This window comes from Salmo salar, unplaced genomic scaffold (genome assembly GCF_905237065.1).
Source record: "Salmo salar unplaced genomic scaffold, Ssal_v3.1, whole genome shotgun sequence".
Taxonomy (NCBI): Eukaryota; Metazoa; Chordata; class Actinopteri; order Salmoniformes; family Salmonidae; genus Salmo; species Salmo salar.
In genome coordinates this window covers 14377-86465 of record NW_025550942.1, presented here as the reverse complement: position 1 = coordinate 86465, position 72089 = coordinate 14377, and the positions used below count along the sequence as shown (strand labels likewise).

General features: G+C 46.1%; 2 protein-coding genes across 2 annotated transcripts; both read left to right on the top strand.

Moving 5' to 3' along the window:
• The first annotated feature begins 31666 nt into the window (after window positions 1–31666).
• LOC123740639 (uncharacterized) lies at window positions 31667–43853 on the top strand. The gene is made up of 7 exons (XM_045714151.1): window positions 31667–31761; window positions 32557–33121; window positions 35802–35886; window positions 38693–38850; window positions 41027–41161; window positions 42980–43135; window positions 43297–43853. Exons 1-7 carry the CDS (start codon window positions 31667–31669, stop codon window positions 43447–43449), a joined length of 1347 nt encoding a protein of 448 aa, XP_045570107.1. The 3' UTR covers window positions 43450–43853.
• A 13215-nt stretch (window positions 43854–57068) lies between these two features.
• LOC106602123 (ras-related protein Rab-33B) lies at window positions 57069–62720 on the top strand. Its single transcript, XM_045714150.1, has 3 exons — window positions 57069–57492; window positions 59961–60139; window positions 62320–62720. Exons 1-3 carry the CDS (start codon window positions 57274–57276, stop codon window positions 62696–62698), a joined length of 777 nt encoding a protein of 258 aa, XP_045570106.1. The 5' UTR covers window positions 57069–57273; the 3' UTR covers window positions 62699–62720.
• Window positions 62721–72089: the final 9369 nt, after the last annotated feature.

Sequence of the window (72089 nt, the reverse complement as noted above, 5' to 3'; positions counted from 1 at the left end):
CCACTCTCTCTCCCCTCTCTCTCTCCATCCCTCCCCACTCTTTCCCTCTCCCTCTCTCCCTCCCTCTCTCCATCCCTCCCACTCTCTCTCCCCCTCTCTCTCTCCATCCCTCCCCACTCTTTCTCTCTCCCTCCCTCCGCCCTCTCTCCCTCCCTCCCCTCTCTCCTCTCTAGAGACTTGTTTTTGTCTGCGTTCGTTGGTTTGTTCGTCTGGCTGTGTGTAACTGTGAAAACATCAAAACAAAACAGATTGCGGTCTTCTTTTGTGGCGGTATTTAGCGCAGGCGCTGTGTGGTCGCCCCACAGTCCTGTTGCTAAGCAACCGGCCTGCTCTCTCTTTCTGAGCCGAGCTTCTCTTCATTTCCTGTTCACTGGTAGCTGTTGCACACATGCCACACACACAGCACACACACACCACTCCCCGACGGCTGAAAGGAGAAGTAGATTATTGTCAGTCAGTCAGTTAGTCAGTCAGTCAGGCAGTTAAGGGAGTAGTGGCAACAACATAACATCATCCTGTCTGTGTTATTATCAAATATATATAAATGGATTAAAAACACGTATAGCAGAAGGATTAGCTAGGCATTGAATGTATTCAAGCACCACAAGTGACTTCATTTGAAATAGAAACTAACAACCGTTGTCGGCCATCTTGGATCCCCTCGGACATGGGGTTTTTCTCCTTTGTTTTTGTACATGTGTTTATTGATTTGTTTTAAATTTTAATTTCTTCCCGAATTGGTCTGAAATGAAATGTTATTTTGACAGTTAACTTTACCTTCAACGCAATTCATACTATCTCTGTTCTCTTCTCTGTTGCTGTAGTCTAGTAGGCCTACATACAACAAGCTGTTGATGAATCAGGCAATCTGAGCTCTGTTTAGTTGATTCCATGTGTTGCAACCATGAACTGTTTGACTGTGAAGAGAAATACATACAGGCCTCCAACCCTAACGAGATGGAGAGGTTTACAAATGAGCTTGTGGTGGTGGCTAGTACAATTACTCTATTACCAGTGTTTCCCCCTTTCCCCCCCAACGGTGAGATGTTGGATGGAGAAAGAGGTAGGTTTGTCCCCAGGCTTCTCTAAACGTCAGTGTAATGAGAACATGAGGATTCTGTCATGTCAACAAACCAGCCAAAAAGCCTTCTACTAGTCTTAACTAACCCCGTGTTTAGTTCACTTCCTCGCCATAGCAACCACACAAATGTTGTTGATTATATTCTGTCAAATATACACATTGTTTTTGTGTATGTAAGTGAGTTGAAAGACCTCTCTCCAAAGCACAGCTACGGTTGGTAAAACGCCCATGAAATTGTTTTGATAAATGTTTTTATTTGATATTTTGAGAATGTAGGCTGTCCTCTGTGGTTCTGTAGTGTTGTGAGAAAGACCGGCTCCAGGTCAGAGTATCCCTTAAAGGGAGATCTAGGGTCAGTTTCCCATCCTTAAACCCGAACCTTCACTGTTGGGAGAGGACAAACACAAAACTGATCTTAGATCAGTGTCTAAGGGGCGTAACTTCGTCCTACTCAGAGGGGCTGCCGTCGAGTGTGAAGGGTGAGAATTAAACACTTCCTGGTCAGTGTTATGGATCCTAAAGGTCACGTAAGGTCGCGACCCTTGACTTTTGGTCCTCTTTGTCAAAGTGAAGGATTTCCCTTCCAACAAAAAAAAGAAGCTTCCTCCAAATATCATTGGCTGTATCCCCAATGGCACCTTATTCCCTATGGGCCCTGGTTGAAAGTAGTGCACTAGATAGGGAATAGGGTGGTATTTGTGGAGCAGACATTATTTCCGGGACCAAGTCAAACGTAGACGTAATTTTTCGATATCATTTATTGTCGTTAACTGTTGTCCTTTCTCTTTTGTCTTTTTCCTTTCACTTTGAGTTTTTCACTGGTGCTGATGTACATGTGATGACGATGAGGAAAAATATATCGAATAAATAATGGCTATTTGTAAATATGTTTTTACATCAGATAATACTGTCTCTACTCTGTAAAGAAATGACCGTTTGTTTGTTTTTATTAAAAATAGAGGAGTATTTTTATTTCCGTAATTTTTTTCCACTCTTAACCCATCAGAGCTATGCCATTGCACTTCTGACGATGTCTTACTACTAATTTCTATTGTAAACTTCTTCTAATGTTGATTTTGAAGTTATTTTTTTCTAGTTTGAGATTTTGACTCTGTACCTAAAGCAGTGATGATTTCTTTTTATCCTGTACAGAATTCTGAAAATGTTAACACAAGACAATTACAAAAAATAAAACAAAACACTTGTTTTTCTAAAAGATACAAATAAAGAGAGAATGTTCTCGCTGATCATATTAAATATGTCTTCAGTCTGGTGGTTTATGTGTGAGAGTACAACATTTACATGTGAGTCATTTAGCAGACGTTAACCAGAGAGGCTTACAGTAGTGAGTGGATACATTGTTGTACTTTTTCCCATACTGGTCCCCGTGGGAATGGAACCCACAACCCTGGTGTTGCAGGTGCCGCGCTCTACCAACTGAGCCACACGGGACCCCTGTCCTCTGTGGTTCTGTAGTGTTGTGTGAGTGTTTGTCTTGTAGGAATCCTTTGTTCATTGCTCGCACGCATAACACAAACACTATCTGTTACGACCAACTGAACTACCAGAGATTCAATGCAAACTTTCATTTTGTTCCATATTCACCTACTCTAAAATGAATGAATGTGTTTGAGGTTGATGATGTACACATACAAATGCTTAGTCATGCTTTTCCCCGGAAGTCATTTACATCATTTAAATGACATCTGCTAAAGAGCAGCGCTGCCTTAATTCAGTCTGAAGATTATAATAATCATGACTCATACTCGCTGTCCTCCTGGAGGGATAGAGAGAAACCATACTGATGCGCCTTCTCTACCAATCATTCTCTTTCTCGCTCCCTTTTTTTTCCATCTGTATAGCCCCTCTCTTTACGGTATACCCCCTCTCTCTCTCTCTTACTCTCTCTCTTTACGGTATACCCCCTCTCTCTCTCTTTCTCTCTCTTTACAGTATAGCCCCTCTCTCTCTTTCTCTGTCTTGACGTTGATGAATAGAAAATCATGGAGATGACAACATCATTACTCATCCTCAGGACAGACGGACACACCACCTAGAATAGAGGAGAGGAAGATAAGGGGGAGGAGAGGGGTGTAGTCACATATAGGGGGAGGGACAGAGGAGACTGCTTTGACTGCATGTGGTACAAGAACGTAAGATGAGAGGGGGAGAAAATATATGGAATTGATATATTATATATTACTATATATTATATATGTTATTACTATATTATTATATTACTATATATTGTATATCATTATATATTAAGAGAGGGGGAGGAGAAAATAATAGTTGGAGGGAAGAAAGAGAGAAAAAAGAGGAAGAGCTCTTCGGGAGAGGGAAAAGAGGGAGTGTGAGAGAAGAGGGACAGTAGAGGAAGAGAGAGCGTGTGTGTGTGTGTGTAGAGTCCTGTCTGTAGTCTGTATAAGTAGCAGTGTGATTAATGCAGAAGCCTCAGTGTGAGCTGTAGAGGAGGATGAGGCCACCAGATAACACTACGGAACACGGGAGATGTGACTAGCCCTCTGCACAGCACAATAAATAACACACAGTATCGCTTTCAGTTTTTTCAAGCACACACACATAGGCTACTCAATCAGCTGCGCATACACACATTTCTTCTCTCGCTCTTTGTTTTTTTTTGTCAGTCTTTCTCTCTTTTCCACTCAAACAAACTCTCCTCGTTAAGTAGCTTGCTTTGTGTTCACGCACTTAGTACAGTCTGGTAGTTTCTCCCGTCAGTTCACGGGTGCAGGGGTAAGGTTTTTCTGGTTTTGTATTGCTATGGCGCCCTCTTGTGTGTAGTTATTGAAAATGTCAGGTAGGCAAACCGTTTTGTCTGTCTGAACCGGTCGGCATATTGATATACAGACTATTTAACAAATATCAAATGTGTTGATTGTTTGCTACATTTTTTGGGACGGTGAATTATTATTAAAAAAAATAATTTACATCCTACATCAAAATAGACCTACTTGATAATGGTTTGTTGAGCATGTTTGAATGGTTAGTATTAGGAAAGTAGGCCGATTTAGGATGGAATAACAGCTTGTGTTGTGTTGCACTGAGTGCGGGTACATTAGTCTACTTGCCCGGGACCCTACCCATTTAAACATGCACAACAAATCCTCACCAGCTACTAGAGCTATATGGCTGCTGCACATAATCAGACAACAACCCAAACATTTACAGTTGCATTGTTGACATGACCAATATTAGTGTGTATTTAGCTCTCTGAAATGCACGCTCGAAAGCGTCCTCGTACGAACACGCACCGGCCTCGTTCGACCCTGAGGAGAAGCTAGTCTGTCATTTTGGGTTGTGACCCCTCAACCCCCTGGGTTGTCTCCCCTTCCCTTTCTGTCTGCCACCACGTGAGAGAGGAGAGTGACTCCGGAGAGAACAAGGCGGAGAGAGAGAATCATTTAGCTAAACCACTCTCTGTTTACATGTGCTGAATACGAGGCAACATGCCGACAATAACCCTACCGCAGAAAGAGAACACACTCTTCAAAAGAATTGTGGTGACTTGATTGTTGTTGTATTTTGTTGTTGCAACTGTAGCTATCAGTTTTTATAAAGTGCCACCGGTACCGTCATAGTCCTTGCCCGGTGCTTGGTTCCTCCATCCGCACGAATACAAACTGCAGTCGTCCCGCCTGTTTAGTAAACCGGCCGGCTGCAATCTCAGACTGAATAAAGACAGTTCGTGGATGGTGGTGTTCAGTCTGTTATCAGCGCTCTCCATGGAGACTAGCTAGCTACACTAGTTAGTTATACAGTAGTTAGTTATACAGTAGTTAGTTATACAGTAGCTAGTTATACACTAGTTAGTTATACAGTAGTTAGTTATACAGTAGTTAGTTAAACAGTAGTTAGTTATACAGTAGCTAGCTACAGTAGTTAGTTATACACTAGTTCATTATACAGTAGTTAGTTATACAGTAGTTATACAGTAGTTAGTTATACAGTAGCTAGTTATACAGTAGTTAGGCATACAGTAGTTAGTTATACAGTAGCTAGTTATACAGTAGTTAGGCATACAGTAGTTAGTTATACAGTAGTTAGTTATACAGTAGTTAGTTATACAGTAGCTAGTTATACAGTAGCTAGTTATACAGTAGTTAGTTATACAGTAGTTAGGCATACAGTAGTTAGGCATACAGTAGCTAGTTATACAGTAGCTAGTTATACAGTAGTTAGTTATACAGTAGTTAGGCATACAGTAGTTAGTTATACAGTAATTAGTTATACAGTAGTTAGGCAAGGCAGTTTAAACAATTGCTATCTAGCAGCCCTAACGCGTTAGTTAACTAACTACCAGGAAGCCAAGGTCTAGTAAACAGCTTGTCGTTAGAGTCATGAAATGTTCCCCAAGACCCGTTTCTTCATTCAACAACTGTTTGGTAACGTTTGTATTGGTTTGATTTGTTCTATTACTTTTGGATGACAAGTGGAATCAGTAGTGTCCCGGTAAAACGTCACATTTTACGACACCTATCCGGTGTATGTGACAATAAAACATATAACGTTAAATGAACTAATATCAGGGGTACATTAGTTTACTAGCTAGTTAGCTACAGTTACTTAGGACCATAACTGTCAACTTCAAATGGGCTATAGTTAGTTAGCTAGTAGCAAGTTGTCTTAGCTACTGTAACTACGTTAGCTAGTTAGTTAACTGTAGATATCTAGCTAACCAAGTAAAACTAAATCTGAGCTGTTTTATCTAGATGACTAGTTATATTTCTCTAAATAGTCACATAGGCTTTCCATACAAACAATAAAGCATTGTCCTGTGTCAGCAAGTCTAGCTAGTCAGCTACTTGTGCTAGCATAGCTGGATAGACTGATAGACTGTTTGGTGGTTGCTAGCTAACCTAGCTGTGTTTGTAAAGTTGTACCAACTAGTGTTGTTACTAGTTAGAGAATCTATCTATCTTGCAGAATGACAGCTGAGAGTTAGCTGTTCATCTAGCTAGCCTGGCCTGTCCTGAACTCAACTCTAACTGGGAAAACTTTCAAAGCAGAAATTAGCTTATGTTTTTGACACACCAGTCTTCGTTGTGATGCATATGATCTGTTTTATGGGACACATGTAATCCCTGTCACTAACTGATGTAGGGTACTACATATTGATCAGCCCTTGCCAATAGCATGCTATAGCATGTATGTATGGTGTGGTCAGTTTGGCTTCCTCACTCTTGATCCTGGAAGAGGGGTTACGTTTGCTTTTCAGCTGCTTACCTTCTAGCAACTGCTTTTGTTTTTAGGGAACTCAGTCAGGGCCTCAATTTACTGTTGCCAGGTAGAATAGTAGAAAACACAAGGTGACGTTTCAAAACGTCGTTGTGCATCAGCAGTTTCTCTTGTAATGTCAGTCACTGGTAGTCAGTCAATTAGCCCTTGTAAGCAAAACAAATGTAGGTTGCTAAATGTGTTTAGTGGCCAGCTAGCTGAACTTGTTATCATGGTTGAATTACCGGCCAGGGGGGTCCCCATTGATTTTATTAGTCAGTCTCACTATGATATCATATTTAAAACCACAAACATTTCTCTTCACCCTGTGGCAAAATGTGTAATACTGTGTGAAATTAGTAAAAGATTGCAAAATCTTCTCTCTGCCCCATGGCAAAATGTGTAGGATCGCAGCAAACTTGCTTTAAAACAGCAACATTTTCTCTCATGGCAAAATGTGTAGATTTGTGCCAAATTAACTTTAAAACATAAATAATTTCTCTCCACTTCAAGAGGCTGGGGGTTGGATGTGGGTACTAGTACCAATGAACAACTACCTTCATGATGGGTTAAGGTTTTTTGTGCCCCACATCAAGTTGCCCCCCCTGCACTACTGTGAAACACACAGAAGTCAAAGAAGTACTTCCTGGTCTGAGCCTGGTGGCTTCCTGCTGTGCGTAACACCTGTCTGGTGTCACCAGGGGATTCAACTCATCACCATGTGCTAGAGATGTCTGGCTAACCCACCGTACATAGCGTGGGTTCTGATTCTATTTCTTTGGCCAAACCCTCCCGGAGAGCTACTGGGTCGGCACAGTGCAGGTCTTTGTTACAGCCCAGCACTGTACTAAAAACACACCTGATGCATCTAGGCCTATTCATGGTGCTGATCAGCAGCTGATTAGCTGAATTAGGTGTGTGTATTATAATAGGGCTGGAGAAAATCCTCAAGACTTAGAGAGAGAGAGAGAACTGTATGGAGGGAGAACACTAGGACTGTATGGAGGGAGAACACTAGGACTGTATGGAGGGAGAACACTAGGACTGTATGGAGGGAGAACACTAGGACTGTATGGAGGGAGAACACTAGGACTGTATGGAGGGTGAAGACTAGGACTGTATGGAGGGAGAACACTAGAACTGTATGGAGGGTGAAGACTAGGACTGTATGGAGGGTGAACACTAGGACTGTATGGAGGGAGAACACTAGGACTGTATGGAGGGTGAAGACAAGGACTGTATGGAGGGGAGAACACTAGAACTGTATGGAGGGTGAAGACTAGGACTGTATGGAGGGAGAACACTAGGACTGTATGGAGGGAGAACACTAGGACTGTATGGAGGGAGAACACTAGGACTGTATGGAGGGAGAACACTAGGACTGTATGGAGGGAGAACACTAGGACTGTATGGAGGGTGAAGACTAGGACTGTATGGAGGGAGAACACTAGAACTGTATGGAGGGTGAAGACTAGGACTGTATGGAGGGAGAACACTAGGACTGTATGGAGGGAGAACACTAGGACTGTATGGAGGGAGAACACTAGGACTGTATGGAGGGTGAAGACTAGGACTGTATGGAGGGAGAACACTAGGACTGTATGGAGGGTGAAGACTAGGACTGTATGGAGGGTGAACACTAGGACTGTATGGAGGGAGAACACTAGGACTGTATGGAGGGTGAAGACAAGGACTGTATGGAGGGAGAACACTAGAACTGTATGGAGGGTGAAGACTAGGACTGTATGGAGGGAGAACACTAGGACTGTATGGAGGGTGAACACTAGGACTGTATGGAGGGAGAACACTAGGACTGTATGGAGGGAGAACACTAGGACTGTATGGAGGGAGAACACTAGGACTGTATGGAGGGAGAACACTAGGACTGTATGGAGGGTGAAGACTAGGACTGTATGGAGGGAGAACACTAGAACTGTATGGAGGGTGAAGACTAGGACTGTATGGAGGGTGAACACTAGGACTGTATGGAGGGAGAACACTAGGACTGTATGGAGGGTGAAGACTAGGACTGTATGGAGGGAGAACACTAGAACTGTATGGAGGGTGAAGACTAGGACTGTATGGAGGGAGAACACTAGGACTGTATGGAGGGTGAACACTAGGACTGTATGGAGGGAGAACACTAGGACTGTATGGAGGGAGAACACTAGGACTGTATGGAGGGTGAAGACTAGGACTGTATGGAGGGAGAACACTAGAACTGTATGGAGGGTGAAGACTAGGACTGTATGGAGGGTGAACACTAGGACTGTATGGAGGGTGAAGACAAGGACTGTATGGAGGGTGAACACTAGGACTGTATGGAGGGAGAACACTAGGACTGTATGGAGGGTGAAGACTAGGACTGTATGGAGGGAGAAACACTAGGACTGTATGGAGGGTGAAGACTAGGACTGTATGGAGGGTGAAGACTAGAACTGTATGGAGGGAGAACACTAGGACTGTATGGAGGGTGAAGACTAGGACTGTATGGAGGAGAACACATAGGACTGTATGGGAGGGTGAAGACTAGGACTGTATGGAGGGAGAAGACTAGAACTGTATGGAGGGTGAAGACTAGGACTGTATGGAGGGTGAACACTAGGACTGTATGGAGGGAGAACACTAGGACTGTATGGAGGGTGAAGACTAGGACTGTATGGAGGGAGAACACTAGAACTGTATGGAGGGTGAAGACTAGGACTGTATGGAGGGGAGAACACTAGGACTGTATGGAGGGAGCACTAGGACTGTATGGAGGGAGAACACTAGGACTGTATGGAGGGAGAACACTAGGACTGTATGGAGGGTGAAGACTAGGACTGTATGGAGGGAGAACACTAGGACTGTATGGAGGGTGAAGACTAGGACTGTGGAGGGTGAACACTAGGACTGTATGGAGGGAGAACACAAGGACTGTATGGAGGGTGAAGACTAGGACTGTATGGAGGGAGAACACTAGAACTGTATGGAGGGTGAAGACTAGGACTGTATGGAGGGGAGAACACTAGGACTGTATGGAGGGTGAAGACTAGGGACTGTATGGAGGGAGAACACTAGAACTGTATGGAGGGTGAAGACTAGGACTGTATGGAGGGAGAAGACTAGGACTGTATGGAGGGAGAAGACTAGGACTGTATGGAGGGAGAAACACTAGGACTGTATGGAGGGTGAAGACTAGGACTGTATGGAGGGAGAACACTAGAACTGTATGGAGGGGTGAAGACTAGGACTGTATGGAGGGTGAAACACTAGGACTGTATGGAGGGTGAAGACTAGGACTGTATGGAGGGAGAACACTAGGACTGTATGGAGGGAGAACACTAGGACTGTATGGAGGGAGAACACTAGGACTGTATGGAGGGTGAAGACTAGGACTGTATGGAGGGTGAAGACTAGGACTGTATGGAGGGTGAAGACTAGGACTGTATGGAGGGAGAACACTAGGACTGTATGGAGGGAGAACACTAGGACTGTATGGAGGGAGAACACTAGGACTGTATGGAGGGTGAAGACTAGGACTGTATGGAGGGTGAGAGAAGGACTGTATGGAGGGTGAAGACTAGGACTGTGTGGAGGGTGAAGACTAGGACTGTATGGAGGGTGAGAGGAGGACTGTATGGAGGGAGAAACACTAGGACTGTATGGAGGGTGAAACACTAGGACTGTATGGAGGTAGAAGACTAGGACTGTATGGAGGGAGAAGACTAGGACTGTATGGAGGGAGAACACTAGGACTGTATGGAGGGTGAAGACTAGGACTGTATGGAGGGTGAAGACTAGGACTGTATGGAGGGTGAGAGAAGGACTGTATGGAGGGTGAAGACTAGGACTGTGTGGAGGGTGAAGACTAGGACTGTATGGAGGGAGAACACTAGGACTGTATAGAGGGTGAAGACTAGGACTGTATGGAGGGTGAAGACTATGACTGTATGGAGGGAGAACACTAGGACTGTATGGAGGGAGAACACTAGGACTGTATGGAGGGAGAACACTAGGACTGTATGGAGGGAGAACACTAGGACTGTATGGAGGGTGAAGACTAGGACTGTATGGAGGGAGAACACTAGAACTGTATGGAGGGTGAAGACTAGGACTGTATGGAGGGTGAACACTAGGACTGTATGGAGGGAGAAACACTAGGACTGTATGGAGGGTGAAGACTAGGACTGTATGGAGGGAGAACACTAGAACTGTATGGAGGGTGAAGACTAGGACTGTATGGAGGGAGAACACTAGGACTGTATGGAGGGAGAACACTAGGACTGTATGGAGGGAGAACACTAGGACTGTATGGAGGGAGAACACTAGGACTGTATGGAGGGTGAAGACTAGGACTGTATGGAGGGAGAACACTAGAACTGTATGGAGGGTGAAGACTAGGACTGTATGGAGGGTGAACACTAGGACTGTATGGAGGGAGAACACTAGGACTGTATGGAGGGTGAGGACTAGGACTGTATGGAGGGAGAACACTAGAACTGTATGGAGGGTGAAGACTAGGACTGTATGGAGGGAGAACACTAGGACTGTATGGAGGGTGAAGACTAGGACTGTATGGAGGGAGAACACTAGAACTGTATGGAGGGTGAAGACTAGGACTGTATGGAGGGAGAAGACTAGGACTGTATGGAGGGAGAAGACTAGGACTGTATGGAGGGAGAAACACTAGGACTGTATGGAGGGTGAAGACTAGGACTGTATGGAGGGAGAACACTATAACTGTATGGAGGGTGAAGACTAGGACTGTATGGAGGGAGAAACACTAGGACTGTATGGAGGGTGAAGACTAGGACTGTATGGAGGGAGAAACACTAGGACTGTATGGAGGGGAGAAACACTAGGACTGTATGGAGGGAGAACACTAGGACTGTATGGAGGGTGAAGACTAGGACTGTATGGAGGGTGAAGACTAGGACTGTATGGAGGGTGAAGACTAGGACTGTATGGAGGGAGAACACTAGGACTGTATGGAGGGAGAACACTAGGACTGTATGGAGGGAGAACACTAGGACTGTATGGAGGGTGAAGACTAGGACTGTATGGAGGGTGAGAGGAGGACTGTATGGAGGGTGAAGACTAGGACTGTGTGGAGGGTGAAGACTAGGACTGTATGGAGGGTGAGAGGAGGACTGTATGGAGGGAGAACACTAGGACTGTATGGAGGGTGAACACTAGGACTGTATGGAGGTAGAAGACTAGGACTGTATGGAGGGAGAAGACTAGGACTGTATGGAGGGAGAACACTAGGACTGTATGGAGGGTGAAGACTAGGACTGTGTGGAGGGTGAAGACTAGGACTGTATGGAGGGAGAACACTAGGACTGTATGGAGGGTGAAGACTAGGACTGTATGGAGGGTGAAGACTATGACTGTATGGAGGGGAGAACACTAGGACTGTATGGAGGGAGAAACACTAGGACTGTATGGAGGGAGAACACTAGAACTGTATGGAGGGTGAAGACTAGGACTGTATGGAGGGAGAAGACTAGGACTGTATGGAGGGAGAAGACTAGGACTGTATGGAGGGAGAACACTAGGACTGTATGGAGGGTGAAGACTAGGACTGTATGGAGGGAGAACACTAGAACTGTATGGAGGGTGAAGACTAGGACTGTATGGAGGGAGAACACTAGGACTGTATGGAGGGTGAAGACTAGGACTGTATGGAGGGTGAAGACTAGGACTGTATGGAGGGAGAAGACTAGGACTGTATGGAGGGAGAACACTAGGACTGTATGGAGGGTGAAGACTAGGACTGTATGGAGGGAGAACACTAGAACTGTATGGAGGGTGAAGACTAGGACTGTATGGAGGGAGAACACTAGGACTGTATGGAGGGTGAAGACTAGGACTGTATGGAGGGTGAAGACTAGGACTGTATGGAGGGTGAGAGGAGGACTGTATGGAGGGTGAAGACTAGGACAGTGTGGAGGGTGAAGACTAGGACTGTATGGAGGGTGAAGACTAGGACTGTATGGAGGGTGAAGACTAGGACTGTATGGAGGGTGAAGACTAGGACTGTATGGAGGGTGAAGACTAGGACTGTATGGAGGGTGAAGACTAGGACTGTATGGAGGGGAGAACACTAGGACTGTATGGAGGGAGAACACTAGGACTGTATGGAGGGAGAACACTAGGACTGTATGGAGGGTGAAGACTAGGACTGTATGGAGGGTGAAGACTAGGACTGTATGGAGGGTGAAGACTAGGACTGTATGGAGGGAGAACACTAGGACTGTATGGAGGGAGAACACTAGGACTGTATGGAGGGAGAACACTAGGACTGTATGGAGGGTGAAGACTAGGACTGTATGGAGGGTGAGAGGAGGACTGTATGGAGGGAGAACACTAGGACTGTATGGAGGGTGAACACTAGGACTGTATGGAGGTAGAAGACTAGGACTGTATGGAGGGAGAAGACTAGGACTGTATGGAGGGAGAACACTAGGACTGTATGGAGGGTGAAGACTAGGACTGTATGGAGGGTGAAGACTAGGACTGTATGGAGGGTGAGAGGAGGACTGTATGGAGGGTGAAGACTAGGACTGTGTGGAGGGTGAAGACTAGGACTGTATGGAGGGAGAACACTAGGACTGTATGGAGGGTGAAGACTAGGACTGTATGGAGGGTGAAGACTATGACTGTATGGAGGGAGAACACTAGGACTGTATGGAGGGAGAACACTAGGACTGTATGGAGGGAGAAACACTAGGACTGTATGGAGGGAGAACACTAGGACTGTATGGAGGGTGAAGACTAGGACTGTATGGAGGGAGAACACTAGAACTGTATGGAGGGTGAAGACTAGGACTGTATGGAGGGTGAACACTAGGACTGTATGGAGGGAGAACACTAGGACTGTATGGAGGGTGAAGACTAGGACTGTATGGAGGGAGAACACTAGGACTGTATGGAGGGAGAACACTAGGACTGTATGGAGGGAGAACACTAGGACTGTATGGAGGGTGAAGACTAGGACTGTATGGAGGGAGAACACTAGAACTGTATGGAGGGTGAAGACTAGGACTGTATGGAGGGTGAACACTAGGACTGTATGGAGGGAGAACACTAGGACTGTATGGAGGGTGAAGACTAGGACTGTATGGAGGGAGAACACTAGAACTGTATGGAGGGTGAAGACTAGGACTGTATGGAGGGAGAACACTAGGACTGTATGGAGGGTGAAGACTAGGACTGTATGGAGGGAGAACACTAGAACTGTATGGAGGGTGAAGACTAGGACTGTATGGAGGGAGAAGACTAGGACTGTATGGAGGGAGAAGACTAGGACTGTATGGAGGGAGAACACTAGGACTGTATGGAGGGTGAAGACTAGGACTGTATGGAGGGAGAACACTAGGACTGTATGGAGGGTGAAGACTAGGACTGTATGGAGGGAGAACACTAGGACTGTATGGAGGGTGAAGACTAGGACTGTATGGAGGGAGAACACTAGGACTGTATGGAGGGAGAACACTAGGACTGTATGGAGGGAGAACACTAGGACTGTATGGAGGGTGAAGACTAGGACTGTATGGAGGGTGAAGACTAGGACTGTATGGAGGGTGAAGACTAGGACTGTATGGAGGGAGAACACTAGGACTGTATGGAGGGAGAACACTAGGACTGTATGGAGGGGAGAAACACTAGGACTGTATGGAGGGTGAAGACTAGGACTGTATGGAGGGTGAGAGGAGGACTGTATGGAGGGTGAAGACTAGGACTGTGTGGAGGGTGAAGACTAGGACTGTATGGAGGGTGAGAGGAGGACTGTATGGAGGGAGAACACTAGGACTGTATGGAGGGTGAACACTAGGACTGTTTGGAGGTAGAAGACTAGGACTGTATGGAGGGAGAAGACTAGGACTGTATGGAGGGAGAACACTAGGACTGTATGGAGGGTGAAGACTAGGACTGTATGGAGGGTGAAGACTAGGACTGTATGGAGGGTGAGAGGAGGACTGTATGGAGGGTGAAGACTAGGACTGTGTGGAGGGTGAAGACTAGGACTGTATGGAGGGAGAAACACTAGGACTGTATGGAGGGTGAAGACTAGGACTGTATGGAGGGTGAAGACTATGACTGTATGGAGGGAGAACACTAGGACTGTATGGAGGGAGAACACTAGGACTGTATGGAGGGGAGAACACTAGAAACTGTATGGAGGGTGAAGACTAGGACTGTATGGAGGGAGAAGACTAGGACTGTATGGAGGGAGAAGACTAGGACTGTATGGAGGGAGAACACTAGGACTGTATGGAGGGTGAAGACTAGGACTGTATGGAGGGAGAACACTAGAACTGTATGGAGGGTGAAGACTAGGACTGTATGGAGGGAGAACACTAGGACTGTATGGAGGGTGAAGACTAGGACTGTATGGAGGGTGAAGACTAGGACTGTATGGAGGGAGAAGACTAGGACTGTATGGAGGGAGAACACTAGGACTGTATGGAGGGTGAAGACTAGGACTGTATGGAGGGAGAACACTAGAACTGTATGGAGGGTGAAGACTAGGACTGTATGGAGGGAGAACACTAGGACTGTATGGAGGGTGAAGACTAGGACTGTATGGAGGGTGAAGACTAGGACTGTATGGAGGGTGAGAGGAGGACTGTATGGAGGGTGAAGACTAGGACAGTGTGGAGGGTGAAGACTAGGACTGTATGGAGGGTGAAGACTAGGACTGTATGGAGGGTGAAGACTAGGACTGTATGGAGGGTGAAGACTAGGACTGTATGGAGGGAGAAGACTAGGACTGTATGGAGGGAGAAGACTAGGACTGTATGGAGGGAGAACACTAGGACTGTATGGAGGGTGAAGACTAGGGACTGTATGGAGGGAGAACACTAGAACTGTATGGAGTTTGAAGACTAGGACTGTATGGAGGGAGAACACTAGGACTGTATGGAGGGTGAAGACTAGGACTGTATGGAGGGTGAAGACTAGGACTGTATGGAGGGAGAAGACTAGGACTGTATGGAGGGAGAACACTAGGACTGTATGGAGGGTGAAGACTAGGACTGTATGGAGGGTGAAGACTAGGACTGTATGGAGGGAGAAGACTAGGACTGTATGGAGGGAGAACACTAGGACTGTATGGAGGGTGAAGACTAGGACTGTATGGAGGGAGAACACTAGAACTGTATGGAGGGTGAAGACTAGGACTGTATGGAGGGAGAACACTAGGACTGTATGGAGGGTGAAGACTAGGACTGTATGGAGGGTGAAGACTAGGACTGTATGGAGGGTGAGAGGAGGACTGTATGGAGGGTGAAGACTAGGACAGTGTGGAGGGTGAAGACTAGGACTGTATGGAGGGTGAAGACTAGGACTGTATGGAGGGTGAAGACTAGGACTGTATGGAGGGTGAAGACTAGGACTGTATGGAGGGTGAAGACTAGGACTGTATGGAGGGTGAAGACTAGGACTGTATGGAGGGAGAACACTAGGACTGTATGGAGGGAGAACACTAGGACTGTATGGAGGGTGAAGACTAGGACTGTATGGAGGGTGAAGACTAGGACTGTATGGAGGGTGAAGACTAGGACTGTATGGAGGGTGAAGACTAGGACTGTATGGAGGCAGAACACTAGGACTGTATGGAGGGTGAAGACTAGGACTGTATGGAAGGAGAAACACTAGGACTGTATGGAGGGTGAAGACTAGGACTGTATGGAGGGAGAACACTAGAACTGTATGTAGGGTGAAGACTAGGACTGTATGGAGGGAGAAGACTAGGACTGTATGGAGGGAGAAGACTAGGACTGTATGGAGGGAGAACACTAGGACTGTATGGAGGGTGAAGACTAGGACTGTATGGAGGGAGAACACTAGGAACTGTATGGAGGGTGAAGACTAGGACTGTATGGAGGGAGAAACACTAGGACTGTATGGAGGGTGAAGACTAGGACTGTATGGAGGGTGAAGACTAGGACTGTATGGAGGGAGAAGACTAGGACTGTATGGAGGGAGAACACTAGGACTGTATGGAGGGTGAAGACTAGGACTGTATGGAGGGAGAACACTAGAACTGTATGGAGGGTGAAGACTAGGACTGTATGTAGGGAGAACACTAGGACTGTATGGAGGGTGAAGACTAGGACTGTATGGAGGGTGAAGACTAGGACTGTATGGAGGGTGAGAGGAGGACTGTATGGAGGGTGAAGACTAGGACAGTGTGGAGGGTGAAGACTAGGACTGTATGGAGGGTGAAGACTAGGACTGTATGGAGGGTGAAGACTAGGACTGTATGGAGGGTGAAGACTAGGACTGTATGGAGGGTGAAGACTAGGACTGTATGGAGGGTGAAGACTAGGACTGTATGGAGGGGAGAACACTAGGACTGTATGGAGGGAGAACACTAGGACTGTATGGAGGGTGAAGACTAGGACTGTATGGAGGGTGAAGACTAGGACTGTATGGAGGGTGAAGACTAGGACTGTATGGAGTGTGAAGACTAGGACTGTATGGAGGCAGAACACTAGGACTGTATGGAGGGTGAAGACTAGGACTGTATGGAAGGAGAACACTAGGACTGTATGGAGGGTGAAGACTAGGACTGTATGGAGGGAGAAGACTAGGACTGTATGGAGGGTGAAGACTAGGACTGTATGGAGGGAGAACACTAGGACTGTATGGAGGGGAGAACACTAGGACTGTATGGAGGGTGAAGACTAGGACTGTATGGAGGGTGAAGACTAGGACTGTATGGAGGGAGAAACACTAGGACTGTATGGAGGGAGAAACACTAGAACTGTATGGAGGGTGAAGACTAGGACTGTATGGAGGGAGAACACTAGGACTGTATGGAGGGGAGAACACTAGGACTGTATGGAGGGTGAAGACTAGGACTGTATGGAGGGTGAAGACTAGGACTGTATGGAGGGAGAACACTAGGACTGTATGGAGGGAGAAACACTAGGACTGTATGGAGGGTGAAGACTAGGACTGTATGGAGGGTGAAGACTAGGACTGTATGGAGGGAGAACACTAGGACTGTATGGAGGGAGAACACTAGGACTGTATGGAGGGAGAACACTAGGACTGTATGGAGGGTGAAGACTAGGACTGTATGGAGGGAGAACACTAGGACTGTATGGAGGGTGAAGACTAGGACTGTATGGAGGGTGAAGACTAGGACTGTATGGAGGGAGAACACTAGGACTGTATGGAGGGAGAACACTAGGACTGTATGGAGGGAGAACACTAGGACTGTATGGAGGGTGAAGACTAGGACTGTATGGAGGGAGAACACTAGGACTGTATGGAGGGAGAACACTAGAACTGTATGGAGGGTGAAGACTAGGACTGTATGGAGGGAGAAGACTAGGACTGTATGGAGGGAGAAGACTAGGACTGTATGGAGGGAGAACACTAGGACTGTATGGAGGGTGAAGACTAGGACTGTATGGAGGGAGAACACTAGAACTGTATGGAGGGTGAAGACTAGGACTGTATGGAGGGAGAACACTAGGGACTGTATGGAGGGTGAAGACTAGGACTGTATGGAGGGTGAAGACTAGGACTGTATGGAGGGAGAAGACTAGGACTGTATGGAGGGTGAAGACTAGGACTGTATGGAGGGAGAACACTAGAACTGTATGGAGGGAGAACACTAGGACTGTATGGAGGGAGAACACTAGGACTGTATGGAGGGTGAAGACTAGGACTGTATGGAGGGTGAAGACTAGGACTGTATGGAGGGTGAAGACTAGGACTGTATGGAGGGTGAGAGGAGGACTGTATGGAGGGTGAAGACTAGGACAGTGTGGAGGGTGAAGACTAGGACTGTATGGAGGGTGAAGACTAGGACTGTATGGAGGGTGAAGACTAGGACTGTATGGAGGGTGAAGACTAGGACTGTATGGAGGGTGAAGACTAGGACTGTATGGAGGGTGAAGACTAGGACTGTATGGAGGGAGAAGACTAGGACTGTATGGAGGGAGAACACTAGGACTGTATGGAGGGTGAAGACTAGGACTGTATGGAGGGTGAAGACTAGGACTGTATGGAGGCAGAACACTAGGACTGTATGGAGGGTGAAGACTAGGACTGTATGGAAGGAGAACACTAGGACTGTATGGAGGGTGAAGACTAGGACTGTATGGAGGGAGAACACTAGAACTGTATGGAGGGTGAAGACTAGGACTGTATGGAGGGAGAAGACTAGGACTGTATGGAGGGAGAAGACTAGGACTGTATGGAGGGAGAACACTAGGACTGTATGGAGGGTGAAGACTAGGACTGTATGGAGGGAGAACACTAGAACTGTATGGAGGGTGAAGACTAGGACTGTATGGAGGGAGAACACTAGGACTGTATGGAGGGTGAAGACTAGGACTGTATGGAGGGTGAAGACTAGGACTGTATGGAGGGAGAAGACTAGGACTGTATGGAGGGAGAAACACTAGGACTGTATGGAGGGTGAAGACTAGGACTGTATGGAGGGAGAACACTAGAACTGTATGGAGGGTGAAGACTAGGACTGTATGGAGGGAGAACACTAGGACTGTATGGAGGGTGAAGACTAGGACTGTATGGAGGGTGAAGACTAGGACTGTATGGAGGGTGAGAGGAGGACTGTATGGAGGGTGAAGACTAGGACAGTGTGGAGGGTGAAGACTAGGACTGTATGGAGGGTGAAGACTAGGACTGTATGGAGGGTGAAGACTAGGACTGTATGGAGGGTGAAGACTAGGACTGTATGGAGGGTGAAGACTAGGACTGTATGGAGGGAGAACACTAGGACTGTATGGAGGGAGAACACTAGGACTGTATGGAGGGTGAAGACTAGGACTGTATGGAGGGTGAAGACTAGGACTGTATGGAGGGTGAAGACTAGGACTGTATGGAGTGTGAAGACTAGGACTGTATGGAGGCAGAACACTAGGACTGTATGGAGGGTGAAGACTAGGACTGTATGGAAAGGAGAACACTAGGACTGTATGGAGGGTGAAGACTAGGACTGTATGGAGGGAGAAGACTAGGACTGTATGGAGGGTGAAGACTAGGACTGTATGGAGGGAGAACACTAGGACTGTATGGAGGGAGAACACTAGGACTGTATGGAGGGTGAAGACTAGGGACTGTATGGAGGGTGAAGACTAGGACTGTATGGAGGGAGAACACTAGGACTGTATGGAGGGAGAACACTAGAAACTGTATGGAGGGTGAAGACTAGGACTGTATGGAGGGAGAAACACTAGGACTGTATGGAGGGAGAACACTAGGACTGTATGGAGGGTGAAGACTAGGACTGTATGGAGGGTGAAGACTAGGACTGTATGGAGGGAGAACACTAGGACTGTATGGAGGGAGAACACTAGGACTGTATGGAGGGTGAAGACTAGGACTGTATGGAGGGTGAAGACTAGGACTGTATGGAGGGGAGAACACTAGGACTGTATGGAGGGAGAACACTAGGACTGTATGGAGGGAGAACACTAGGACTGTATGGAGGGTGAAGACTAGGACTGTATGGAGGGAGAACACTAGGACTGTATGGAGGGTGAAGACAAGGACTGTATGGAGGGTGAAGACTAGGACTGTATGGAGGGAGAACACTAGGACTGTATGGAGGGAGAACACTAGGACTGTATGGAGGGAGAACACTAGGACTGTATGGAGGGTGAAGACTAGGACTGTATGGAGGGAGAAACACTAGGACTGTGTGGAGGGTGAAGACTAGGACTGTATGGAGGGAGAACACTAGAAACTGTATGGAGGGTGAAGACTAGGGACTGTATGGAGGGAGAACACTAGGACTGTATGGAGGGGAGAACACTAGGACTGTATGGAGGGAGAACACTAGGACTGTATGGAGGGTGAAGACTAGGATTGTATGGAGGGTGAAGACTAGGACTGTATGGAGGGTGAAGACTAGGACTGTATGGAGGGAGAACACTAGAACTGTATGGAGGGTGAAGACTAGGACTGTATGTAGGGAGAACACTAGGACTGTATGGAGGGTGAAGACTAGGACTGTATGGAGGGTGAAGACTAGGACTGTATGGAGGGTGAGAGGAGGACTGTATGGAGGGTGAAGACTAGGACAGTGTGGAGGGTGAAGACTAGGACTGTATGGAGGGTGAAGACTAGGACTGTATGGAGGGTGAAGACTAGGACTGTATGGAGGGTGAAGACTAGGACTGTATGGAGGGTGAAGACTAGGACTGTATGGAGGGTGAAGACTAGGACTGTATGGAGGGAGAACACTAGGACTGTATGGAGGGAGAACACTAGGACTGTATGGAGGGTGAAGACTAGGACTGTATGGAGGGTGAAGACTAGGACTGTATGGAGGGTGAAGACTAGGACTGTATGGAGTGTGAAGACTAGGACTGTATGGAGGCAGAACACTAGGACTGTATGGAGGGTGAAGACTAGGACTGTATGGAAGGAGAACACTAGGACTGTATGGAGGGTGAAGACTAGGACTGTATGGAGGAGAAGACTAGGACTGTATGGAGGGTGAAGACTAGGACTGTATGGAGGGAGAACACTAGGACTGTATGGAGGGAGAACACTAGGACTGTATGGAGGGTGAAGACTAGGACTGTATGGAGGGTGAAGACTAGGACTGTATGGAGGGAGAACACTAGGACTGTATGGAGGGAGAACACTAGAACTGTATGGAGGGAGAACACTAGGACTGTATGGAGGGAGAACACTAGGACTGTATGGAGGGAGAACACTAGGACTGTATGGAGGGTGAAGACTAGGACTGTATGGAGGGTGAAGACTAGGACTGTATGGAGGGAGAACACTAGGACTGTATGGAGGGAGAACACTAGGACTGTATGGAGGGTGAAGACTAGGACTGTATGGAGGGTGAAGACTAGGACTGTATGGAGGGAGAACACTAGGACTGTATGGAGGGAGAACACTAGGACTGTATGGAGGGAGAACACTAGGACTGTATGGAGGGTGAAGACTAGGACTGTATGGAGGGAGAACACTAGGACTGTATGGAGGGTGAAGACTAGGACTGTATGGAGGGTGAAGACTAGGACTGTATGGAGGGAGAACACTAGGACTGTATGGAGGGAGAACACTAGGACTGTATGGAGGGAGAACACTAGGACTGTATGGAGGGTGAAGACTAGGACTGTATGGAGGGAGAACACTAGGACTGTATGGAGGGAGAACACTAGAACTGTATGGAGGGTGAAGACTAGGACTGTATGGAGGGAGAAGACTAGGACTGTATGGAGGGAGAAGACTAGGACTGTATGGAGGGAGAACACTAGGACTGTATGGAGGGTGAAGACTAGGACTGTATGGAGGGAGAACACTAGAACTGTATGGAGGGTGAAGACTAGGACTGTATGGAGGGAGAAACACTAGGACTGTATGGAGGGTGAAGTCTAGGACTGTATGGAGGGTGAAGACTAGGACTGTATGGAGGGAGAAGACTAGGACTGTATGGAGGGAGAACACTAGGACTGTATGGAGGGTGAAGACTAGGACTGTATGGAGGGAGAACACTAGAACTGTATGGAGGGTGAAGACTAGGACTGTATGGAGGGAGAACACTAGGACTGTATGGAGGGTGAAGACTAGGACTGTATGGAGGGTGAAGACTAGGACTGTATGGAGGGTGAGAGGAGGACTGTATGGAGGGTGAAGACTAGGACAGTGTGGAGGGTGAAGACTAGGACTGTATGGAGGGTGAAGACTAGGACTGTATGGAGGGTGAAGACTAGGACTGTATGGAGGGTGAAGACTAGGACTGTATGGAGGGTGAAGACTAGGGACTGTATGGAGGGTGAAGACTAGGACTGTATGGAGGGAGAAGACTAGGACTGTATGGAGGGAGAACACTAGGACTGTATGGAGGGTGAAGACTAGGACTGTATGGAGGGTGAAGACTAGGACTGTATGGAGGGTGAAGACTAGGACTGTATGGAGGGTGAAGACTAGGACTGTATGGAGGCAGAACACTAGGACTGTATGGAGGGTGAAGACTAGGACTGTATGGAAGGAGAACACTAGGACTGTATGGAGGGTGAAGACTAGGACTGTATGGAGGGAGAACACTAGAACTGTATGGAGGGTGAAGACTAGGACTGTATGGAGGGAGAAGACTAGGACTGTATGGAGGGAGAAGACTAGGACTGTATGGAGGGAGAACACTAGGACTGTATGGAGGGTGAAGACTAGGACTGTATGGAGGGAGAACACTAGAACTGTATGGAGGGTGAAGACTAGGACTGTATGGAGGGAGAACACTAGGACTGTATGGAGGGTGAAGACTAGGACTGTATGGAGGGAGAAGACTAGGACTGTATGGAGGGAGAAGACTAGGACTGTATGGAGGGAGAACACTAGGACTGTATGGAGGGTGAAGACTAGGACTGTATGGAGGGTGAAGACTAGGACTGTATGGAGGGAGAAGACTAGGACTGTATGGAGGGAGAACACTAGGACTGTATGGAGGGTGAAGACTAGGACTGTATGGAGGGAGAACACTAGAACTGTATGGAGGGTGAAGACTAGGACTGTATGGAGGGAGAACACTAGGACTGTATGGAGGGTGAAGACTAGGACTGTATGGAGGGTGAAGACTAGGACTGTATGGAGGGTGAGAGGGGACTGTATGGAGGGTGAAGACTAGGACAGTGTGGAGGGTGAAGACTAGGACTGTATGGAGGGTGAAGACTAGGACTGTATGGAGGGTGAAGACTAGGACTGTATGGAGGGTGAAGACTAGGACTGTATGGAGGGTGAAGACTAGGACTGTATGGAGGGTGAAGACTAGGACTGTATGGAGGGAGAACACTAGGACTGTATGGAGGGAGAACACTAGGACTGTATGGAGGGTGAAGACTAGGACTGTATGGAGGGTGAAGACTAGGACTGTATGGAGGGTGAAGACTAGGACTGTATGGAGGGTGAAGACTAGGACTGTATGGAGGGTGAAGACTAGGACTGTATGGAGGCAGAACACTAGGACTGTATGGAGGGTGAAGACTAGGACTGTATGGAAGGAGAACACTAGGACTGTATGGAGGGTGAAGACTAGGACTGTATGGAGGGAGAACACTAGAACTGTATGGAGGGTGAAGACTAGGACTGTATGGAGGGAGAAGACTAGGACTGTATGGAGGGAGAAGACTAGGACTGTATGGAGGGAGAACACTAGGACTGTATGGAGGGTGAAGACTAGGACTGTATGGAGGGAGAACACTAGAACTGTATGGAGGGTGAAGACTAGGACTGTATGGAGGGAGAACACTAGGACTGTATGGAGGGTGAAGACTAGGACTGTATGGAGGGTGAAGACTAGGACTGTATGGAGGGAGAAGACTAGGACTGTATGGAGGGAGAACACTAGGACTGTATGGAGGGTGAAGACTAGGACTGTATGGAGGGAGAACACTAGAACTGTATGGAGGGTGAAGACTAGGACTGTATGGAGGGAGAACACTAGGACTGTATGGAGGGTGAAGACTAGGACTGTATGGAGGGTGAAGACTAGGACTGTATGGAGGGTGAGAGGAGGACTGTATGGAGGGTGAAGACTAGGACAGTGTGGAGGGTGAAGACTAGGACTGTATGGAGGGTGAAGACTAGGACTGTATGGAGGGTGAAGACTAGGACTGTATGGAGGGTGAAGACTAGGACTGTATGGAGGGTGAAGACTAGGACTGTATGGAGGGAGAACACTAGGACTGTATGGAGGGAGAACACTAGGACTGTATGGAGGGTGAAGACTAGGACTGTATGGAGGGTGAAGACTAGGACTGTATGGAGGGTGAAGACTAGGACTGTATGGAGTGTGAAGACTAGGACTGTATGGAGGCAGAACACTAGGACTGTATGGAGGGTGAAGACTAGGACTGTATGGAAGGAGAACACTAGGACTGTATGGAGGGTGAAGACTAGGACTGTATGGAGGGAGAAGACTAGGACTGTATGGAGGGTGAAGACTAGGACTGTATGGAGGGAGAACACTAGGACTGTATGGAGGGAGAACACTAGGACTGTATGGAGGGTGAAGACTAGGACTGTATGGAGGGTGAAGACTAGGACTGTATGGAGGGAGAACACTAGGACTGTATGGAGGGAGAACACTAGAACTGTATGGAGGGTGAAGACTAGGACTGTATGGAGGGAGAACACTAGGACTGTATGGAGGGAGAACACTAGGACTGTATGGAGGGTGAAGACTAGGACTGTATGGAGGGTGAAGACTAGGACTGTATGGAGGGAGAACACTAGGACTGTATGGAGGGAGAACACTAGGACTGTATGGAGGGTGAAGACTAGGACTGTATGGAGGGTGAAGACTAGGACTGTATGGAGGGAGAACACTAGGACTGTATGGAGGGAGAACACTAGGACTGTATGGAGGGAGAACACTAGGACTGTATGGAGGGTGAAGACTAGGACTGTATGGAGGGAGAACACTAGGACTGTATGGAGGGTGAAGACAAGGACTGTATGGAGGGTGAAGACTAGGACTGTATGGAGGGAGAACACTAGGACTGTATGGAGGGAGAACACTAGGACTGTATGGAGGGAGAACACTAGGACTGTATGGAGGGTGAAGACTAGGACTGTATGGAGGGAGAACACTAGGACTGTGTGGAGGGTGAAGACTAGGACTGTATGGAGGGAGAACACTAGAACTGTATGGAGGGTGAAGACTAGGACTGTATGGAGGGAGAACACTAGGACTGTATGGAGGGAGAACACTAGGACTGTATGGAGGGAGAACACTAGGACTGTATGGAGGGTGAAGACTAGGATTGTATGGAGGGTGAAGACTAGGACTGTATGGAGGGTGAAGACTAGGACTGTATGGAGGGAGAACACTAGAACTGTATGGAGGGTGAAGACTAGGACTGTATGGAGGGTGAAGACTAGGACTGTATGGAGGGAGAACACTAGGACTGTATGGAGGGTGAAGACTAGGACTGTATGGAGGGTGAAGACTAGGACTGTATGGAGGGTGAAGACTAGGACTGTATGGAGGGTGAAGACTAGGACTGTGTGGAGGTAGAAGACTAGAACTGTATGGAGGGAGAACACTAGGACTGTATGGAGGGTGAAGACTAGGACTGTATGGAGGGTGAAGACTAGGACTGTATGGAGGGAGAAGACTAGGACTGTATGGAGGGTGAAGACTAGGACTGTATGGAGGGTGAAGACTAGGACTGTATGGAGGGTGAAGACTAGGACTGTATGGAGGGTGAAGACTAGGACTGTATGGAGGGTGAAGACTAGGACTGTGTGGAGGTAGAAGACTAGAACTGTATGGAGGGAGAACACTAGAACTGTATGGAGGGTGAAGACTAGGACTGTATGGAGGGAGAACACTAGGACTGTATGGAGGGTGAAGACTAGGACTGTATGGAGGGTGAAGACTAGGACTGTATGGAGGGTGAAGACTAGGACTGTATGGAGGGTGAAGACTAGGACTGTATGGAGGGAGAACACTAGGACTGTATGGAGGGTGAACATTAAAACTGTATGGAGGGTGAAGACTAGGACTGTATGGAGGGAGAACACTAGGACTGTATGGAGGGTGAAGACTAGGACTGTATGGACGGAGAACACTAGAACTGTATGGAGGGTGAAGACTAGGACTGTATGGAGGGTGAAGACTAGGACTGTATGGAGGGAGAACACTAGGACTGTATGGAGGGTGAAGACTAGGACTGTATGGAGGGTGAAGACTAGGACTGTATGGAGGGTGAAGACTAGGACTGTGTGGAGGTAGAAGACTAGAACTGTATGGAGGGAGAACACTAGGACTGTATGGAGGGTGAAGACTAGGACTGTATGGAGGGTGAAGACTAGGACTGTATGGAGGGTGAAGACTAGGACTGTATGGAGGGAGAAGACTAGGACTGTATGGAGGGTGAAGACTAGGACTGTATGGAGGGTGAAGACTAGGACTGTATGGAGGGAGAACACTAGGACTGTATGGAGGGTGAAGACTAGGACTGTGTGGAGGGAGAAGACTAGGACTGTGTGGAGGTAGAAGACTAGAACTGTATGGAGGGAGAACACTAGGACTGTATGGAGGGTGAAGACTAGGACTGTATGGAGGGTGAAGACTAGGACTGTATGGAGCGTGAAGACTAGGACTGTGTGGAGGGTGAAGACTAGGACTGTGTGGAGGGTGAAGACTAGGACTGTGTGGAGGGTGAAGACTAGGACTGTATGGAGGGTGAAGACTAGGACTGTGTGGAGGGTGAAGACTAGGACTGTATGGAGGGTGAAGACTAGGACAGTGTGGAGGGAGAAGACTAGGACTGTATGGAGGGTGAAGACTAGGACTGTATGGAGGGTGAAGACTAGGACTGTATGGAGGGAGAAGACTAGGACTGTATGGAGGGTGAAGACTAGGACAGTGTGGAGGGAGAAGACTAGGACTGTATGGAGGGTGAAGACTAGGACTGTATGGAGGGTGAAGACTAGGACTGTATGGAGGGAGAAGACTAGGACAGTGTGGAGGGAGAAGACTAGGACTGTATGGAGGGTGAAGACTAGGACTGTATGGAGGGTGAAGACTAGGACAGTGTGGAGGGTGAAGACTAGGACTGTATGGAGGGTGAAGACTAGGACTGTATGGAGGGTGAAGACTAGTGCTGTTTGAAGGGAGAAGACTAGGACTATATGGAGGGTGAGAGGAGGACTGAATGGAGGGTGAGCGGAGGACTGTATGGAGGGTGAAGACTAGGACAGTGTGGAGGGTGAAGACTAGGACTGTATGGAGGGTGAAGACTAGGACTGTATGGAGGGTGAAGACTAGGACTGTATGGAGGGTGAAGACTAGGACTGTATGGAGGGAGAACACTAGGACTGTATGGAGGGTGAAGACTAGGACTGTATGGAGGGTGAAGACTAGGACTGTATGGAGGGTGAAGACTAGGACTGTGTGGAGGTAGAAGACTAGAACAGTATGGAGGGTGAAGACTAGGACTGTGTGGAGGGTGAAGACTAGGACTGTGTGGAGGGTGAAGACTAGGGACTGTATGGAGGGTGAAGACTAGGACTGTATGGAGGGTGAAGACTAGGACTGTATGGAGGGAGAAGACTAGGACTGTATGGAGGGTGAAGACTAGGACTGTATGGAGGGTGAAGACTAGGACTGTATGGAGGGAGAACACTAGGACTGTATGGAGGGTGAAGACTAGGACTGTATGGAGGGTGAAGACTAGGGACTGTATGGAGGGTGAATACTAGGACTGTGTGGAGGTAGAAGACTAGAACAGTATGGAGGGTGAAGACTAGGACTGTGTGGAGGGTGAAGACTAGGACTGTGTGGAGGGTGAAGACTAGGACTGTATGGAGGGTGAAGACTAGGACTGTATGGAGGGGAGAAGACTAGGACTGTATGGAGGGTGAAGACTAGGACAGTGTGGAGGGAGAAGACTAGGACTGTATGGAGGGTGAAGACTAGGACTGTGTGGAGGGAGAAGACTAGGACTGTGTGGAGGTAGAAGACTAGAACTGTATGGAGGGAGAACACTAGGACTGTATGGAGGGTGAAGACTAGGACTGTATGGAGGGTGAAGACTAGGACTGTATGGAGGGTGAAGACTAGGACTGTGTGGAGGGTGAAGACTAGGACTGTGTGGAGGGTGAAGACTAGGACTGTGTGGAGGGTGAAGACTAGGACTGTATGGAGGGTGAAGACTAGGACTGTGTGGAGGGTGAAGACTAGGACTGTATGGAGGGTGAAGACTAGGACAGTGTGGAGGGAGAAGACTAGGACTGTATGGAGGGTGAAGACTAGGACTGTATGGAGGGTGAAGACTAGGACTGTATGGAGGGAGAAGACTAGGACTGTATGGAGGGTGAAGACTAGGACATTGTGGAGGGAGAAGACTAGGACTGTATGGAGGGTGAAGACTAGGACTGTATGGAGGGTGAAGACTAGGACTGTATGGAGGGTGAAGACTAGGACAGTGTGGAGGGAGAAGACTAGGACTGTATGGAGGGTGAAGACTAGGACTGTATGGAGGGTGAAGACTAGGACAGTGTGGAGGGTGAAGACTAGGACTGTATGGAGGGTGAAGACTAGGACTGTATGGAGGGTGAAGACTAGGACTGTTTGAAGGGAGAAGACTAGGACTATATGGAGGGTGAGCGGAGGACTGTATGGAGGGTGAAGACTAGGACAGTGTGGAGGGTGAAGACTAGGACTGTATGGAGGGTGAAGACTAGGACTGTATGGAGGGTGAAGACTAGGACTGTATGGAGGGGTGAAGACTAGGACTGTATGGAGGGAGAACACTAGGACTGTATGGAGGGTGAAGACTAGAACTGTATGGAGGGTGAAGACTAGGACTGTATGGAGGGTGAAGACTAGGACTGTGTGGAGGTAGAAGACTAGAACAGTATGGAGGGTGAAGACTAGGACTGTGTGGAGGGTGAAGACTAGGACTGTGTGGAGGGTGAAGACTAGGACTGTATGGAGGGTGAAGACTAGGACTGTATGGAGGGTGAAGACTAGGACTGTATGGAGGGTGAAGACTAGGACTGTATGGAGGGTGAAGACTAGGACTGTATGGAGGGAGAACACTAGGACTGTATGGAGGGTGAAGACTAGGACTGTATGGAGGGTGAAGACTAGGACTGTACGGAGGGTGAAGACTAGGACTGTGTGGAGGTAGAAGACTAGAACTGTATGGAGGGAGAACACTAGGACTGTATGGAGGGTGAAGACTAGGACTGTATGGAGGGTGAAGACTAGGACTGTATGGAGGGTGAAGACTAGGACTGTATGGAGGGAGAAGACTAGGACTGTATGGAGGGTGAAGACTAGGACTGTATGGAGGGTGAAGACTAGGACTGTATGGAGGGAGAACACTAGGACTGTATGGAGGGTGAAGACTAGGACTGTATGGAGGGTGAAGACTAGGACTGTATGGAGGGTGAAGACTAGGACTGTGTGGAGGGTGAAGACTAGGACTGTATGGAGGGTGAAGACTAGGACAGTGTGGAGGGAGAAGACTAGGACTGTATGGAGGGTGAAGACTAGGACTGTATGGAGGGTGAAGACTAGGACTGTATGGAGGGAGAAGACTAGGACTGTATGGAGGGTGAAGACTAGGACAGTGTGGAGGGTGAAGACTAGGACTGTATGGAGGGTGAAGACTAGGACTGTATGGAGGGTGAAGACTAGGACTGTATGGAGGGTGAAGACTAGGACAGTGTGGAGGGAGAAGACTAGGACTGTATGGAGGGTGAAGACTAGGACTGTATAGAGGGTGAAGACTAGGACAGTGTGGAGGGTGAAGACTAGGACTGCATGGAGGGTGAAGACTAGGACTGTATGGAGGGTGAAGACTAGGACTGTATGGAGGGTGAAGACTAGGACTGTATGGAGGGTGAGAAGAGGACTGAATGGAGGGTGAGCGGAGGACTGTATGGAGGGTGAAGACTAGGACAGTGTGGAGGGTGAAGACTAGGACTGTATGGAGGGTGAAGACTAGGACTGTATGGAGGGTGAAGACTAGGACTGTTTGAAGGGAGAAGACTAGGACTATATGGAGGGTGAGCGGAGGACTGTATGGAGGGTGAAGACTAGGACAGTGTGGAGGGTGAAGACTAGGACTGTATGGAGGGTGAAGACTAGGACTGTATGGAGGGTGAAGACTAGGACTGTATGGAGGGTGAAGACTAGGACTGTATGGAGGGAGAACACTAGGACTGTATGGAGGGTGAAGACTAGAACTGTATGGAGGGTGAAGACTAGGACTGTATGGAGGGTGAAGACTAGGACTGTGTGGAGGTAGAAGACTAGAACAGTATGGAGGGTGAAGACTAGGACTGTGTGGAGGGTGAAGACTAGGACTGTGTGGAGGGTGAAGACTAGGACTGTATGGAGGGTGAAGACTAGGACTGTATGGAGGGTGAAGACTAGGACTGTATGGAGGGTGAAGACTAGGACTGTATGGAGGGTGAAGACTAGGACTGTATGGAGGGAGAACACTAGGACTGTATGGAGGGTGAAGACTAGGACTGTATGGAGGGTGAAGACTAGGACTGTACGGAGGGTGAAGACTAGGACTGTGTGGAGGTAGAAGACTAGAACTGTATGGAGGGAGAACACTAGGACTGTATGGAGGGTGAAGACTAGGACTGTATGGAGGGTGAAGACTAGGACTGTATGGAGGGTGAAGACTAGGACTGTATGGAGGGAGAAGACTAGGACTGTATGGAGGGTGAAGACTAGGACTGTATGGAGGGTGAAGACTAGGACTGTATGGAGGGAGAACACTAGGACTGTATGGAGGGTGAAGACTAGGACTGTATGGAGGGTGAAGACTAGGACTGTATGGAGGGTGAAGACTAGGACTGTGTGGAGGGTGAAGACTAGGGACTGTATGGAGGGTGAAGACTAGGACAGTGTGGAGGGAGAAGACTAGGACTGTATGGAGGGTGAAGACTAGGACTGTATGGAGGGTGAAGACTAGGACTGTATGGAGGGAGAAGACTAGGACTGTATGGAGGGTGAAGACTAGGACAGTGTGGAGGGTGAAGACTAGGACTGTATGGAGGGTGAAGACTAGGACTGTATGGAGGGTGAAGACTAGGACTGTATGGAGGGTGAAGACTAGGACAGTGTGGAGGGAGAAGACTAGGACTGTATGGAGGGTGAAGACTAGGACTGTATAGAGGGTGAAGACTAGGACAGTGTGGAGGGTGAAGACTAGGACTGCATGGAGGGTGAAGACTAGGACTGTATGGAGGGTGAAGACTAGGACTGTATGGAGGGTGAAGACTAGGACTGTATGGAGGGTGAGAAGAGGACTGAATGGAGGGTGAGCGGAGGACTGTATGGAGGGTGAAGACTAGGACAGTGTGGAGGGTGAAGACTAGGACTGTATGGAGGGTGAAGACTAGGACTGTATGGAGGGTGAAGACTAGGACTGTATGGAGGGTGAAGACTAGGACTGTATGGAGGGTGAAGACTAGGACTGTATGGAGGGAGAAGACTAGGACTGTATGGAGGGTGAAGACTAGGACTGTATGGAGGGTGAAGACTAGGACTGTATGGAGGGTGAAGACTAGGACTGTATGGAGGGTGAAGACTAGGACTGTGTGAAGGGAGAAGACTAGGACTGTATGGAGGGTGAGAGGAGCACTGTATGGAGGGAGAGAGGAGGACTGTATGGAGGGAGAGAGGAGGACTGTATGGAGGGAGAGAGGAGGACTGTATGGAGGGTGAGAGGAGGACTGTATGGAGGGAGAGAGGAGGACTGTATGGAGGGTGAGAGGAGGACTGTATGGAGGGAGAGAGGAGGGTTCTGTGTAGGGATATCTGGTTGAACAGTGTTACAGTAAACCATCCAGGGGTTTAAGCTAATAGTTTGTGGGTATATGTACCGTCCACAGCACCGTGTTGTCTCTCACCCTGCTCTGTACCGCCACAGCACCGTGTTGTCTCTCACCCTGCTCTGTACCGTCACAGCACCGTGTTGTCTCTCACCCTGCTCTGTACCGTCACAGCACCGTGTTGTCTCTCACCCTGCTCTGTACCGTCACAGCACCGTGTTGTCTCTCACCCTGCTCTGTACCGTCACAGCACCGTGTTGTCTCTCACCCTGCTCTGTACCGTCACAGCACCGTGTTGTCTCTCACCCTGCTCTGTACCGTCACAGCACCGTGTTGTCTCTCACCCTGCTCTGTACCGTCACAGCACCGTGTTGTCTCTCACCCTGCTCTGTACCGTCACAGCATCGTGTTGTCTCTCACCCTGCTCTGTACCGTCACAACACCGTGGGCAGAGTTATTTTAGGGATTAGGCAGGCTAAGTGTTAAAGACGTCAGATATGCATTGCCTGGGGGTTACTAATGTTACGTTAAAGCTACAAGGGAAGTCTGGATCCACATGTGTCTTGACACATCATGGTGTCTGTCTCACTCTGTGTTACTATAGACTACTACTAGGCCCAGAGACGGGTCTAGCTAGCCTGGTCCCTGATTGGTTTGTGCTTTTGTCTGCTCCCTATTGTCATTGTGGAGCTAAAGAGAGCAGAACCTGACTGGCACCCAGGCTAAGGTCGAGCTACAACATGCTTTAATCCCCTGACTGAGACGTGGTATTTGACAGAACACGTTGGTGACTGTTAGATGCTAAGCCCACTATAAGACCTGACAGACAGCATCATTCTGGAATGTAGTCTCAACATATTTTTAGGAGCTCAAATTGGATAATCAGTTCACTGACTGACTGGTTCCAACAGTCGACTACTTCATCTCAACTCCAGGTCTGACGACGGAGGTGGCCTGTCGTTCCTCAACTCCAGGTCTGACGACGGAGGTGGCCTGTCGTTCCTCAACTCCAGGTCTGACGACGGAGGTGGCCTGTCGTTCCTCAACTCCAGGTCTGACGACGGAGGTGGCCTGTCGTTCCTCAACTCCAGGTCTGACGACGGAGGTGGCCTGTGGTTCCTCAACTCCAGGTCTGACGACGGAGGTGGCCTGTCGTTCCTCAACTCCAGGTCTGACGACGGAGGTGGCCTGTCGTTCCTCAACTCCAGGTCTGACGACGGAGGTGGCCTGTCGTTCCTCAACTCCAGGTCTGACGACGGAGGTGGCCTGTCGTTCCTCAACTCCAGGTCTGACGACGGAGGTGGCCTGTCGTTCCTCAACTCCAGGTCTGACGACGGAGGTGGCCTGTCGTTCCTCATCTCCAGTTCTGACGACGGAGGGGGCCTGTGGTTCCTCAACTCCAGGTCTGACAACGGAGGTGGCCTGTCGTTCCTCAACTCCAGTTCTGACGACGGAGGTGGCCTGTGGTTCGCTGCTCAATGTGCAGTCTACAGTCTCTTGGTAGAACCCTGTCTCTTAGCTTGTGGTAGGTGATTAGCTTAGATTAAGTCAATCAAAGAGTCTACTTTGGCCTAAAGAGTGTGACTTCTCAGTGAAGCGTGTGTGTGGCCTCTTCTACTTTGATCTTAGCTAATGTGAGCAGAATATGTGAAAGGTTTCAGTGTCGTCACCATTAGTGATATTAAGAGGACATCCACAGAAGTGCCATCTGGTAACCCCCCTTTCTCTCCCCCTCTCTCTCCTCCCTGCCTCCCTCGTTCTTCCACCCTCTCTCTGCTAGTAGCTCCCAGTCTGCTCTCCCTCCCTCTCTCCCCCTCTCCCCTGTAGCGATTAAGCAACACAGCGTGATACTAAATATAGCTTCTATTCGAGAGGAAAGCGGAGGTAATTTAGCTGTGTTTTAGACTCTGACACACACACACACACACACACACACACACACACACACACACACACACACACACACACACACGAGTGGCCAGTCCGCAGTAGCAGCATAATGGATGAGATTAGAAATGAGTTTAATAGTCACATGTACAGGGTTAAAGGTGTCATTACAGGGTACGGAGAAATCCTTGCGCTCCAAAAAAAGTGAAAGAAAACAATATATATATGTACAGTCGTGGCCAAAAGTTTTGAGAATGACACAAATATTAATGTTCACAAAGTTTGCTGCTTCAGTGTCTTTAGACATTTTTGTCAGATGTTACTATGGAATACTGAAGTATAATTACAAGCATTTCATAAGTGTCAAAGGCTTTTATTGACAATTGCATGAAGTTGATGCAAAGAGTCAATATTTGCAATGTTGACCCTTCTTTTTCAAGACCTCTGCAATCTGCCCTGGCATGCTGTCAATTAACTTCTGGGCCACATCCTGACTGATGGCAGCCGATTCTTGCATAATCAATGCTTGGAGTTTGTCAGAATTTGTGGGTTTTTGTTTGTCCACCCGTCTCTTCAGGATTGACCACAAGTTCTCAATGGGATTAAGGTCTGGGGAGTTTCCTGGCCATGGACCCAAAATATATATTATTATATTGATATATTGTTCCCCGAGCCACTTAGTTATCACTTTTGCCTTATGGCAAGGTGCTCCATCATGCTGGAAAAGGCATTGTTCGTCACCAAACTGTTCCTGGATGGTTGGGAGAAGTTGCTCTCGGAGGATGTGTTGGTACCATTCTTTATTCATGGCTGTGTTCTTAGGCAAAATTGTGAGTGAGCCCACTCCCTTGGCTGAGAAGCAACCCCACACATGAATGGTCTCAGGATGCTTTACTGTTGGCATGACACAGGACTGATGGTAGCGCTCACCTTGTCTTCTCCGGACAAGATTTTTTCCGGATGCCCCAAACAATCAGAAAGGGGATTCATCAGAGAAAATTACTTTACCCCAGTAGTCCAATCCCTGTACCTTTTGCAGAATATCAGTCTGTCCCTGATGTTTTTCCTGGAGAGAAGTGGCTTCTTTGCTGCCATTCTTGACACCAGGCCACCCTCCAAAAGTCTTCGCCTCACTGTGCGTGCAGATGCACTCACACCTGCCTGCTGCCATTCCTGAGCAAGCACTGTACTGGTGGTGCCCCGATCCCGCAGCTGAATCAACTTTAGGAAACGGTCCTGGCGCTTGCTGGACTTTCTTGGGCGCCCTGAAGCCTTCTTCACAACAATTGAACCGCTCTTCTTGAAGTTCTTGATGATCCGATAAATGGTTGATTAAGGTGCAATCTTACTGGCAGCGATATCCTTGCCTGTGAAGCCCTTTTTGTGCAAAGCAATGATGATGGCACGTGTTTCCTTGCAGGTAACCATGGTTGACAGAGGAAGAACAATGATTCCAAGCACCACCCTCCTTTTGAAGCTTCCAGTCTGTTATTCGAACTCAATCAGCATGACAGAGTGATCACCAGCCTTGTCCTCGTCAACACTCACACCTGTGTTAACGAGAGAATCACTGACATGATGTCAGCTGGTCCTTTTGTGGCAGGGCTGAAATGCAGTGGAAATGTTTTTGGGGATTCAGTTCATTTGTATTGCAAAGAGTGACTTTGTAATTAATTGCAATTCATCTGATCACTCTTCATAACATTCTGCAGTATATGCAAATTGCCATCATACAAACTGAGGCAGCAGACACAAATATTAATTTTAATTCTCAAAACTTTTGGCCACGACTCGTATGTATGTAATGAATGGATGGATGGATGGATGGATGGATGGAACACTGTTCAATCCCTACACACACACAGTACCAGTCAAAAACTTTAGAACACCTAATCCTTCCAGGGTTTTTCTTTATTTTTACTATTTTCTACATTGTAGAATAATAGTGAAGACATCAAAACTATGTAATAACAGATAGGGAATCATGTAGTAACCAAAACAAAGTGTTAAACAAATGAAAATATATTTTATATTTGAGATTCTTCAGGGTGGCCAGCCTTTGCCTTGATGACAGCATTGCACACTCTTGGCATTCATATCAGGGTCTTTTGTCAACAGCTTTTCTGAGGTAAATGAATAAAGAATGCTTTTCTACCGTGACAGATCCTGACTTGCACAAACCACATTGTCACTGACTCTCTGAATCATTGTCTTTAGAGTGGGAGGTGCATGCAGGCTTTCAGCCATTCAAAACACCTGGAAGATCAACTATTTTCTCTCTTCCTCTCCCCAGCGATGTTACCCACACAAGCAGTACAGAAACGGACTCAAGTTCTGCAAGCAGATCCTGTCCAACCCCAAGTTCACAGAACATGGAGGTAAGGGAGGGATAGAGGGATAGATGAGATGGAGACCCCTTTATAAAGCCTCTCATTGTTTCTCTCTCCCTACAGAGACCCTGGCGATGAAGGGTGTGTGTGTGTGTGTGTGCTGGTGTGTGTGTGACCCTGGCGATGAAGGGTGGGTGTGTGTGTGTGTGCTGACTGGAGGCTGGGTCTAGCCTGTGTGTGTAGTGGTGGTGTGTGTGTGTGCTGACTGGAGGCTGGGTCTAGCCTGTGTGTGTAGTGGTGGTGTGTGTGTGTGCTGACTGGAGGCTGGGTCTAACCTGTGTGTGTGTGTGTGTGTGTGTGTGTGTGTGTGTGTGTGTGTGTGTGTGTGTGTGTGTGTGTGTTTGTGTGTGTGTGTGTGTGTGTGTGTGTGTGTGTGTGTGTGTGTGTGTGTGCTGACTGGAGGCTGGGTCTAGCCTGTGCACACACACACCACCACACACACACAGGCTAGACCCAGGCTCCAGTCAACACACACACCACCACACACACACACAGGCTAGACCCAGCCTCCAGTCAGCACACACACCACCACCACTACACACACACACACACACAGGCTAGACCCAGCCTCCAGTCACCACACACACCACTACACACACACACACACACAGGCTAGACCCAGCCTCCAGTCAGCACACACACCACTACACACACACACACAGGCTAGATCCAGCCTCCAGTCAGCACACACACCACAACAGACACACCGCAACACACATAAACACACTCAACAATCAATTTCACAACACATTTACTGAATTATCATGATAAAGACCAATTGAACGATACATTTGTAACATTAATGTGCACAAGTAAATGTTTTATTTTAAAATAACTACTAGAATGTTGTTGCTATCAATTGTCTTGTTAGCAGTAGCCCATATTAGCAGACTTAACTCATTTAAAACTTCACATCTCTAGTATTTATTTAACCTTTATTTAACTAGGCAAGTCAGTTCAGAACAAATTCTTATTTACATTGACAGCCTAGGGACAGTGGGTTAACTGCCTTGTTCAGGGGCAGAACGACAGATTTTTACCTTGTCAGCTCAGGGATTCGATTTAGCAACCTTTCGGTTACTGGCCCAACGCTATAACCACTAAGCTACCTGCCTCTCTAACCACTAGGCTACCTGCCTCTCTAACCACTAGGCTACCTGCCTCTCTAACCACTAGGCTACCTGCCTCTCTAACCACTAGGCTACCTGCCTCTCTAACCACTAGGCTACCTGCCTCTCTAACCACTAGGCTACCTGCCTCTCTAACCACTAGGCTACCTGCCTCTCTAACCACTAGGCTACCTGCCTCTCTAACCACTAGGCTACCTGCCCCTCTAACCACTAGGCTACCTGCCCCTCTAACCACTAGGCTACCTGCCCCTCTAACCACTAGGTTACCTGCCCCTCTAACCACTAGGTTACCTGCCCCTCTAACCACTAGGCTACCTGCCCCTCTAACCACTAGGCTACCTGCCCCTCTAACCACTAGGCTACCTGCCCCTCTAACCACTAGGCTACCTGCCCCTCTAACCACTAGGTTACCTGCCCCTCTAACCACTAGGCTACCTGCCTCTCTAACCACTAGGCTACCTGCCTCTCTAACCACTAGGCTACCTGCCTCTCTAACCACTAGGCTACCTGCCTCTCTAACCACTAGGCTACCTGCCTCTCTAACCACTAGGCTACCTGTCTCCTCTAACCACTTGGTTACCTGTCGCCTCTCTAACCACTAGGCTACCCGCCTCTCTAACCACTAGGCTACCCGCCTCTCTAACCACTAGGCTACCCGCCTCTCTAACCACTAGGCTACCCGCCTCTCTAACCACTTCTCTAACCACTAGGCTACCCGCCTCTCTAACCACTAGGCTACCCGCCTCTCTAACCACTAGGCTACCCGCCTCTCTAACCACTAGGCTACCCGCCTCTCTAACCACTAGGCTACTCGCCTCTCTAACCACTAGGCTACCCGCCTCTCTAACCACCAGGCTACCCGCCTCTCTAACCACTAGGCTACCTGCCTCTAACCACTAGGCTACCTGCCACCCCATTTTACTTATCAGTAAAATGTCTTCCATAAATGGTTGTTGTCGTCCCAACTCTGCACCACACACAGGAGAGCCACACAGCCTGTTATCAACACACGTTGGTGTTTCTGTGTCAAGGTCAACACCTGAGTGTTAGAACACAACACCAGACCTGGGTTCAAATACTATTTGAAATAATGCATAATAGTTTGTCTGCGATCGGTTGAGTTTGTCTGGCTTAATGGACCAATAGAATAGTCGCAGAACTACAAACCCACCCATCTGTTTGTTCTAGGCATGCTAGAACACGAGGCGTGCTAGGACACGAGGCGTGCTAGGACACGAGGCGTGCTAGAACACGAGGCGTGCTAGGACACGAGGCGTGCTAGGACACGAGGCGTGCTAGGACACGAGGCGTGCTAGGACACGAGGCGTGCTAGAACACGAGGCATGCTAGAACAAGCACTCCAAAGTATTTTAATTATTTTTAATAGTATTTCAACCCAGGTCTGAGAAACACACCACATGTGGGAAGCTGAAGGACAAAGCATTATAACAACTATTATAATGTCTATAAATAATTATCTTTCTGGTGCTTGGAATGATAATATAAATAGATAGCATTTTCCACGTGTGTGTTTTGTGTTCGTGCATACATACGTGTGTGTGTTTTGTGTTCGTGCATACATACGTGTGTGTGTCTCTGTCTGTGTAGGTGAGTCTCTACCTGTGTTATGCATCCATGTGTCTCCTTAACCCCTGGTCTCCCAGGCTGGCATGTGTACGGTCTGCTGCAGCGCTCCGATAAGAAGTACGGCAAGGCCATCAAGTGTTACAGGAACGCCCTGAAGTGGGACAAAGACAACCTGCAGATCCTACGAGACCTGTCCTTACTGCAGATCCAGATGAGAGACCTGGAGGGCTACAGGGTGAGGGAGGATGGTGAAGTGGAGAGGGGTGATGTACAGAGACCTGGAGGGCTACAGGGTGAGGGAGGAGGGTGAAATGGAGAGGGGTGATGTACAGAGACTTGTCCCTACTGCAGATCCAGATGAGAGACCTGGAGGGCTACAGGGTGAGGTAGGAGGGTGAAATGGAGAGGGGTGATGTACAGAGACCTGGAGGGCTACAGGGTGAGGGAGGAGGGTGAAATGGAGAGGGGTGATGTACAGAGAGACCTGGAGGGCTACAGGGTGAGGGAGGAGGGTGAAATGGAGAGGGGTGATGTACAGAGAGACCTGGAGGGCTACAGGGTGAGGGAGGAGGGAGGAGGATGAAGCGGAGAGGGGTGATGTACAGAGAGACCTGGAGGGCTACAGGGTGAGGGAGGAGGGAGGAGGATGAAGCGGAGAGGGGTGATGTACAGAGAGACCTGGAGGGCTACAGGGTGAGGGAGGAGGGAGGAGGATGAAGCGGAGAGGGGTGATGTACAGAGACCTGGAGGGCTACAGGGTGAGGGAGGAGGGTGAAGTGGAGAGGGGTGATGTACAGAGAGACCTGGAGGGCTACAGGGTGAGGGAGGAGGGAGGAGGATGAAGCGGAGAGGGGTGATGTACAGAGAGACCTGGAGGGCTACAGGGTGAGGGAGGAGGGAGGAGGATGAAGCGGAGAGAGGTGATGTACAGAGACCTGGAGGGCTACAGGGTGAGGGAGGAGGGTGAAATGGAGAGGGGTGATGTACAGAGAGACCTGGAGGGCTACAGGGTGAGGGAGGAGGGAGGAGGATGAAGCGGAGAGGGGTGATGTACAGAGAGACCTGGAGGGCTACAGGGTGAGGGAGGAGGGAGGAGGATGAAGCGGAGAGGGGTGATGTACAGAGACTTGGAGGGCTACAGGGTGAGGGAGGAGGGGGAAGTGGAGAGAGGTGATGTACAGAGACCTGGAGGGCTACAGGGTGAGGGAGGAGGGTGAAATGGAGAGGGGTGATGTACAGAGACCTGGAGGGCTACAGGGTGAGGGAGGAGGGTGAAGTGGAGAGGGGTGATGTACAGAGACCTGGAGAGCTACAGGGTGAGGGAGGAGGATGAAGCGGAGAGGGGTGATGTACAGAGACCTGGAGGGCTACAGGGTGAGGGAGGAGGGTGAAGTGGAGAGAGGTTATGTACAGAGACTTGTCCCAACTGCAGATCCAGATGAGATGGATGGTGGGAGGAGGGTGAGGGAAGGAGAAACCTGTCCTTACTGCAGATCCAGATGAGATGGATGGTGGGAGGAGGGTGAGGGAAGGAGAAACCTGTCCTTACTGCAGATCCAGATGAGATGGATGGTGGGAGGAGGGTGAGGGAAGGAGAAACCTGTCCTTACTGCAGATCCAGATGAGATGGATGGTGGGAGGAGGGTGAGGGAAGGAGAAACCTGTCCTTACTGCAGATCCCGATGAGATGGATGGTGGGAGGAGGGTGAGGGAAGGAGAAACCTGTCCTTACTGCAGATCCAGATGAGATGGATGGTGGGAGGAGGGTGAGGGAAGGAGAAACCTGTCCTTACTGCAGATCCAGATGAGATGGATGGTGGGAGGAGGGAGAAACCTGTCCTTACTGCAGATCCAGATGAGATGGATGGTGGGAGGAGGGTGAGGGAAGGAGAAACCTGTCCTTACTGCAGATCCAGATGAGATGGATGGTGGGAGGAGGGTGAGGGAAGGAGAAACCTGTCCTTACTGCCCCAGGCGATTCATTCAGAAAGAACACAATCCATCACTAACATCAGGACTTAGTTAACTACCTTGATTTACACCAGCTCTCTTGGAAGGCAACCGACCTATTTAGTTGTCCATGGGACATATAAAATACCAAGAAAGCACAGAGCGTGGCAGAGCAGAAGTGTGTCAGCATATTCTAGCATTGGCAACATGACTCAGCAGAAACTAAATCTACTTCCTCCTCTGCCAACTACTCTTTTGCTCTCTCTTTTCTGCTGCCTTTGTTTTCTCATTGGTGAGATCAGGATACTTCACGGAAGGGACAAAAGAAGAATCCATTTTAAGTTACAGGAACTTGATGTCAAGCTAACCGATAACTTGCTAGCCCCTCTCTCATTGTTTCCCTATGGGAGACTAGCACACTATGCTAAGCTAACGTCTAACTTCTCCTTGTCCCCCTGTAGGAGACGAGGTACCAGCTGCTGCAGCTGCGGCCAGCTCAGAGGGCTTCATGGGTCGGCTACGCCATCGCCTATCACCTCCTAGAGGACTACGAGATGGCCGCCAAGATAGTAGAGGAGTTCAGGAAAACACAACAGGTACGGTATGTCCAGAGACAAGCCAACCTATGGGCTGAATCTGTCTGTCCTTGGTACACACTGGGTTCACCGTTCACACCACTAATCCAAAATGGCTTCCTCTCCTTGTTTCTGAAAATCACTTATTCATTTAGGCTATCCAGGTAAGTCATTGAGAAAGCATTCTATTTTACAACAATGACGTGAACATATTAAAGGTGGAAGTAATATGCCAGGCACAGTATTTGATTGATCAGTTCAGTTCTATCTTATCAATAGGAAGGAAGGAAGGAAGGAAGGAAGGAAGGAAGGAAGGAAGGCAGGCAGGCAGGCAGGCAGGCAGGCAGGCAGGCAGGCGGGCGGGCGGGCGGGCGGGCGGGCGGGCGGGCGGGCGAGGAGAGGAAGCCACTGCTCTAGTGCAACAGTAGGAGCATTGAGAACATAATATATGACTACCACTCACAACAAAGTGTTTTCCCTCGTCAGTTCAGGGTCTGGGTGTGTCTGAATTACAGTAAAGCTAGGTAACGGTACGACACAGTAAAGCTAGGTAACGGTACGACACAGTAAAGCTAGCTAACGGTGCGACACAGTAAAGCTAACTAACGGTACGACACAGTAAAGCTGAGGTAACGGTACGACACAGTAAAGCTAGCTAACGGTACGACTCAGTAAAGCTAGCTAACGGTACGACACAGTAAAGCTAGCTAACGGTACGACACAGTAAAGCTAGCTAACGGTACGACACAGTAAAGCTAGCTAACGGTACGACACAGTAAAGCTAGCTAACGGTACGACAAAGTAAAGCTGGGTAACGGTACGACACAGTAAAGCTAGGTAACGGTACGACACAGTATAGTCAGTCAGCCTGTGCCTCTAAGGTGATGTAAATCTATGTGGCGTGTCTGTCACGACCACAATAGAGCGTGCTCACTGGGCCTCCTGATAAGACCAACCTGCTTCCTGCCTTTGTCCCCGCATGTATTTCTACTGAAGTGGTGCCCTATGTAAAGATGTACAATGATGTAGCCTGTGATGTTAAAGGATTTTATACTTGTCTCTCACCTCTCCTCCCCTCTCTTTCTCCATCTCTCTCCCTTTCCCTCTCTCCTCTTTTTCTGTTTCACCCCCCCACATGAGTACAGTAAGCTGCTGCTCTATCTGAACCATAGACACTATATAACATTATGTAACCCTGTTATAACAATACATAACCCTGTTATAACACTACGTAACTCTGTTATAGCACTGTTATAGCCTCTCTCCCTGACGTCTCCAGACAAGATGGACTATGAGTACAGTGAGCTGCTGCAGTACCAGAACCATAGACACTACATAACCCTGCTATAACCTCTCTCTCCTAGACGTCTCCAGACAAGGTGGACGATGAGTACAGTGAGCTGCTGCAGTACCAGAACCATAGACACTACATAACCCTGCTATAACCTCTCTCTCCTAGACGTCTCCAGACAAGGTGGACTATGAGTACAGTGAGCTGCTGCAGTACCAGAACCATAGACACTACATAACCCTGCTATAACCTCTCTCTCCTAGACGTCTCCAGACAAGATGGACTATGAGTACAGTGAGCTGCTGCTGTACCAGAACCATAGACACTACATAACCCTGCTATAACCTCTCTCTCCTAGACGTCTCCAGACAAGGTGGACTATGAGTACAGTGAGCTGCTGCAGTACCAGAACCATAGACACTACATAACCCTGCTATAACCTCTCTCTCCTAGACGTCTCCAGACAAGGTGGACTATGAGTACAGTGAGCTGCTGCTGTACCAGAACCATAGACACTACATAACCCTGCTATAACCTCTCTCTCCTAGACGTCTCCAGACAAGATGGACTATGAGTACAGTGAGCTGCTGCTGTACCAGAACCAGGTGCTGAGGGAGGCTGGACTCTATAGGGAGGCTCTGGACAACCTCACCACCTACGAGGAACAGATCTGTGACAAACTGGCCGTCGAGGAGACACGAGGTGTGTGTGTGTGTGTATGTGTGTGTTTGCAACCATCACACAAATTTGATTTCTTTATTTGGATCCACAAAGAAACCAAGACTGAAGCCTGTCACCGTCTCTCTGTCTGTCACTCACACCTGGAACACACACAGAGATCACTAACAGTGTATTCCCCCTGTAGGAGTTGTTTTTGAACCTGGATCGTCTGGATGAAGCTACTGAGGTCTACCGCCGTCTACAGGAGAGAAACCCTGAGAACTGGTCCTACTACCACAGCCTGGAGAAGGCCCTGAAGCCTGGTACGCTACATATACCCTACATAACACTGTTGTAACTGGTCCTACTACCACGGCCTGGAGAAGGCCCTGAAGCCTGGTACGCTACATATACCCTACATAACACTGTTGTAACTGGTCCTACTACCACGGCCTGGAGAAGGCCCTGAAGCCTGGTACGCTACATATACCCTACATAACACTGTTGTAACTGGTCCTACTACCACAGCCTGGAGAAGGCCCTGAAGCCTGGTACGCTACATATAGCCTACATAACACTGTTGTAACTGGTCCTACTACCACGGCCTGGAGAAGGCCCTGAAGCCTGGTACGCTACATATACCCTACATAACACTGTTGTAACTGGTCCTACTACCACGGCCTGGAGAAGGCCCTGAAGCCTGGTACGCTACATAACACTGTTGTAACTGGTCCTACTACCACGGCCTGGAGAAGGCCCTGAAGCCTGGCTACGCACATAACACTGTTGTAACTGGTCCTACTACCACGGCCTGGAGAAGGCCCTGAAGCCTGGTACGCTACATATACCCTTCATAACACTGTTGTAACTGGTCCTACTACCACGGCCTGGAGAAGGCCCTGAAGCCTGGTACGCTACATATACCCTACATAACACTGTTGTAACTGGTCCTACTACCACGGCCTGGAGAAGGCCCTGAAGCCTGGTACGCTACATATACCCTACATAACACTGTTGTAACTGGTCCTACTACCACGGCCTGGAGAAGGCCCTGAAGCCTGGTACGCTACATATACCCTACATAACACTGTTGTAACTGGTCCTACTACCACGGCCTGGAGAAGGCCCTGAAGCCTGGTACGCTACATATACCCTACATAACACTGTTGTAACTGGTCCTACTACCACGGCCTGGAGAAGGCCCTGAAGCCTGGTACGCTACATAACACTGTTGTAACTGGTCCTACTACCACGGCCTGGAGAAGGCCCTGAAGCCTGGTACGCTACATATACCCTACATAACACTGTTGTAACTGGTCCTACTACCACGGCCTGGAGAAGGCCCTGAAGCCTGGTACGCTACATATACCCTTCATAACACTGTTGTAACTGGTCCTACTACCACGGCCTGGAGAAGGCCCTGAAGCCTGGTACGCTACATATACCCTTCATAACACTGTTGTAACTGGTCCTACTACCACAGCCTGGAGAAGGCCCTGAAGCCTGGTACGCTACATATACCCTTCATAACACTGTTGTAACTGGTCCTACTACCACGGCCTGGAGAAGGCCCTGAAGCCTGGTACGCTACATAACACTGTTGTAACTGGTCCTACTACCACGGCCTGGAGAAGGCCCTGAAGCCTGGTACGCTACATATACCCTTCATAACACTGTTGTAACTGGTCCTACTACCACGGCCTGGAGAAGGCCCTGAAGCCTGGTACGCTACATATACCCTTCATAACACTGTTGTAACTGGTCCTACTACCACGGCCTGGAGAAGGCCCTGAAGCCTGGTACGCTACATATACCCTTCATAACACTGTTGTAACTGGTCCTACTACCACGGCCTGGAGAAGGCCCTGAAGCCTGGTACGCTACATATACCCTACATATCTTGTTTTTGTATAGTGTTCTTACGTTAATTAAATACAATCATGATGAACACTAACTCCGCTGCGCCTTGGTCTACTCTCTCCCGACAGCCGTTACAAACACTTGGTATTTTTTCTGAGGGGAGATGGAGAACTGTGTTCTCCGTTACTTTTTGTTCTCCGTGTATCCTGTGTTGGTCAGACCTTATCCTGACTCACTCACTCAAACTCCTAAATGATCAGCAAGAAACATGTCTTCCCTCTTGTCTTCTTCTTTAATAAGAATCCATGTTGTCACAACACCCAAGAGGTGTTTTTGTGCAACAATTCAGCATTTTGGACAAGGTACCAGACCTTTGCCACTCTAAATACAATATGTATTTACTTAACTTATTGACTGATTGGTTGGTTGTATGATTTAATTATTTCACATGCATACACACACAATCTATTGTATATCAGACCTGCACGAAGTACTTTCTCTGTAACACACAGATAAGAGAATAACATCATTATCTATATACTACTAACAACATCATAATCAATATAACATTTATAATCAATAACATCATTATCTATATACTATTAACAATAATCAATAACATAATTATCTCTATACTACTAGCAACATCATAATCAATATAACATTTATAATCAATAACATCATTATCTATATACTATTAACATCATAATCAATATAACATTTATAATCAATAACATCATTATCTATATACTACTAACAATAATCTACATCATAATCAATGTAACGTTTTATAATCAATAACATCATAATCTCTATACTACTAACAATAATCTACATCATAATCAATGTAACATTTTATAATCTATAACATCATGAGAGAAACTAAACTAGAAAATAAACCCCACCTACTATATTGAATTGTGAAAAATACAGTGTAGAAAACATTAAGTACACCTTCCTAATATTGAGTTGCACCCTCCCCCCTGGTTGTGGTGGCTGCATCATGTTATGGGTATGCTTGTAATCGTTAAGGACTGGGGAGATTTTCAGGATAAAAAAAATTCACGGAATGGAACGAAGCACAGGCAAAATCCTAGAGGGAAACATGGTTCAGTCTGCTTTCCACCAACACTAGGTTACGAATTCAACTTTCAGCAGGACAATAACCTAAAACACAAGGACAAATCTACACAAGGTGCTTACTAAGAAAACAGTGACTGTTCCTGAGTGGCCGAGTTACAGTTTTTGTAACAGTTGTCGTACTGGAGAGAAGACCAAGGCGCAGCGGGAATGTGGATACTCATATTCTTTTAATGAAACACGCAAAGCATCCACAGGGAAAACAATAAACAGTACTCACGACACCAGGAACAGTTTTGCAGGCTCACAAAACGCAGTGCAAAAACAACTACCCACAACCCCAAAGAAAAACACACACTACTATATAGGACTCCCAATCAAAGGCAACTCAACACACCTGCCTTCAATTGGGAGAACAATCACCAACACAACACTTAACACACAAAAACCCTGCCACGTCCTGACCAAAACTAATACAATTGCTCCCTCTGCTGGTCAGGACGTGACAGTTTTGACTTAAATCCGCTCTTAAATCTATGGCAAGACCTGAAAATGGTTGTCTAGTAATGATCAATAACTAATTAGACAGAGTTTGAAGAAATGTTGTTAAATAATATTGGGCAAATGTTGTACAATCCAGGTGTGGAAAGCTCTTCTAGACTTACTTAGAAAGACTCACAGCTGTAATCACTGACAAATGTGATCCAAATAAGTATTGACTCAGGGGGTTGAATAATTATTTTATCCATTTTTATTCCACTTGGACAGAGTATTTTGTGTAGATCGTTGACAAAAAATTACAAATCTATTTTTATCCCATTTTGTAAGTAAAGGGGTGTGAATATTTTCTGAAGGCACAACATCATAACAATAATCTGCATCATAATCAATATCAACATCATGAGAGATTTAAAAATCAAATAGAAAACAAACTACAACAATAAACCAAATTGACTTGTGAAAAATGTCCCCTTTTATTGAAGTGTTTAAAAATACAAAGAATGAAAAGATGATTATAATAATACATGGACTAATAATGGAAACACTTCAAGATAAATTATCTAACAGTAGGCTATACTAAATAATATAAAGACATGAAGACGAAAGCAAAAACTACAATAAATGAATGTATAGAATGCAGTGGAGGCTGGTGGGAGGAGCTACAGGAGGACTGGCTCATTGTATTGGCTGGAAGGGAATGAATGGAACGGTATCAAACAGATCAAATGTTTGACTCCGTTCCACCTACTCCATTACAATGAGACAGTTTTCTGAGGGCTCCTCCCTCCAGCCTCCACTGATGGAATGCAAAACAGACCTAATTGAGATAGTTTCTTCAATGAACCAAAACCCCATGTTACCCAAAACCCCATGTTACCCAAAACCCATGTTACCCAAACCCCCATGTTACCCAAACCCCCATGTTACCCAAACCCCATGATACAAAAACCCCATGTTACCCAAAACCCCATGTTACCCAAACCCCCATGTTACCCAAACCCCATGATACAAAAACCCCATGTTACCCAAAACCCCATGTTACCCAAAACCCCATGTTACCCAAACCCCCATGTTACCCAAACCCCATGATACAAAAACCCCATGTTACCCAAACCCCATGTTACCCAAACCCCATGTTACCCAAACCCCCATGTTACCCAAACCCCCATGTTACCCAAACCCCATGTTACCAAAACCCCATATTACCAAAACCCCATGTTACCAAAACCTCATGTTACCCAGAACCCCATGTTACCAGAACCCCATGTTACCCAAACACCATGTTACCCAGAACCACCATGTCACCCAGAACCCCCATGTCACCCAGAACCCCCATGTTAACCAGAACCCCCATTTTAACCAAAACCCCATGTTACCCAAAACCCCATGTTACCCAGAACCCCATGTTACCCAGAACCCCATGTTATCCAAAACCCCATGTTACCCAGAACCCCATGTTACCCAGAACCCCATGTTTCTCTGGTGGTAAAAATCAAACTAAAAGGAATAATGGTTGTTGCAGTCACTCCTTTTAGATTTCTTCCAAGGTTCTAGAAAGAGAAACTAATTATGAACTTTTTATAAAAATTACAACCACTTCAGGTTTGTCACCACATTTTAAACACCAGTCCACTGCTGACCATCCATTTAAAACACAAAACTGACCTAAGATCAGCATGTAGGGTCAGCTTCATTCTACTCCTACTCCGTCCCCTGGGCTGCTCTCTCCTCTCCCGGTCCAGCTTCAGCTCTGGAGCTCAGAGAGACCATCTCCATGGCATTGACATAAAGATCCATGCTGCTCACCCTGTTCACTCTCTTCTGCCTCCTGGTGGGCTAGAGAGACACAGCACCAACAGTCAGACATTTACTCTCTAGTATCTCCATTCTCTCTCCCTCCCTCCCTCTCCCCCTCACCCTCTCCCTCTAGTTTAAATGACTTGTAACGTCTGAGTAAATGTCTTTACCTTGTAGTACAGGTAGGAGGTGGTGATGGCTGTCAGTAGGATCAGCAGCACTACAACGTGTCTGATGATGAAGGCTGGCAGAGGAGAGGCTGCAAACAGAAACACCTTTGATGAGGGGACTGATCATCATCAGATAGATCTGTGGGAAATCTGTCAATGACAAAGTTATAAGTCTGGTTCATGTTCAGTTACCTGTGATGGTGAGGGAGAGGAGCTCACTCTCAGAAGAGAAGTTATGAGAGAAAACATAATTCTCATAAACACATCTGTAGTTCCCTTGGTGGGAGTCATCTGCAGCAGGGAAGAGGAAGGCAGCAGAGTGATTGACAGCTGGCTGGGTCTGGGTTCTGTTGGAGCCGGTGAACGTGAGGAGGAAGGAGCCTCCTGGGTACTGTGGCTGAGTGGAGCAGGTGATGGTGAAGCTGTAGCCCCTGAACACCTCGGGCCCCTGGTGGCCCCTGGAGACCCCTCCCATTGAGTCAGTCAGGGAGATATCAGGCTGGACCAGGAGATCTGTAACAATAAAAGAGAACAAGAAAAACCTCTTCAACTAGTTTCCTATAGATATGACAATAACATCAGCATGTAACAGTGCTAGCCACCCTCCCTCACAGGGCAACATGAGTAGTGGGCCTACAGTCACTGAGACAACATATGTTGATATCAGGCTTAAGCAGGACATCTGGAACAAGAGGAGAGAAAAAGAAAACGTAGCTCCTCAACTACTTTCCTCATTTAGATATGACAATAACATGACATGTGACAGTGGTAGTGAGTAGAGACGTTCACTGAGATAACACTCACATACAAAAGCATTCTGGGATATTTAAGTTGTATTTGATGTAGGGACTCCTGTTGAACCGGTACGTGGGGTATATAGTCACCCTGTGATGGTGTTGATTGGGTTGGTGTGGTAGGTGGGTATATAGTCACCCTGTGATGGTGTTGATTGGGTTGGTGTGGTAGGTGGGGTATATAGTCACCCTGTGATAGTGTTGATTGGGTTGGTGTGGTAGGTGGGGTATATAGTCACCCTGTGATGGTGTTGATTGGGTTGGTGTGGTAGGTGGGTATATAGTCACCCTGTGATAGTGTTGATTGGGTTGGTGTGGTAGGTGGGGTATATAGTCACCCTGTGATGGTGTTGATTGGGTTGGTGTGGTAGGTGGGGTATATAGTCACCCTGTGATGGTGTTGATTGGGTTGGTGTGGTAGGTGGGGTATATAGTCACCCTGTGATAGTGTTGATTGGGTTGGTGTGGTAGGTGGGGTATATAGTCACCCTGTGATGGTGTTGATTGGGTTGGTGTGGTAGGTGGGGTATATAGTCACCCTGTGATGGTGTTGATTGGGTTGGTGTGGTAGGTGGGGTATATAGTCACCCTGTGATGGTGTTGATTGGGTTGGTGTGGTAGGTGGGGTATATAGTCACCCTGTGATGGTGTTGATTGGGTTGGTGTGGTAGGTGGGGTATATAGTCACCCTGTGATAGTGTTGATTGGGTTGGTGTGGTATGTGGGTATATAGTCACCCTGTGATGGTGTTGATTGGGTTGGTGTGGTAGGTGGGGTATATAGTCACCCTGTGATGGTGTTGATTGGGTTGGTGTGGTAGGTGGGGTATATAGTCACCCTGTGATGGTGTTGATTGGGTTGGTGTGGTAGGTGGGGTATATAGTCACCCTGTGATGGTGTTGATTGGGTTGGTGTGGTAGGTGGGGTATATAGTCACCCTGTGATGGTGTTGATTGGGTTGGTGTGGTAGGTGGGGTATATAGTCACCCTGTGATAGTGTTGATTGCGTTGGTGTGGTAGGTGGGGTATATAGTCACCCTGTGATAGTGTTGATTGGGTTGGTGTGGTAGGTGGGGTATATAGTCACCCTGTGATGGTGTTGATTGGGTTGGTGTGGTAGGTGGGGTATATAGTCACCCTGTGATGGTGTTGATTGGGTTGGTGTGGTAGGTGGGGTATATAGTCACCCTGTGATGGTGTTGATTGGGTTGGTGTGGTAGGTGGGGTATATAGTCACCCTGTGATGGTGTTGATTGGGTTGGTGTGGTAGGTGGGGTATATAGTCACCCTGTGATGGTGTTGATTGGGTTGGTGTGGTAGGTGGGGTATATAGTCACCCTGTGATAGTGTTGATTGCGTTGGTGTGGTAGGTGGGGTATATAGTCACCCTGTGATAGTGTTGATTGGGTTGGTGTGGTAGGTGGGGTATATAGTCACCCTGTGATGGTGTTGATTGGGTTGGTGTGGTAGGTGGGGTATATAGTCACCCTGTGATGGTGTTGATTGGGTTGGTGTGGTATGTGGGTATATAGTCACCCTGTGATGGTGTTGATTGGGTTGGTGTGGTAGGTGGGGTATATAGTCACCCTGTGATAGTGTTGATTGGGTTGGTGTGGTAGGTGGGGTATATAGTCACCCTGTGATGGTGTTGATTGGGTTGGTGTGGTAGGTGGGGTATATAGTCACCCTGTGATGGTGTTGATTGGGTTGGTGTGGTAGGTGGGTATATAGTCACCCTGTGATAGTGTTGATTGGGTTGGTGTGGTAGGTGGGGTATATAGTCACCCTGTGATGGTGTTGATTGTGTTGGTGTGGTAGGTGGGGTATATAGTCACCCTGTGATGGTGTTGATTGTGTTGGTGTGGTAGGTAACCTTGACGTGTTGATGGTAGGATCAGAGGTGATGTCACTCTCTTGGAGTCTGGCTGAGGTGTCTGAAACCTGGCTGGTCAGACTACTGCTGGGATCCTGGGTGGAAGTAGCCACGCTGGGTTTAACAGAGGTGGGGGTCGATGGGGTAGCTGGGTTCCATGTCTTAACATAGTTGTAGTCATTCTGAGTAGCTGGAGTATGGGTTGGAGAGAGAGCTGTAATTAAACACCATGGGTTGGAGAGAGAGCTGTAATTAAACACCATGGGTTGGAGAGAGAGCTGTAATTAAACACCATGGGTTGGAGAGAGAGCTGTAATTAAACACCATGGGTTGGAGAGAGAGCTGTAATTAAACACCAAGGGTTGGAGAGAGAGAGCTGTAATTAAACACCATGGGTTGGAGAGAGAGCTGTAATTAAACACCGTGGGTTGGAGAGAGAGCTGTAATTAAACACTGTGGGTTAGAGAGAGAGCTGTAATTAAACACCGTGGGTTAGAGAGAGAGCTGTAATTAAACACCAAGGGTTGGAGAGAGAGAGCTGTAATTAAACACCATGGGTTGGAGAGAGAGCTGTAATTAAACACCATGGGTTGGAGAGAGAGCTGTAATTAAACACCGTGGGTTGGAGAGAGAGCTGTAATTAAACACCGTGGGTTGGAGAGAGAGCTGTAATTAAACACCGTGGGTTGGAGAGAGAGCTGTAATTAAACACCATGGGTTGGAGAGAGAGCTGTAATTAAACACCGTGGGTTGGAGAGAGAGCTGTAATTAAACACTGTGGGTTGGAGAGAGAGCTGTAATTAAACACCATGGGTTGGAGAGAGAGCTGTAATTAAACACCATGGGTTGGAGAGAGAGCTGTAATTAAACACCGTGGGTTGGAGAGAGAGCTGTAATTAAACACCATGGGTTGGAGAGAGAGCTGTAATTAAACACCATGGGTTGGAGAGAGAGCTGTAATTAAACACCATGGGTTGGAGAGAGAGCTGTAATTAAACACCATGGGTTGGAGAGAGAGCTGTAATTAAACACCGTGGGTTGGAGAGAGAGCTGTAATTAAACACCGTGGGTTGGAGAGAGAGCTGTAATTAAACACCATGGGTTGGAGAGAGAGCTGTAATTAAACACCATGGGTTGGAGAGAGAGCTGTAATTAAACACCATGGGTTGGAGAGAGAGCTGTAATTAAACACCGTGGGTTGGAGAGAGAGCTGTAATTAAACACCGTGGGTTGGAGAGAGAGCTGTAATTAAACACCGTGGGTTGGAGAGAGAGCTGTAATTAAACACCATGGGTTGGAGAGAGAGCTGTAATTAAACACCATGGGTTGGAGAGAGAGCTGTAATTAAACACCATGGGTTGGAGAGAGAGCTGTAATTAAACACCGTGGGTTGGAGAGAGAGCTGTAATTAAACACCATGGGTTGGAGAGAGAGCTGTAATTAAACACCATGGGTTGGAGAGAGAGCTGTAATTAAACAGGAAAGATAGTTGAAGACAAATTTCACATGTTTTCAACTTCATATTCATCATCTCCAGCAACATCAACATATGTGATAATGGTGTGTTTCTATGTTTAGTAGTAAACAAGACAGAGGAAGATAAGTGTTTCCAATGACATCATCAGTGTGCATCGTGTGATTTTTAACCAATTACGTGTAGGCATTGCCTACTAATCACGTATTAATGTTCTACTAATTGGTTGATGATGTCATTGGAAACGCTTATATTCAATCTTGTTTACGACTAAATATAGAAACGCGCCATTATCACATATGTTGATGTTGCTGGAGATGATGAATATGAAGTTGAACATTTGAGAAAATTCCCTTTAACACAATCTACATGATGACACAGCCCTTTAAATCATATCTTGTGTTAGTCGTGTGTATAGTAAGGTAGTTGACTACACAACACAGGCTTTCTGGAACAATAAAGGACACTGAGAAAAACCTCTTCAACTACCTTCTAGTAATAAACTGAAAACATGATACATGCCAATGTAATGTTCAAATGAATCTCTCAATATTACCAGTCTCTTATCTGAACAGGTCACATGATGATAATATCCACCATCACAGTAACCAGGTCTTCCTTCTATGATGTCACACTGTAACAGAAGACTCATCTCCCCTACAGCCAGCCAGTCTGATTCCTCCTCTTCCCTCTTCAATCAGAACTCTAGATTCAGCTACAACATTCCCACAGTCCATCTCTCTACACACAACCTTAACCTCTCTCATCATGCCCCACCACCTAGAACATAGACCTGACCACTCTCCTCTGTAGAAGACTTCCACTGTCCCAGAACAGGAAGTGGTCCCATCCACCAGTCTGACTGAGAGTTCAGCTGTAAACAGCAGAGAGGAAAACACAGTGGTGAGGACAGATGATGACAGTGATTCTGTTATTCTAACAGCAGTAGTGCTTTGTGGTTGACAAGTATTAGTAGTTCCATAAAACACTACTTGTTATTGGGGTTTAGAATGGTTTGTATGGACACATGAATTTCTCCATGTGGGACAATAAAGTTGACTAATATTGAACTGCTATAATCACTGTAGATTTATACTCTACCTACCTGGTGGACTGACGCTTTGAGCCTGGAGATCTGAGGAGAAAGAGAGAGACAGAGGAGAAAGAGAGAGAAAGAGACAGAGAGATAGAGAGAAACAAAGGAGAAAGGGAGGAGTCAGAGGAAGAGAGAGACAGAGGTTAAATGAACATCAACATGACCTTTCATGATGTGATGGGGAAGACAGGCTTATCGTTGGTATGGTGCAACAACACCCATGTGTAAACACATTCCCCTTCCATGGAAAGGTGAACCTCTCTTTGCAGATGAGATTATATCATATCTAATTAAATATATTAGAATGTGTCTGTTCATAGGAAGTGGATGTTTTCATGATTGTTCATTTAAATAGGTCAGAGGTCAAGCTGAGCCGGACCAAGAGTGGAAGAGTGGAAAAGGTTACTGGCTATGATGACATCACTGGTGAAAAGTCAATAATGAAAAGAAATTCAGATGACTGGGCAAAAACTGGTTGAATCAACATTGTTTCCATGTCATTTCAACCCAAAACAATCTACGTGATGACATTGAATCAATGTAGAAAACTGATTGGATTTGCTAATTCATTAACGTCCGGGGATATCACTGGTATTTGAGGGTATTTTGGTACGTAGCTGTTTCACCGTTACTAATGAATGCACTGTCCAGATACATACAGAGGGGAGTGTTAGACCAATATAAAATAGAATATATACTCTAATTACATAGGGACAGATGCAATCAATCATTGACACACTGAATATACAACAGTCAGATGCATGACACCATCACAACTTAAAGATACTACTCTCACTGAAAACATCAAATCATTACCTAGAGATATTTTTGCAAGGAAAGACTTGGGTCATGAAAGTAGATGTGAATTTTTCAAATATAAGGTCAGAGTGGTAGCCATTAAACGTGCCAAAGAGCTGATGCACTTAAAGAACCTTAGAGAAAAGGAGATGATGAGCAAGCTTGACAGTTTTCTAAAGAAAGAGAATCTATCTGAAGAAGAAGAGTCTGTATTTAAGTCTTTACAACTAGAATTAGAAAGAAGAAGAGTCTGTATTTAAGTCTTTACAACTAGAATTAGAAAGAAGAAGAGTCTGTATTTAAGTCTTTACAACTAGAATTAGAAAGAAGAAGAGTCTGTATTTAAGTCTTTACAACTAGAATTAGAAAGAAGAAGAGTCTGTATTTAAGTCTTTACAACTAGAATTAGAAAGAAGAAGAGTCTGTATTTAAGTCTTTACAACTAGAATTAGAAAGAAGAAGAGTCTGTATTTAAGTCTTTACAACTAGAATTAGAAAGAAGAAGAGTCTGTATTTAAGTCTTTACAACTAGAATTAGAACAGCTTTACACGGGTCAAAGGGTGCCTTTGTAAGGTCAAGAGCAAAATGGATTGAAGAGGGGGAAAAACACTAGTTACTTTTTCGCACTTGAAAAGAGAAACTACAAAAGAAAATCTATAACTGCACTCAAAATTAATGATGTTTTATGCAAAGATCCCATTACAATATTATCATTTGTCAATTCCTTTTATGAAAACCTTTACAGCTCTCAATTTCAGGAAGATGGTTGTGAAAGCTACATTTGCCACATTCAGAATTATGTCCCTGTAATTGAGGATGATTTCCACTCAGTTTGTGATTCACCTGTGTCAATTGAAGAAATTAGAGAGGCTCTGAATTCAATGAAAAAAAGGGAAATCTCCTGGCCCTGATGGCCTATCAGTTGACTTCTATAGACAGTTTGGGGAGTTACTAGAAGACCCGATTTTTAATATGTTTCAGATTGCATTAAAAATGGTGAAATGGTCTCCACTATGAAACAGGGCCTTGTTTCACTGATTCCGAAGCCCAATAAAGACCCTTCTCTCATTGACAATTGGAGACCAATTACTTTATTAAATATTGATTACAAATTGATTGCTCTGGTTTATGGCAAAAGATTAAAGAAATGAATAGATACCATTATAAATGAGACTCAAACAGGATTCATGAAGGGCCGTCACATCAGCTCTAACATTCCTTTAGTCTTGGACCTTATAGATTATTCAGATGCTATTGACTCAGATGCGGTTGTCTTATTTTTGGACTTCTGTAAAGCCTTTGACACAATTGAACATCAATTTCTCTTTAGGTCTCTTAAACTTTTTGGATTTGGTGAAAATTTTATTAAAGTAATTCGCATGTTTTACAAAGATATAAATAGTTCTGTGCTATTAAACCTTAATACTTCCAAAATATTCAGTATCAACAGAAGTGTACGACAGGGAAGGCGTGGGCTTACTTGAGAAATCTTGTTGTAATAAATATATAACACAAATTCTCCATTCACAAAACCAACTTACACCAAGAGGAAAATGTTTCTGGAACATGCTTATTCCTGACATTGTCTGGGAAAATGCATGGTTAAGGCCTAACAAAGATTGTATACCAAACTAAGTTAAGGAAGTGCACTTCAACATTCTACATAAGATATATCCATGTAATTCTATGATATCCACATTTGTGGCTATTGATGATATCTGCGTTTTCTGTGAAAAAGGGGAGAATCTGTCTCGTTCTTTGAATATAAATTTGTGTCAGAATTTTGGGAAAACCTTGCAAAATACTTATTTACCATTATGAACACGACCCATGTTTTTGACATGAAAGATATAATATGTTACTCTTGCAATGATAACAAGACCACTGAAATGATTGTGAATTTTTATATTCTTGTTGCCAAATTCTTCATACACAAACAAAAATTCCAATATTACTATTTTTTTTTATTGAATTTAACTATTTTATTAAAACATTAACCCTAGTGAACAACAACAAGAATAACATTTTCCTAAATCATTACAATAAGATTTTTTCAGAGTGATTACAATTGTACTAGAATTGTTTATTTTTTTATACATTTTTTTGCTCCAGTATTTTCTCATTAATACCTGCGTTCTGTTTTGTATAATGTAAGAATGTAAATTATTGACCTGTATTTGAATAAAAAAAAAATAAAATAAATAAAAAGACATTCATTTGATGTACATGTTAGTCTGTCAGTCAGTTACTGTCGTCCTCAGCTGTGGTCCCTTTATGCCTCCTAATGTCAGTGTTCCAGAGTGGTAAGAGACAATATTGATGACATATTGAGTCTATCTATGGTTATAGAAGTCTAGAGACACAAAAACGAGGAATTACTAGACAATCTTGTCCTGTACAGAGGAGCCGTTCATTAAGCGTGGAACTTCCTAGAAACCCCCTGGCGTTCCGTCGACAGTAAATAGATTCCTCCCGTCCTCTCGCGAGCTTTATTACCGTGCTGTCATACGTGGTGGCCACCGGCCAACAAGTTGCACAATTAGCATCAGGGGAGTTTCTAAACTCTCCGCTCCTTCCACAGACAATGACAACCAGGGAGAGTTTATAGCCCAGTCGGCGAGTTGCCATTAACTTTGCCACTTTTATATAACGTCAAAGACATCGACATAACATATTGTCTTGTTGGGAGTAGTTGGAGAAGCCTAGATATCACTCTTTAATTAGAGTTTTTACGCGATATGGAATCATCCCTGGAGTTCTCAAACTCTTTCACCAGTGTGTCTTCGCCCTCCGCGCGGTGTCGGATCTTCAAGATCATCGTGATCGGAGACTCCGGTGTCGGTAAAACTTGTCTCACCTACCGGTTCTGTGCCGGTGAGTTCCTCGACCGAACCGAAGCCACCATCGGTGTCGATTTCCGTGAGAGATTGGTCGAGGTCGAAGGCGAGAAAATCAAGGTAAGAGAAGTATAACGTTTAAACCGTTATTTGCAAATGTTATGAACGAGTTGGGTCGTAATTAATTGGTACATTACACAATTTAATGCACCAGAGAATCACTGCGTAAAGAAAATGTGCCTCATCATTTTTATGTTCACGCATTTTGAGAAGGGGTTGTTGATTTCTTTGAGACAATTTTTTTTTCTATAGATATTTGCACTTTGTAAGCGTTACTCGTTAAACCTTTGTGTTTGCAGCTGAATCTGCGCCTACTATTGCGCATGAACATCAGTCTGTGGTGCTATCTCTGGTCTATCAGTCTTAAATGCTTTGAAATATAGTTGTATTTGTACAGGACTAACTAACATGACTACTGTGTGGTGAAACAAAATGTAATCTATGTAAATGGTCCGTTTTTGACCTAAACCAGTGTAGGATATCCAAGTGTCATTAAAGGCTCAGTTGAAAGGACTGACACAGTACTGTTTGTTTGGCCTCTTGGATCAACGTTCACTAAGTATGAATACAATGGAAGTCTTTTTAACTTGAAACTAGTGTGTTTCAGAGTTACATGTGTAACCGATGTGAAATGGCTAGTTAGTTAGTGGTGGTGCGCGCTAATATCGTTTCTATCGGGTGACGTCACTCGCTGTGAGACCTGAAGTAGTTTTTCCCCTTGCTCTGCAACGGCTGTGGCTTTTGTGGAGCGATGGGTAACGATGCTTCGTGGGGTGTCAGTTGTTGATGTGTGCAGAGGGTCCCTGGTTCAAGCCCAGGTTGGGGCGGGGAGAGGGACGGAAGATATACTGTTACACATACATACATACAACAGAACAAACCACATTTTCAATGCTTTTATATCTTTATGACACATATGACAAAGGCTGTATCACAACCGGCTGTGATTGGGAGTCCCATATGGACGCGCACAATTGGCCCAGCGTCGTCCGAGTTTGGCCGGTGCAGGCCGTCATTGTAAATAAGAATTTGTTCTTAACTGACTTACCTAGTTAAATAAATAACCTTTCACCTCAGCACACAACACATAACATTAGTAGGTTAATTTAATGTTGTGAAAAGTATTGTAACATCAGTGATGGGCTAAACAATGTGATTTGTGTGTGTTTACGGAAACACAGACATGAAAGGGGATATTGGGAAACCTTTGTTCTCTTTATCAGAGCAGGGCAGACCACATGATAGAGGAAGCATGTCATGGTGATGAACAAAACATTGTTTTGCATCTGGGTTAAAGAAAGATAGAGGAGGCCAGACATGGGCAGAATACTTATTTAAAATATTACAAATACTTGAGATGCCTTAGGTTGCCTGCATGGTATACTGTTTTCACTTTTGGGACTATCCAATTGGTTCCATTGTGCAAGGACAAATTAAATCAAGCATTACTCACCTGCAAGTATTTTACATAATGTATTTCTGCCTTTTGGCATTCGTGTAATCTGTGTTTCTCTCTCTGACCTACCTCAGACTGCTTCAAAACACATATCTCGTTTAGGGGCCAAAAGTCCTCCATGTATTTAATCACAGCCAAACATTCCACTGCCTTTAGACAGTCTACGGAAACGGAGTGACAGAGCATCGTATACGGTCCGTTCCAAAAATGCAGCAGGACAAAAGTATGTAGAAGTCGATGCAAACTGCGCTCCGTTTACATCATAGGTAGAGGCCTTTAGAGACTCGAGGTTACTGTAAGACAGGGTTGACCTTCTGATTGGATGCACATATCATGAGAGAAGTGACGAGAAATCGTTATATTGACGTTGGTCTTCTATCTGCTGAGTCGATATATTGATGAAGTAGGATAACATCATCTGCTGACTAACCCGAATGTGAGAGAGTTTATACAGCAGCCCTCTCTCTCCCCCGCCCCTCTCTCTCCCCCGCCCCTCTCTCTCCCCGCCCCTCTCTCTCCCCGCCCTCTCTCTCTCCCCGCCCCCTCTCTCTCCCCCGCCCCCTCTCTCTCCCCCCGCCCCCTCTCTCTCCCCCGCCCTCTCTCTCTCTCCCGCCCCCTCTCTCTCTCTTGAAATCTGCCACGCCCCCTTTAAATCAGCTATTGTTTTTCTCAAAGGAGAAATGCATGCAAACATTTATGCTACTTATCATTTTATCTATAAAATATCTTGTCCAACTATCAAAATAAGTTTTTATCACTTTATACATTTATTTTGGGATTCCACCCTCTAAACCTCATTAGCCTAATGACGCGCGATTGGAGAAGTCTCATTTCATACAAGCTCATTTTCTTCCACTTTCCCTCTCCTCACCGCCTCTCCTGGTTTAACTTGACCTTTTTAAAGGAGGACAGAGAGGATGGAGGAGAGAGGACGCAGGAGGTGAGCAAATCTAATTGAGAAAAGGCCTCCCACTCCCTCTGTCTGCTTCCCCCTCTTTCTCCATCTCTCTCTAAAACCCCTTCTCTCACATGTAGAATAGTTTCAACCCCCCAACCATCTCTCTCCCTCCAGCTCCAGCTATGGGACACGGCGGGCCAGGAGCGTTTCAGGAAGTCTATGGTCCAGCAGTACTATCGGAACGTTAATGCTGTTCTCTTCATTTATGACGTCTCCAGACCAGACAGCTTCAGAGGCCTGCCAGCCTGGATAGAGGAGTGTAGACGGTACTCACTGGGACAGGAGATAACCAGGTTAGTTATATACACACAACCTGGATAGAGGAGTGTAGACGGTACTCACTGGGACAGGAGATAACCAGGTTAGTTATATACACACAACCTGGATAGAGGAGTGTAGACGGTACTCACTGGGATAGGAGATAACCAGGTTAGTTATATACACACAACCTGGATAGAGGAGTGTAGACGGTACTCACTGGGACAGGAGATAACCAGGTCAGTTATATACACACAACCTGGATAGAGGAGTGTAGACGGTACTCACTGGGACAGGAGATAACCAGGTCAGTTATATACACACAACCTGGATAGAGGAGTGTAGACGGTACTCACTGGGACAGGAGATAACCAGGTTAGTTATATACACAACCTGGATAGAGGAGTGTAGACGGTACTCACTGGGACAGGAGATAACCAGGTTAGTTATATACACACAACCTGGATAGAGGAGTGTAGACGGTACTCACTGGGACAGGAGATAACCAGGTTAGTTATATACACACAACCTGGATAGAGGAGTGCAGACGGTACTCACTGGGACAGGAGATAACCAGGTTAGTTATATACACACAACCTGGATAGAGGAGTGTAGACGGTACTCACTGGGACAGGAGATAACCAGGTCAGTTATATACACACAACCTGGATAGAGGAGTGTAGACGGTACTCACTGGGACAGGAGATAACCAGGTCAGTTATATACACACAACCTGGATAGAGGAGTGTAGACGGTACTCACTGGGACAGGAGATAACCAGGTCAGTTATATACACACAACCTGGATAGAGGAGTGTTGACGGTACTCACTGGGACAGGAGATAACCAGGTTAGTTATATACACACAACCTGGATAGAGGAGTTTAGACGGTACTCACTGGGACAGGAGATAACCAGGTTAGTTATATACACAACCTGGATAGAGGAGTGTAGACGGTACTCACTGGGACAGGAGATAACCAGGTTAGTTATATACACAACCTGGATAGAGGAGTGTAGACGGTACTCACTGGGACAGGAGATAACCAGGTTAGTTATATACACACAACCTGGATAGAGGAGTGTAGACGGTACTCACTGGGACAGGAGATAACCAGGTTAGTTATATACACACAACCTGGATAGAGGAGTGTAGACGGTACTCACTGGGACAGGAGATAACCAGGTTAGTTATATACACACAACCTGGATAGAGGAGTGTAGACGGTACTCACTGGGACAGGAGATAACCAGGTTAGTTATATACACACAACCTGGATAGAGGAGTGTAGACGGTACTCACTGGGACAGGAGATAACCAGGTTAGTTATATACACACAACCTGGATAGAGGAGTGTAGACGGTACTCACTGGGACAGGAGATAACCAGGTTAGTTATATACACACAACCTGGATAGAGGAGTGTAGACGGTACTCACTGGGACAGGAGATAACCAGGTTAGTTATATACACACAACCTGGATAGAGGAGTGTAGACGGTACTCACTGGGACAGGAGATAACCAGGTTAGTTATATACACAACCTGGATAGAGGAGTGTAGACGGTACTCACTGGGACAGGAGATAACCAGGTTAGTTATATACACACAACCTGGATAGAGGAGTGTTGACGGTACTCACTGGGACAGGAGATAACCAGGTTAGTTATATACACACAACCTGGATAGAGGAGTGTAGCCGGTACTCACTGGGACAGGAGATAACCAGGTTAGTTATATGCACACAACCTGGATAGAGGAGTGTAGCCGGTACTCACTGGGACAGGAGATAACCAGGTTAGTTATATACACACAACCTGGATAGAGGAGTGTAGACGGTACTCACTGGGACAGGAGATAACCAGGTTAGTTATATACACACAACCTGGATAGAGGAGTGTTGACGGTACTCACTGGGACAGGAGATAACCAGGTTAGTCATATTAAAACCCAATTCCATTTGTCCTTTTTTGTTAAATCGCCCCCTTTACACTTGATCATTTCCACATGGCCCAGAGGAACTAGCTCTATCGCCAGGATCAGATTCAGAAAAGCTGTATTGTGTCAGCATTGGGCAGCTGTGTTACACACACCTCAACCAACACACAATAACAACACAGTAAACACATTGTTTTGAATACTCTGTAGTGGCCAACATTGCCTTTTGGGTTGTAACCTGTAACGTTTTTAACTCTCCATCTGTCTCCCCCTCTGCAGGTTCCTCGTGGGCAACAAGAGCGACCTCCGTGACACCTGCAGCTGTGACCCCTGCCCCATCGAGGTCGAAGGTCAGGTGACACGGGATCAGGCCCAGAAGTTTGCCGCGGCCCACGGGATGATTCTGTTTGAAACGTCTGCTAAAAGCCTCCCAGGGGGAGGAGAACCAGGAGAACCAGGAGGGGGGCATCAGCACAGCGTGGAGGATGTGTTCATGGCCCTGGCCTCCAGGCTGAAGAGACAGACCAGACCCCCTCCCCCGGTTCTCAACAACACAGGAGTGTCTGGGTCGTATTGTGGCTCATATACAGGGACAGCTTCATTCAGACTGCCAGCCAAGAAGAACCCTCATAAAGACTTCTGGACATGCACCTGTTGAGAGGGAGGGTGAGAAGAGGGATGGAACATGGGATGGAAGGAGGGGGGTGGGAACAGGGGAATTTAGGGTGCCCACCAAGAACTCAGAGAGAGACTTCTGGACATATACCTGTTGAGAGGGAGAGAGAAAGAAAGAAGAGGGAGAGAGGGGGAAGTCCTCTCTGATCAAGGCTACTGAGGGGAGGACAGCTCATAATAATGGCTGGAATGGAATGAAACACGTGTTTGATACTATTCAATTTACTCTGTTCTGGCCATTATTATGAGCTGTCCTCCCCTCAGCAGCCTCCACTGATCTATAGCCTGCTCTCAGAGCTGTTCCTTCTATAGCCTGCTCTCAGAGCTGTTCCTTCTATAGCCTGCTCTCAGATCTGTTGTCTCCTTCTATAGCCTGCTCTCAGATCTGTTCCTTCTATAGCCTGCTCTCAGATCTGTTGTCTCCTTCTATAGCCTGCTCTCAGATCTGTTGTCTCCTTTTATAGCCTGCTCCCAGAGCTGTTCCTTCTATAGCCTGCTCTCAGATCTGTTGTCTCCTTCTATAGCCTGGTCCCAGATCTGTTGTCTCCTTCTATAGCCTGCTCTCAGATCTGTTCCTTCTATAGCCTGCTCCCAGATCTGTTGTCTCCTTCTATAGCCTGCTCCCAGATCTGTTGTCTCCTTCTATAGCCTGCTCTCAGATCTGTTGTCTCCTTCTATAGCCTGCTCCCAGAGCTGTTGTCTCCTTCTATAGCCTGCTCTCAGATCTGTTGTCTCCTTCTATAGCCTGCTCTCAGAGCTGTTGTCTCCTTCTATAGCCTGCTCCCAGAGCTGTTCCTTCTATAGCCTGGTCTCAGATCTGTTGTCTCCTTCTATAGCCTGCTCCCAGATCTGTTGTCTCCTTCTATAGCCTGCTCCCAGATCTGTTGTCTCCTTCTATAGCCTGCTCTCAGAGCTGTTTGTGCTCTTGCCAACTCCGTTGCCGTTATAATCAAGCCAAAAATGAAAGACTGGTACCCAGGATAAAGCATTAACGAAAGGGTCGTTCTACTAATTCGGTGCCTTTTTGAAAACGTTTGACTTCACCTAATTTTAACATTCTGTCATAAAGAGTACATGTTCAACTTCATTCAAAATTTGTTTCCCATCTCAAGAGGATAAAGAAGAAAATTACTATAGTAAGTGCCAAATACTGTAACAGGGTTGACCGTGACGGGGTTGACCGTGACGGGGTTGACCGTGACGGGGTTGACCGTGACGGGGTCGACCGTGACGGGGTTGACGATTTCATCTTAAATCAGCCATGAATCTCCTTGTGACAGGGGGAATGGAAGCTTGCTACTGTATGTGCAACAGGGGGAGGCAAGCTTCCCAAAACATTTTTAATTGTTAAAACATTTCTAGCCTGTCTATCTGAAGGTAACAGGGTTGACTTGTTATGCTCGACCCGCTCAGTTTTACTCCACAAAACACCAGGAAATGGACATAAAGAGTAGAACCAGCTCACCTGTTTTGACACTATGATTTGACTACTAGATGTTCAATGTTTCTTTGGGAAGAAATATTTAAAATAGGAATATTTTCACCATATTAAAATGAGAGTTCAATTCACGTAACAGGGTTGACCTTAAAATGAGGGACTGAATCACTAATCACAAAATAACTAGGTCTTTACAATGATGGAGAAATGTTGGGGTTAATCTTCCTAGAAGTCAGAGAGGGTGCACGGAGGGACATTTCAAAATGCTGAAGTCTATTCATATAAAATCTGATTTATTGAATTCTCCATGTGGTCTATATTAAATGGCACTTCATTTAATATAACAGGCTTTTCAACTTCAATATTGGTGCTCATTTTATACCTAAAATATCAAAGGGATGCAAAAGGCCCTCATTTCGTGGAATGACCCAAAAACAGTGGAGACTCTTGGAGATACTCCTCTGGAAGTACTGCATAATGTAACTTTCTGAAGCTTGTGCAGTGGGTCGTCTTTTATGTGTCTTGATCTGTCCATCTTTGCCATATGGTAATTGTATAGCAAGAAATATATGACTGTACATTATCATCCATGATGTGTGTAAATGTTTTCAATATTCAATAAAATAATCAATGTTCTACAAAGTTGTAATCAATAGTACCACTCTTTTCTTTGAACTGAAATGGGTTTTATATTGTTAGTCTGATTTTTCACAGCGATCTAATGCAGGTCTGTATGACTTTTCAGTGTTAGTTTTGCAGGTAAACTATGTACTCCAGCACAGCAAGACTAGAACACGTTCAGTATGTTTCTTGGTCTCTGGATGACAAGGAGACAGTCGCTGCCCCAGGATATCAACTGTGAAAAGGTTACACTTCACAACCGATTTACTCCCTGGAAACACTCCCATGGTTACTGTGGTAGAGGGACTACACAGGAGGAGTGGTGTGTTGGTCATGCAGGAGTGTGGGCGGTTGAATGGTGTGTGTGTGACTGAGGCCGTCACATGACCCTTCTTCTGCTCAGTGCAGCAGACGACACACTTGCAACACACATGCCACCAACAGCTGTGTGTGTGTGGCGACAGTATGGTGCAACATTCATCGGTTAGCTGACAGAGAGGTCCTTCTCAGTTTTCTCCTTTCACAGACTTCCTGAACTGACTGAACCAGAACAAGTGGAAGGTGCCTCCTGGTTGCCTTTAAGCACTGGCCTCAGGTCAGGGAGTTCATAAAGCATCTCAGAGTAGGACTGCTTATCTAGGATCAGGTCCCATGTCAACTCATTACCATCGACTTGACTCATAATGGTTCATTTGGGGTTAGTTAAATCTGATCCTAGATCTGCACTATAGCTGTGTTTTATAAACAATCTCTATTGTTATAGGTCTTTTTACAAACGCAAAATAATGACCTCTGTCTCAAATCAGTTGGAGTCCAGGAGTTATTTCATTGATAACACGTCTAGGGTGACAGGCAAGCAAGGAGGAACTCAGGAAGCAGACTCTAGATGAAGATCCTATATTGACTACTGTTTGGTACACTGTTATATAACCTATACATGGTAACACTGTTATATAACCTATAGATGGTAACACTGTTATATAACCTATAGATGGTAACACTGTTATATAACCTATAGATGGTACACCGTTATATAACCTATAGATGGTACACTGTTATATAACCTATAGATGGTAACACTGTTATATAACCTATAGATGGTACACTGTTATATAACCTATAGATGGTAACACTGTTATATAACCTATAGATGGTAACACTGTTATATAACCTATAGATGGTACACTGTTATATAACCTATAGATGGTAACACTGTTATATAACCTATAGATGGTAACACTGTTATATAACCTATACATGGTAACACTGTTATATAACCTATAGATGGTAACACTGTTATATAACCTATAGATGGTAACACTGTTATATAACCTATAGATGGTAACACTGTTATATAACCTATAGATGGTACACTGTTATATAACCTATAGATGGTAACACTGTTATATAACCTATAGATGGTAACACTGTTATATAACCTATACATGGTAACACTGTTATATAACCTATAGATGGTAACACTGTTATATAACCTATAGATGGTAACACTGTTATATAACCTATACATGGTAACACTGTTATATAACCTATAGATGGTAACACTGTTATATAACCTATAGATGGTAACACTGTTATATAACCTATAGATGGTAACACTGTTATATAACCTATAGATGGTAACACTGTTATATAACCTATAGATGGTACACTGTTATATAACCTATAGATGGTAACACTGTTATATAACCTATAGATGGTACACTGTTATATAACCTATAGATGGTAACACTGTTATATAACCTATACATGGTAACACTGTTATATAACCTATACATGGTAACACTGTTATATAACCTATAGATGGTAACACTGTTATATAACCTATAGATGGTACACTGTTATATAACCTATACATGGTAACACTGTTATATAACCTATAGATGGTAACACTGTTATATAACCTATAGATGGTAACACTGTTATATAACCTATAGATGGTAACACTGTTATATAACCTATAGATGGTAACACTGTTATATAACCTATAGATGGTACACTGTTATATAACCTATAGATGGTACACTGTTATATAACCTATAGATGGTAACACTGTTATATAACCTATAGATGGTAACACTGTTATATAACCTATAGATGGTAACACTGTTATATAACCTATAGATGGTAACACTGTTATATAACCTATAGATGGTGCACTGTTATATAACCTATAAATGGTAACACTGTTATATAACCTATAGATGGTACACTGTTATATAACCTATAGATGGTAACACTGTTATATAACCTATAGATGGTAACACTGTTATATAACCTATAGATGGTAACACTGTTATATAACCTATAGATGGTACACTGTTATATAACCTATAGATGGTAACACTGTTATATAACCTATAGATGGTAACACTGTTATATAACCTATAGATGGTAACGCTGTTATATAACCTATAGATGGTAACACTGTTATATAACCTATAGATGGTAACGCTGTTATATAACCTATAGATGGTACACTGTTATATAACCTATAGATGGTAACGCTGTTATATAACCTATAGATGGTAACACTGTTATATAACCTATAGATGGTAACACTGTTATATAACCTATAGATGGTAACACTGTTATATAATCTATAGATGGTAAATCAAATCAAATTTATTTTTATATAGCCCTTCGTACATCAGCTGATATTCTCAAAGTGCTGTACAGAAACCCAGCCTAAAACCCCAAACAGCAAGCAAAGCATGTGAAAGAAGCACGGTGGCTAGGAAAAACTCCCTAGGAAAAACTCCCTAAAAAGGCCAAAAACCTAGGAAGAAACCTAGAGAGGAACCAGGCTATGAGGGGTGGCCAGTCCTCTTCTGGCTGTGCAGGGTGGATATTATAACAGAACATGGTCAAAATGTTAAAATGTTAAAATGTTCATAAATGACCAGCATGGTCAAATAATAATAATCATAGTAGTTGTCGAGGGTGCAACAAGCACGTCCGGTGAACAGGTCAGGGTTCCATAGCCGCAGGCAGAACAGTTGAAACTGGAGCAGCAGCACGGCCAGGTGGACTGGGGACAGCAAGGAGTCATCATACCAGGTAGTCCTGAGGCATGGTCCTAGGGCTCAGGTCCTCCGAGAGAAAGACAGAAAGAGAGAAAGAGAGAATTAGAGAGAGCATATTTAAATACACACAGGACACCGGATAAGACAAGAGAAATACTCCAGATGTAACAGACTGACCCTAGCCCCCGACACATAAACTACTGCAGCATAAATACTGGAGGCTGAGACAGGAGGGATCAGAAGACACTGTGGCCCCATCCGATGATACCCCGGACGGGCCAAACAGGCAGGATATAACCCCACCCACTTTGCCAAAGCACAGCCCCCACACCACTAGAGGGATGTCTCCAACCACCAACTTACCGTCCTAAGACAAGGCCGAGTATAGCCCACAACGTTCTCCGCCATTGCACAACCCCAGACGGGGGGGGGGGGGGTGGGGCGCCAACCCAGACAGGAAGACCACGTCAGTGACTCAACCCACTCAAGTGACGCACCCCTCCCATGGACGGCATGGAAGAACACCAGTAGGCCAGTGACTCAGCCCCTGTAAAAGGGTTAGAGGCAGAGAATCCCAGTGGAAAGAGGGGAACCGGCAAGGCAGAGACAGCAAGGGCGGTTCGTTGCTCCAGCCTTTCCGTTCACCTTCACACTCCTGGGCCAGACTATACTTAATCATAGGACCTACTGAAGAGATAAGTCTTCAGTAAAGACTTAAAGGTTGAGACTGAGTCTGCGTCTCTCACATTGGTAGGCAGACCATTCCATAAAAATGGAGCTCTATAGGAGAAAGCCCTACCTCCAGCCGTTTGCTTAGAAATTCTAGGGACAATTAGGTGGCCTGCGTCTTGTGACCGTAGCGTACGTGTAGGTATGTACGGCAGGACCAAATCGGAAAGATAGGTAGGAGCAAGCCCATGTAATGCTTTGTAGGTTAGCAGTAAAACCTTGAAATCAGCCCTTGCCTTAACAGGAAGCCAGTGTAGGGAGGCTAGCACTGGAGTAATATGATCAAATTTTTTGGTTCTAGTCAGGATTCTAGCAGCCGTATTTAGCACTAACTGAAGTTTATTTAGTGCTTTATCCGGGTAGCCGGAAAGTAGAGCATTGCAGTAGTCCATCCTAGAAGTAACAAAAGCATGGATTAATTTTTCTGTGTCATTTTTGGACAGAAAATGTCTGATTTTTGCAATGTTACGTAGATGGAAAAAAGCTGTCCTTGAAACAGTCTTGATATGTTCTTCAAAAGAGAGATCAGGGTCCAGAGTAACGCCGAGGTCCTTCACAGTTTTATTTGAGATGACTGTACAACCATCCAGATTAATTGTCAGATTCAACAGAAGATCTCTTTGTTTCTTGGGACCTAGAACAAGCATCTCTGTTTTGTCCGAGTTTAAAAGTAGAAAGTTTGCAGCCATCCACTTCTTTATGTCTGAAACACAGGCTTCTAGCGAGGGCAATTTTGGGGCTTCACCATGTTTCATTGAAATGTACAGCTGTGTGTCGTCCGCATAGCAGTAAAATTTAACATTATGTTTTCGAATGACATCCCCAAGAGGTAAAATATATAGTGAAAACAATAGTGGTCCTAAAACGGAACCTTGAGGAACACCGAAATTTACAATTGATTTGTCAGAGGACAAACCATTCACAGAGACAAACTGATATCTTTCCGACAGATAAGATCTAAACCAGGCCAGAACTTGTCCATGTAGACCAATTTGGGTTTCCAATCTCTCCAAAAGAATGTGGTGATCGATGGTATCAAAAGCGGCACTAAGCTCTAGGAGCACGAGGACAGATGCAGAGCCTCGGTCTGACGTCATTAAAAGGTCATTTACCACCTTCACAAGTGCAGTCTCAGTGCTATGATGGGGTCTAAAACCAGACTGAAGCGTTTCGTATACATTGTTTGTCTTCAGGAAGGCAGTGAGTTGCTGTGCAACAGCTTTTTTCAAAATTTTTTGAGAGGAATGGAAGATTCGATATAGGCCGATAGTTTTTATAATTTCTGGATCAAGATTCGGCTTTTTCAAGAGAGGCTTTATTACTGCCACTTTTAGTGAGCTTGGTACACATCCGGTGGATAGAGAGCCGTTTATTATGTTCAACATAGGAGGGCCAAGCACAGGAAGCAGCTCTTTCAGTAGTTTAGTTGGAATAGGGTCCAGTATGCAGCTTGAGGGTTTGGAGGCCATGATTATTTTCATCATTGCGTCAAGAGATATAGTACTAAAACACTTTAGTATCTCCCTTGATCCTAGGTCCTGGCAGAGTTGTGCAGACTCAGGACAATGGAGCTTTGGAGGAATACCCAGATTTAAAGAGGAGTCTGTAATTTGCTTTCTAATGATCATGATCTTTTCCTCAAAGAAGTTCATAAATTTATTACTGCTGAAGTGAAAGCCATCCTCCATTTGCGAAGGCTGCTTTTTAGTTAGCTTTGCGACAGTATCAAAAAGAAATTTCAGATTGTTCTTATTTTCCTCAATTAAGTTGGAAAAATAGGATGATCGAGCAGCAGTAAGGGCTCTTCGATACTGCACGGTACTGTCTTTCCAAGCTAGTCGGAAGACTTCCAGTTTGGTGTGGCGCCATTTCCGTTCCAATTTTCTGGAAGCTTGCTTCAGAGCTCGTGTATTTTCTGTATACCAGGGAGCTAGTTTCTTATGACAGATGTTTTTAGTTTTTAGGGGTGCAACTGCATCTAGGGTATTGCGCAAGGTTAAATTGAGTTCCTCGGTTAGGTGGTTAACTGATTTTTGTCCTCTGACGTCCTTGGGTAGGCAGAGACAGTCTGGAAGGGCATCAAGGAATCTTTGGGTTGTCTGAGAATTTATAGCACGACTTTTAATGCTCCTTGGTTGGGGTCTGAGCAGATTATTTGTTGCAATTGCAAACGTAATAAAATGGTGGTCCGATAGTCCAGGATTATGAGGAAAAACATTTAGATCCACAACATTTATTCCATGGGACAAAACTAGGTCCAGAGTATGACTGTGGCAGTGAGTAGGTCCAGAGACATGTTGGACAAAACCCACTGAGTCGATGATGGCTCCGAAAGCCTTTTGGAGTGGGTCTGTGGACTTTTCCATGTGAATGTTAAAGTCACCAAAAATTAGAATATTATCTGCTATGACTACAAGATCCGATAGGAATTCAGGGAACTCAGTGAGGAACACTGCATATGGCCCAGGAGGCCTATAAACAGTAGCTATAAAAAGTGAGTGAGTAGGCTGCATAGATTTCATGACTAGAAGCTCAAAAGACGAAAACGTCATTGTTGTTGTTTTTTTGTAAATTGAAATTTGCTATCGTAAATGTTAGCAACACCTCCGCCTTTGCCGGATGCACGGGGGTATGGTCACTAATGTAACCAGGGGTGAGGCCTCATTTAACACAGTAAATTCATCAGGCTTAAGCCATGTTTCAGTCAGGCCAATCACATCAAGATTATTATCAGTGATTAGTTCATTGACTATAACTGCCTTGGAAGTGAGGGATCTAACATTAAGTAACCCAATTTTGAGATGTGAGGTATCACAATCTCTTTCAATAATGGCAGGAATGGAGGAGGTCTTTATACTAGTGAGATTGCTAAAGCGAACACCGCCATTTTTAATTTTGCCCAACCTAGATCGAGGCACAGACACGGTCTCAATGGGGAAAGCTGAGCTGACTACGCTGACTGTGCTAGTGGCAGACTCCACTAAGCTGGCAGGCTGGCTAACAGCCTGCTGCCTGGCCTGCACCCTATTTCATTGTGGAGCTAGAGGAGTTAGAGCCCTGTCTATGTTCGTAGATAAGATGAGAGCACCCCTCCAGCTAGGATGGAGTCCGTCACTCCTCAACAGGCCAGGCTTGGTCCTGTTTGTGGGTGAGTCCCAGAAAGAGGGCCAATTATCTACAAATTCTATCTTTTGGGAGGGGCAGAAAACAGTTTTCAACCAGCGATTGAGTTGTGAGACTCTGCTGTAGAGCTCATCACTCCCCCTAACTGGGAGGGGGCCAGAGACAATTAATCGATGCCGACACATCTTTCTAGCTGATTTACACGCTGAAGCTATGTTGCGCTTGGTGACCTCTGACTGTTTCATCCTAACATCGTTGGTGCCGACGTGGATAACAATATCTCTATACTCTCTACACTCGCCAGTTTTAGCTTTAGCCAGCACCGTCTTTAGATTAGCCTTAACGTCGGTAGCCCTGCCCCCTGGTAAACAGTGTATGATCGCTGGATGATTAGTTTTAAGTCTAATACTGCGGGTAAT

Excerpts from the sequence above, each read along its gene's own strand:
- LOC123740639 (XM_045714151.1), top strand. The coding sequence starts at position 31,667 with ATGTACCGTCCACAGCACCGTGTTGTCTCTCACCCTGCTCTGTACCGC. Across the intron at positions 33,122-35,801 it reads GTGCAGTCTACAGTCTCTTG|CGATGTTACCCACACAAGCA; the intron begins GTAGAACCCTGT and ends TCCTCTCCCCAG. Across the intron at positions 41,162-42,979 it reads AGTTCAGGAAAACACAACAG|ACGTCTCCAGACAAGATGGA; the intron begins GTACGGTATGTC and ends TCTCTCTCCTAG.
- LOC106602123 (XM_045714150.1), top strand. The coding sequence starts at position 57,274 with ATGGAATCATCCCTGGAGTTCTCAAACTCTTTCACCAGTGTGTCTTCG. Across the intron at positions 57,493-59,960 it reads TCGAAGGCGAGAAAATCAAG|CTCCAGCTATGGGACACGGC; the intron begins GTAAGAGAAGTA and ends CTCTCCCTCCAG. Across the intron at positions 60,140-62,319 it reads CTGGGACAGGAGATAACCAG|GTTCCTCGTGGGCAACAAGA; the intron begins GTTAGTTATATA and ends CCCCCTCTGCAG.